At 50.7% G+C, this 70333-nt stretch overlaps 1 protein-coding gene, 1 long non-coding RNA gene and 4 other non-coding genes across 6 annotated transcripts; all 6 read left to right on the top strand.

The window, feature by feature from the left end:
* The first annotated feature begins 33116 nt into the window (after positions 1-33116).
* On the top strand, positions 33117-38576 carry LOC122461726. Its single transcript, XR_006283850.1, has 3 exons — positions 33117-33191; positions 34377-34441; positions 38463-38576. It is a non-coding gene; the product is annotated as an uncharacterized LOC122461726 (long non-coding RNA).
* A 13309-nt stretch (positions 38577-51885) lies between these two features.
* Positions 51886-63249, top strand: NCL (nucleolin). The gene is made up of 15 exons (XM_037908719.2): positions 51886-52056; positions 53167-53277; positions 53951-54194; positions 55048-55188; positions 55831-56010; positions 56277-56363; positions 56683-56818; positions 58263-58399; positions 59008-59134; positions 59340-59473; positions 60150-60276; positions 60447-60598; positions 61305-61431; positions 62307-62533; positions 62781-63249. The coding sequence occupies exons 1-15, from the start codon at positions 52039-52041 to the stop codon at positions 62861-62863; spliced, it is 2031 nt and encodes a 676-aa protein (XP_037764647.1). The 5' UTR covers positions 51886-52038; the 3' UTR covers positions 62864-63249.
* Positions 56118-56197, top strand: LOC114019014. The gene has a single exon (XR_003564176.1). It is a non-coding gene; the product is annotated as a small nucleolar RNA SNORD20 (small nucleolar RNA).
* Positions 56538-56605, top strand: LOC114019012. Its single transcript, XR_003564174.1, has one exon. It is a non-coding gene; the product is annotated as a small nucleolar RNA SNORD82 (small nucleolar RNA).
* LOC114019013 lies at positions 60769-60837 on the top strand. Its single transcript, XR_003564175.1, has one exon. It is a non-coding gene; the product is annotated as a small nucleolar RNA SNORD20 (small nucleolar RNA).
* On the top strand, positions 61611-61748 carry LOC114019011. The gene has a single exon (XR_003564173.1). It is a non-coding gene; the product is annotated as a small nucleolar RNA SNORA75 (small nucleolar RNA).
* Positions 63250-70333: the final 7084 nt, after the last annotated feature.

The raw sequence follows: 70333 nt of genomic DNA, 5'->3' as shown, positions 1-70333 counted from the left end.
CCTCCGTCTGGTGTTTCGCCAGCCTGGCACACAGTGTAACAACTGCCCTGGGCCTTTCGCAGGCAGCGCCCATGTGTCTGGTGAGGGATCCCAACAAGGGCATGATGGCTGGCGAGTTAATTAGAGTAGGAAGTGATTAGCAGGCCGCAGGAGCCAGAGAATCGTAAGTGCTGACTTTTATTTTTCCCCGTGGGTGCTCCACCCCAAGGCCCCGCCCCCGCTCCGCCCCTTCCCCGAGGCTCCGCCCCCACTCCGCCCCTTCCCCTGAGGCCCCCACCCACCTGCCACTCGCTGCTCATCCTGTGACACGCTCCCCTTGGCAAACTTCAACTCCCCCTGGACACAAGGCTCCCTGCACCCTCCAGCAGCTGGAAACCCTGCTTGCCCCGTGGGGTGCCGTGGGGATGCTGGATATATGGGTGCCCAGGGCCAGCCCCAGGTCTGTGGGATGCAGCCAAAGCCCATGGACATCTCGGGTCTTGTGAGTCCAGTTTGCCAGAGAACAGAGAAGATGCCAGGCTGCATGTGGAGGATGGGGCGAGCTGATATGGCTCTAGTACAAGGGAAATGGGGCTGGGAGCAGAACTCCTGGGTTCTGTTCTCTCTCCCCACTCACTCCCTTCCTTTATTCCTTCTCACCCCTCCCTCTCTTTCCCAGACCCCACCTCCTTCTCCTCAGCAGGGCCTTCCCCCAGCTGCCTTTGCCATCAGCCCCACTGCAGGGTCTTGGCAGGCCCGGTGGTCCCTGCTGGGCTGGCTGCTGTCATCTCAGCCCATCTTGGAGAGCTTGGGATTGGAACCCGGCATGATGGGTATTTCCAGCCTCGACTCAGATTCCAGGTGAGGCCGTGGGTCGGGGAGCTCAGAGCTGGAACACTGCTCCCTGTGGGGCAGCACAGTGGGGAGATTATTCTCTAGGGCAGGCCGTACTGGAGGGCACTGCTGCCGGATGATGAAGGGAGCCAGCACTTTCCCTGCTGGCGCCCTCCAGCCAGGATCCACTGGGATTTGCAGCCTTCCCCTTCCTCAAGCACGGGCATCGTTATCAGTTATGTGCCATCTGCTGGCTGGCCTTGGAAAGTCAGTTGGCATGAATTTTTGAAGGCCTAAGTTACAGAAGAGCAGCTCCCTGGTGGTCCACCTCCCCAGATCTCCTCTCCTCCAGAGCCTGCTTTATGTAGTTCCAGTGTAATCTAGACATTACATGCAGAACCACTGGCCGTACTGCTGCAAAGGGAAGTGCTCAAAATCAGGAAATGCAAACAGTTCACTTGGCCCCCCCTTGTGCCTATGCAATTCCGGATGAGCTCTCAGTTATGGGACTGGATTATGAGCTTCACTGTGGTGGTGCCAGTCGGGACCCTGTCAGCTGGGTGCTGGAGGGAGCGATGGTCCTTGCGCCAAGTTGATAACACAATACCCATGTTAGCAGGAGAGACCTGCAGCGCCACTGGCATGTTGCGTCTCTCTTCGTCAAAGGATCCAGAGCATGTCATCAACGTTAAAAAAGCTTCATAAAACCCATATCAGGGGAAGGTGACTCTTATCCCCATTTTACAAATGGGGAAGGTTAAGTCCCTCTAGCCATAGAGCGACTGACTGTATAATGGAACCCAGGAGTCCTGCCACTTTAACCACTAGCCTGTACTCCCATCCTGAACAGAACCTAGGTATCCTGACCGCTAGTCTATTGCTCCAGCCACTAGACTATACTCCCTTTCTTCAGCTAGCAAGAGACAAAGCCCTAAAGAAAATGAGCTCAGCAGAGCGAAACCAGGCAAAGTCCCCAGTATCATTAGAGCGCAGTGTTTCTTTTCCACATGAAGCCAGTTTGAAACTCCACAGGCCGTGCCCTTGCAGCATTTATTCCTCAGCCGTTCGGTGAGAATCCTGCAGTCATGCCGCAGAGATGGAACAGCTCTTTAGCTGGACACAACTAAAGGGCACTTACTTTGTTTCAGCAACAAAGATTTCTGCAGTCGAGTGGTAGATTCAGGTAATGGGCCTTTTGTTGTGCCAAAATTAAACACGCCAAGTGATAATGGAGCTAACGATTGGTGCATTTAATTTAAAACGAAAACAAAGCCCAAAGCCCAACCCGAGAGCCCATCTGTTCCTGGAATTCTGCTCAGTTGTAAAACTTGAATTACGCGTTTTATCTTCTCTGCATTTATTGGAACAGCCAGAAAGATTCGCCTTTGCAGTTCTAAGCTCCTGAAAGCGACACATTCGAAGAAACTCAGAAGCTCTTTCAGAAACTGCCTGCACCTTTCTGACTAGCTCTCGTGAGCTTGGGGCGTGACGCTGCTGAATCAAATGCATGTTGGCCATGGTGCATGAGAGATTTGACTTCCAGCTCACTAGGCTAAGAAGCTACATACGGTATTTAGCCTGATCTCTTATCATAATCTGACATCCTAATTCCCTGGATTCAAAATTCCCTCCAGCAATAATGCAGTAGCACCTAGAGGTTCCAGTCAAGACCCTCTGTGCTAGATGCTGTACCTATGCATGGGAAGAAGCAGTGTCTGCCCCAGCGAGCTCACTGGTTAAAAGAACAGACAAAGCAGAATTATTGTCCCCATTTTATGGATGGAGAACTGAGACAAGATGAAGTGACTTGTCTAAGGTCACCCAGGGAGGCTACGGTAGAGGTGGGACTTGCAAACAAATCCCTGGGCCTATATTTTACTTTAGTGCCCAGATCATTCTTGCTCTTGTCCCAGGCTGAGATAGCTATTTAAGGGCGGTTGGTGTAGCCCCCAGCTGTAACTAATTAGTTGCTTCCCAGGTGGTGTGTTTGAGACCAGGAATCAGGTGGTAGCCTGCAGGCCAGATAAAAGGCCAGTAAGCTACTCAGTTAGAGTGAGACCTGCAGGAAGTAGGTAGCAGTATTGCTTGCCCTAAGCATTTGAAAATAATCATGTGATTGGCTTAAAAATCATGAAATTGTTTTAAAAAATCATAAATCATGGGCTTATTTTCTTTGCCTTCTGGGTTCTGAGTCTTTCTGGAGTGCTGGGGTCACAGGTTCTTTAGCTTTTTCTCTACCACCAGAAGAGCTGGAAACTTACTTAAAAAATAATAAAGACAGCTGAGATTCTCACCTAATCACATGAATCCAGACGCTACGGATTTAAAAAACACACCAAATATTGCAAGGTTTATGATAAAATGGTGAGTGTTGGCAACACTGTGGCTGCAGGGGGGGTTCTATGCTGGATACGTGGAAGCCTGGGCTGGAGATCCTTGCTTTATGGAGAAGCAGCTTTAGGAAGGGCCAGTTTCTCTGTTTTCATTTGGACTGTTGTGAAAATCAAACATTCCCTGCAGAAAAGGACAGAAATTCTGCTTCTGTTGGAAGCTTTATTTGACCCTCAGGCAGGTCCCACCGGCTTACTCCTCTAGTCTAGTTTATTCAGGTTTCCCTTCTTATTGATTATTGTATTACCCTAACACCCAGGAGCCTTAGTCATGGACCACCCTGTACCCATCACCACAGTATCTGTGTGCTAACCCACAATGAAAGCGTTGTCCTTCCTACTCTGATATTTTAGCTACTGGACCATGAAGAAGCAGCAGCTTGAGGATCTGGCCAGCCCTCATTTTTTGGTCCCATTTTCTTCCCCACACTATCGATGCTTCCTCTGTCAGGGTTTTAGGACCAGATTCTGATCTCATGGACCCTGGCGTGCAGCAGAAGTATCTCCCTTGAGAGCCCTGGAATTGACCCATGGAGAGCCTGGTGTAACTGAGAGCAATGCTTGGCCCTTACATGGTTACTGGCCTCAGTACTTAGGTGAAATTTAACAGCCTGCATTCGAGGCCAGACTAGCTAATCTGAGTCGAGTCCTTTCTGACCTTAAGTGCTAAGAATCCATGAATCTATTATATGCATTTCTAATGTGCCCATCACCTTAGGACTTGAGTGCAACGTGCATACATTTGCAACATAAAAAATTCCCATTGGAAAGCTACACTCCTGAGTCCCTTCTTTAGCCAGAGCTGCAGCTACTGAAAGTGGGAGCAAACCCAGGAGGTGGACACCATATAGGGGGACATAGCTGGTGAGATGGGAGCTCAGGTACTGTGAGGCTGGGCAGGGTCTGAGTGCCTAGACAGACAGATTCCAAATCAACCTTTGGACAGAGCAAAGAGTCTGCCACGCACCCTCAAGAGTTAGCCGTGGTCAGATCCCCACCAGCAAATGAGTTCCAGTGTCTCGGGCCATCCACTGAGCAGACTCGGCCCTCAGCTCTTCATCCCAATTCCCTCCTGGGGACCAACAGGCTATCGCTGTGGGCTGAGAGTCTTTCAAGAATAGCATCTGCAGTGACGCTAGATAGGATAAGGCTTTCAAGCCTTGCGCTTCAAAGTGTGAGCGGATCATCGGGGGGGTCGGGACAGAATGTTCCCGGTATGGTAGGACACTGCATCCTTGGAGGGGTTTGCTTTCTGCAGGGGCAACGCCCAGAGAGAGGATAGCAGACAGGATGGGCTGCTGGTAATTCCTGTGTTGATGCAATTCCTTCACATGCTGTGCCTGCCTCCCACAGCCAACACAAGGGGATCGTCACACTCATAGACACACCCTACGCAGTGTGATGGGCGGAGCAGCCGAATCCGTCCTGCAGTGGCCCCTTCCCTGGAGACTTGTAAATTAGGTCTGGGGGTAGGATCGCAGATGCAGGGCTGGCTGCCCCTCTGACTCCTTCTCTGCCCCCCGAGGGCACTTACGTCCCCAGGGTGGACTCACGCGATTGTCCCACTCTTAGACTGGCCCTGGGTTGTAGCACCCTGGGCTTATACGGCAGGAACAACTGAGCCCGGTACCTGTGATTCTTCCCTTTGGAAGCTTGTGTGGCCAGAGGTGAAAACAATGACCCAGAAGAGCCTTCTTGAAACCAAAATATTGCTTGTTCCATCCCAGGAACAAAGCAGAACACAAAAGCAAAGGACTTTAAACCAACAAAACACCCACCTGCAGGTTTGTCTTAATGAGAGTCTAACCAGCCTCTTGATGGGACCTCATCAAGTCAAACGTCCCCTATGTCCCCGGTCTCTGGAATCTGGGTTCGCTCTTTGCCCTGGCCTGGGGGCCTGTCTTAAATCCAGCCCAAGGTCTTTGTCCTCTCAGCTCACATGCTTGGCCCAGTTTGAGGATCTCTGCAGGGGGGTGGAGCCAGAGCATCAAAGTGAATGGCTCTTGCATTGCCCGTCCAGTGTTTGCTGGGAAGTTTGTATCTGGTTCCACCTTCCTGGGTGCATTTCCTGACTGGCCTGCCGTGCACACAGGAGACATCCCAATAGCCCCGCCAAGTTCCAGTAGCCACCACCTTCCAACCCTTAGCCAAGCCTATAGGACTCAGCAGTTAGGACAGGCCGCTCCAAAGCCATCATGGCTAGGTTGTTTTTTTAAACACTCTGCTTCAATAATTCCTCTTTGGTGATTTATCCCCCCTGTTTTCCTCCCATCTCCATGGCTCTGTGGCGAGTCGTTTATCCCGGCATGAGCACGTTCTGCACTCGGGCAAGGACTCCCGTGCCGGCGGCGCTGGGCTGGGCTCATCCAGGGACCCAGCCGGGACGCGAGCTAGTGAACATTCGGCTCTGAAGGCTGAGCCCTGTGCAAACAACCCTGGGTACAAATGGCCGGTGGCTTTCAGATTCTGCTCTGATTGGTGATGCTAGTTTCCAGGATTGTGAATCAGCTCAGGGCAAGATTCGGGGAGCGACTTGGATCTGGGGTCCAAGCAAGCATGCCCCCCGTACTCCCCTGCCTCCAGCACCTGGGTGGGGATTGAGGGATGAGCTGGAACCTTAGCTCTGCCCCTGCAATGCATTAGCGAGCTGAGCTGCTGCCTGGGGGTAGTAGGAGCTGCTGGTATAGCCCAGCTGCCAGCAACTACCCATCTGAATCCGAGCCGTGATTCTTCCCCTGGGACGCTCCTGGCTTGATGCAGCAATGCGCCATCTCTTGCTAATGCTGTGTCCTTGTGGCACCAACTAGCCTGGAGTTTTCTCTCGCAAGGATTTCTTAGTGATGTCATGAGAAATCTCCCCTTTTCTGCCCATTTGCCCCCGAAAATACAGCAAGGCTGGTCTCTGTCTGGTCCCTAAAGCGTCCATGGCCTAACACCCGCTGCTGGTACCTTGTGCTCTCCTTGGCAAGCTCAGCACAGAGGCCAAGGACTGAGTGGGCAATGGAGACTGAGCCCCCTTCTGCCCTCTAAGGTTAAGGTCAGCTCAGGTGAACCGAAGCTAGGGGGCCGATGTGCCCCGGTGGCCAGCAATGCCCTGCTCAGGGGCTGTGTGGGCCATCCCAAAAGTTTGGGAGAAGAAAATTGGCCAGAACAAAAGCAGACGGTTCATCTATCAGACTAGATGATCATAATGGTCCCTTCTGACCTTAGTATCTATGAATCTATTAATCTATTTTGGTACCTGACTCCAGTAGTGGCCAATGCTGGATGCTTCTGAGGAATATATAAACTCTCCGTAATGCCCTGACTGAGCAGTGCTCCAGCATGGGGGAGTGGGGCAAGACAGAGAGAGAGCGGGAGGGAATTTTCGTGTCCCCAGCTGCTGAGCAGCAAATTCTGTGATGCTCAGTAGCCCCAGCTGCGTGTGTGATCTTAGCTAATCTCAGCGCTGGAGCTCGGTTCACATCTCTAATCCTTCCTTGCAACTCACCCAGCTATTTCGCACCTCTCATTAGTTCATTAAACCTGACGGGTGTCTATTGGAGAACCAAAGGGGTCCAGGTAGGCTCCTCTCTGACTCCTAGATTCTGCTGCGCTGGGTGCTTTATAAATCCCTGGGACGCCTGTTTGACAGCTGGATTTGACAGTCTCTGGCTGTGGCCACAAAGCTCTCATTAGGGTGAATAGATGGTACAGAGGGACAGGAGATGGATGGGCTGTCTTTGGCTGCATTGCGATAACCCCCGGTGCCTGCAGCCTTTGCCGCCACCTGCTAGTGTAGAAAGGAGCTGGGTGTGAAATGTAAGGCTGCTCCCGGGCTGTGTTGTCTATTGGATAGGACCCTGGCGTGGAAGGCAGAAGCGCTGGCTTTTATTCCTGTCTTTGCCATTTACTCAGGGTGCATAGCCACTTCCTCTAGCAGGGTGCTGAGCCCTAGATCTCTCTCTCCTGGCGTGACAGCCATGCATCCCGCTCCCCATTGTCTGTGAATGTGCACCTCGAATCACGGGCCGACCCTCGAGCTAGACAAAAGCAAGCTAGGCTCCAAAGCAGCAGGCTGGGCCGCTGCAGGGTGTGGATCAGTGGAGGAAAGCTGGGGCCCCCGTCAGACTTGGGCACTAATCAGTAGCACTTTGCCAGCCTCCTTAAATGATCCTCGGGAGGTCTGGGTAGAAAGATGGACAGGCAAGTGCTACCTCTGATAAAGCCTGAACTGAGTGGGCCGGCAACCAGCATCCGTCAGCTGCGACCAGTAATTACCTGGGAAGGCAGCACCCCTCTGGAGACAGTGCGGTTTGTGGCTTGAGCGGAGAGGCTCCAGATACCCATGCTGATAGCAGCCTGGCCCAGCTCAGCCTCGCGAGGGGATATAGGCAAACACCCGGCGCTGGAAGCATGGTGATAAATTGGAGCAGGCTGCGAAAAGAGCCACGAGAATGAGTGGCGGGTTGGACAACGGGCCTTATTAAAGTGATAGACTCACGGAGCTCCAGCTGTTTAGCTTATAAAAGAGCAGGTTTGCAGAGGTACCAGACGTGATAATAAAGGGCCCTTCAAGCTAGCAGACGGAGGTATTACACAATGGACTCCGAAGCTCCACAAATTCAGACTGCAGATAAGCCATACGTTTTTAACGGAGAGGCAGTTAATCACCGGCCTCACTTACCAAGGGCTATGGGGAGTTCTCTACCCCCGGCCATTAAACCAAGATTTAAAAGTTCTCAAAAAGTTCACACAGGAATGAACCCCAGGGAGCCCCTGGGTTATGCTGGAGAGCAGACGACGTTATCATAATAGTCCTTTCCGGCCTTTTAATCGACGAATCTCTCCCCTTCTTAGTCAGGGAAAAGGGGGAGGAAGGCTGACGAATGAAGAATGGGGCTGGGTCATGGGAGAGATGGAGGGAACCCTTCTTAAGAAACTCAACCAAGCCCAAAGGGAAACAGCCAGGGAAACGCCACAGGTGCCCGCAAGGGAATGAATAGCCAAGCTTGGGATCTAAGTGCAAAACGATGCCACCGTGAATAGACCCTCCCCCCGCCTCCGTGTTCTGGTGCTTTCTTGTCTCCTTTGGAACTGGCCATCGCTCCCCGTTATAGAGGCGAGGTGGGTGAGGTGATCTCTTTTATTGGCCCAGCTTCTGTTGGTGTCAGCTTTCGAGCTTACACGGAGCTCTTCTTCAGGACTGGGTAAGGCTCAGGGCTTGTCTACTCCCAAACCACTGCCATTCTCCCGTCACTCCACCTCCCTGCGAGGCGGTAGCTAGCCTGTCTACACCGGGGGCTAGGTCGGTTTAACTGTGTCGCTCGGTGGTGGATTTTTCACACCCCCTGAGCAATGTAGTTATACCAACCTCATTTCCGAGGGTAAACCAGGCCTAAGAATGTCACAGCTAAATCCAAGGGCAGAGCGCAGATGAGTTATCACACGTTGAAAGAGATCGTTCAAGGGGCAGTGGGCCGTTAACACCTCTGCACTCATGGGACAATAAAAGGGAGGTTAGCGGCTTACAGGTTGTTCTCATGAGCCATAAATCCAGCATCTTTATTAAGTCCATGATTTTTAGTGTCTAGCAAAGTTATGAATTTAAGCTCCCAGGTTCATCTTTTGAAGGTCTTGGGCAGGTTTCCTTTGAGGATGAGGGATCAGAGGTCAGATAGGGAGTGATTGTTTTGTGAAAAGTGTTTGCTCACAGGTGACAGGGTGTTTTTGGCTGTTATCATTTTCCTGTGTGAGTTCATTCGACAGCCTAGCAATTGTCTCATTTCACCGACATACCTGTTATTGGGGTACCTAGTGCACTGGGTGAGGTAGGCCACATATGCTAGGCATGTGTTGGACCCATGGACCTTGTGTTGTGGGGGGGTGTTGATCATTGCAGCAGCGGAAATATGTCTGCAGGTTTTGCATCTGTTGTTCTGGCAGGGTCTGGTGCTGCTTTGAGTTGGCGTGTCCTGGTCTGTGAGGAGCTTGCTTCTGAGGATGAGCTTGGTGAGTTTGAGGGGGTTGTTTGAAGGCCAGGAGAAGGGTTGGGAGAGATTGCTTTCAGGGTGTGGTCTCCAGGAAGTCTGGGTTGTGATGGTTTGACGATAGCTTGTATGGGTTCCAGTGCGCGGTGGTAGGTGATAACTTGGGGGGGTATGGTCGAAGGGGTGTCTTTTTCCATCCTGACACAGGTTCTCTTGGTCCGATGCTGAAGCCCAGCTGTCCCAGGGAGCTGGATTCGAGTTGATGATGACTGTTGCATATGGAGGAGAAAAGGCATCTCACGCAGGAAAGCCAAGAGGGGCACTTTAGAGGGGACACTGGGTGGCTCTTACAACAGGCACCTATCCGTCTGGTGTGTACGATCCGGACACAGTGACAGACAGACGTGTGCAGATGTCACAAATAAACCCCAGGTGCTTGGAAACAGCTCTTTTTCGATTCAGCTTCTCCGTCACTTACCTGTCAGGGGCGGAGTCCTGGGCTCCTCGTTTCTATTTCTGGGGAGGTAGCAGATAAAACTCTGCCCTCTCCTCCTGCCTGCCATTGAAGGGTTTCCCCAGCACTGATTCATTTAGTTTCCCATTCCCCCCTGGGAAATAGGATTGTATTATCCCTGCTTTACGGGCGAGGAGAAGTCAAATCACTCACCAAAGGTCTCACGTGGCCTGCTGAAGCCAATGAGAGCCTTTCCACTGACTTCAGTGGGCTTTGCATCATGCCTGCAATCTCAGGAAAAGAACCCAGGCATCCTGGCTCCCAAAGCCCCCTGCTCTGACACTAGCCCCTATGCCTGAATTCTGAACCTATCTATCGTCACACAACTCTGATGGGATTTCTAACATCAAACCAGCTCTGGCTTAATGCTCACCTTCCTGCTGCCCCGACCCTGTCACTGATATGTGCAGATAAGTTAAAGCAGCCTCAAGGCTGCTCTAACTCCCGCCTCCCACCAATAGCCCCAAGGAGCTGAAGCTGCAGCTGGGGATGGATGTGGCATAGACGCATCCCACCTTTCCCCTGCTACACCAGCAGTAGGGTTGGCGAGTAGCGTAAGAGCTTCTTGGTTGGCTCTAGGCCCCTGGAGGGTCCCTCTTGCGACAGGGTGAGGCTCCCCAGGCTGGGTCTGCCAGCTCTTCAGGCCCGATTCCACCAGCAGCGCGGCACAGAGCAGCTGTACCACAGGGGAGGATCTGGCCAGGAGGGTTTGCCGTGTGCCATGGAGAACAACAAAGCCAGGAGCGTTGAGAAAAACCAGCACCGAATGCCCTCAGATCCACAGACTCCTGAGAGGCCAGACTTGGGGAGAGAACATGGATGGGAACAGACTAACCTGGACCCCTGCCGACTGCTCCTGCAGCTAGCGGGGATTGCTCTTAGTGCGTGGTGGGAGAACAGAGCCCCTGACAGCAAGCATGCCCCCTCTACGCACACCCAAGGGAGCTAGCAACAGCGGTCAGATCAGCCGATGAACTGGCTGCTCTTTCCCCTCTTCCGCCTTTGCAAAAAGGAAGGTCATGGGCAGAACGAAGATGAGCTTCTGTTGTTCCCATCCCCGGCTTTTCAAGAAGCGGGTTGACAGCAAGCAGCAGGGCATGTTGTGGATCCTGGCTTTGGGGATTCCCAGGAGCTGAGATGGCAGCTAAGGTCCCAAAAGCATGACCTCTCTGCAGGCGGGACAAGAGGGGTTTGCGTTTAGCCTGCCCCGGTGGCTCCGGCCCATTTACAAGGCACCCGAATGTCACCAGAGCTGCTGGCTTAGCTCCACGTCAGAAAAACAGCTGCTTTTTCTCCGCATCAGCCATGTGCCATGGGGTGGCCAAGGGGCAGGGTCACAACAGCTGCCTTTGAGGATGTGAAAGGGGCCGGCACCGCAGAGCCATCGTCACCGGCACTAGCGATCCCGGAACTCAGCCTGAGACAGCCACTTTGGGAACGAGGCCCGGGGCCAAACAAAACAGAGCTTTGCTCTTACCTAGAGCGATGCCAATGGGAGCCAGTAAATGAAGCATGTGTGACTCCTGGAGGACTCACAGGGAGCGGATTGAGCAAAGAGTGAGGTTTTTTGGCCATCTCTTTTCTGATCCGAACACACTGTTGACAGCTGGGTTATTGTTTCTTGGATGTCGGACCCTCAGGGCACGATCTCTCAGTGTGTATTTAACGGCTTATTTCTCTCCAGTTACACAATTAATTAATATAATCTGCTCAGTAATCTCAGCGGGAAGCTTCTCAATTTGGCTCGCCCCAGCAGTGACGAGAAATCCCCTGTGGCTTTGACGGGCGTGGCCTGTAGGGCAAAGGATTCGAACTCACCATGTCCAGTGAGGTGCTGCTAGCTGACGGAGCCTGCGGAAGCAGCATCCGCATGGGCCTCTGTGCTAGGCTGCTCTGACTTGGCATCCTACGAAAACACCTCCGAGCACAGACTCCGGTGCTGCTTTGCACAGGAGCAATTGTCCGACTTCCTTTTCTTTGGCAAAGGTGTGGCCAAACCCATGCAACCCACTGGTTCAGTGCGTGTTAGGTGGCTGGTCCATATAAGAGGATAAAAGCCTACTACTGCTGCCAGCTAATGGAGTTACTCCTTTTGCTGAAGTAGTTGGAATCCAGGCTTGTGGAGTCCCAGGTTCAGGCCTCACTCAACACCCACAGCAGGGAAGGGAGATGTTAAGTTCAGGTGCCACAGAGACAGGCATGGGATAAGAACCTGCTTCCTCCCATCGCTAGCTCACGGCAGCCCAGGGATTGCAGGCCCAAACTCTGGCAATAGCCCAGCTTTTGTAAGGAGAACGGAGAAATCAGGTGCCGGGGGACAGTGCGTGAGTCTGGAGACCTGAGTCTGAATACTGCTTGGGTCGCCTGTGACGTGAGTTGGGGGATCTCCCCAGCTAGCCGCTGGTGAGTAATGCTTGCCTATGTCCTAGGCCCAATTCAGCACCGTTGGCCGTCTACACTCAGAAGAGGTCTCGTAATAATAAGAGGAGCTGCAGGTTGGGGCCTGGGCAGAGCTGTGTGGGGGGAGCCCAAGGATGGAATAGAGAGGGGCTGCAGGTTGGGATTGAGGGGCATCAGCAGAGCTGTGGGGTGGGGGAGCTCAAGGCTGGCACACCAGGGGGCTGCCGTGCCTTGGCGGAGCTGCGTGCACCGCACTTCAATCGCTTTCCCCCAGAAAGCACAGTCGGAACGCTGGCGTCCCGCTGATGGATGGGGCTGGAGCCCTCGGCGCTGTAACACGAGTATTAATAAATCACCGACTCTCGGCCTGTCCTTAATGAGAGTTTCTTTTTGAGGAGCTGTGTGGCGAGCGAGCAGGAGACCAGCTCGCAGGGAGCCCTGCCTCGCGACCCGGTTGGGGTGCTGTTTGCACTTGAGCAAAAAACTAAACCAAACCAGGGGTTTAGCCTGCAAGGCTCTGAAATCATTGTTGCTCTCCGGAAAACAATTCAGCCTCTCTCCTTGCAGTTGCCAGGGCTGCTCTGTGCTCCCCAGGGGCGAAGGGGAGGGCACTGCCTGGTCTCATTCCGTGTAGCTGGGACCCGAGTGTCTTTATCCACCGTATTCCTACCCTGGTTCTTGGCTCAGTGCCATGGGCCCATCTATACAGGCCAGACCAAGCCGTTGTGGGCAGGGCTCTGTCGCGTTAACCCAGCCTTCCCTGCCGTGCTGGCACAGGGTCAGATCCATGGAGATGCCGCACAGGAGGCACTGCCAAGGAAAGAGTGATATGGGGGGCTTTGTGCCACCTTTCTGCCTTCTGGATTGTAGGCTGGAGGATGAAAAAACAGCCAGCATGAGTCAGAGCAGGCCCCAAGTGATATAATTTATGGCAGCCTGTCTGTGCTCCCTGTAGGCCGTAATACAGCCCAGAATTCCATGTTTTATGGGCCTTCCCCTGACCCCAGCCAGCCATGCCCCCTATGCCGGGGCTTGGAGGGGAGCAGCCTAGGGCTGCTTGGGGTGATAAGACCCTGTCAGGGGAATCCTCCCTGGTCCCATGCAGTGTCTTTATGGCCCCTGGATGCTGCCAGAGCAGCATATGGCGTCTGAAGTAGGGCACAGGCTCTGTCCCAGGAGGGGAGATGAGCCATTTTGCAAGCTGAAATGTTGGGCCAAAAGCTAGGTACGGGCCCCTGAAGATGCTGCAGTGTTGATTGCCGCAGAGAAATATCCTGTATGGATGGATGTGGAGAGCTGGAGGGTGATAGGTGACCGCCTTCGTGTCTGGACTCACAGCGGGTGGTTGCCAGGATGAGCTGTGAGACGCGTCTGGCCTAGGACGATCAGGCCTTTGAACGCTGGCTGCACAAAGCCATCCTGGTGCAGCCCCTTTTGAGCCTGCAGGCCCCAAGCTACAGCTGTGGCGTGGTTCTCTCCTAGAGCACAATGCCATGCCAGAGTATAGCCAGCACCTGCACCGGCCAAAGCCCTGGGGACATGGTGAAGACGTGCTTAGGTCCCAGAATAGAACCGGGTTCAGGACAGCCATGTGGTAACTGGCCTCATAAAAGTGGCCCTACTGGGTCAGACCAAAGGTCCATCTAGCCCACTATCCTGTCTTCCAACAGTGGCCAATGCCAGGTGCCCCAGAGGCAATGAATAGAACAGGGAATCATCAAGTGGTCCGCCCCCTGTCACCCATTCCCAGCTTCTGGCAAACAGAGGCTAGGGACACCATCCCTGCCCATCCTGGCTAATAGCCATTGATGGACGTAGCCTCCTTGAGGCAAGTGTTGCTGTAATGCAGATGGAGCCCAGTGTAAATCTGTGGCACCAGGCTCCCATCAGCCGTGATATACCTGACCTCCGCTCACCCCACAAAGCCCTGTCCATCCAAGGAGCTCAGGGTTCTTTACGAACAGTGATGAAGCCTCATTCTGCGTTATAGCTGGGGACACCAGCTACCCCAGTGTCACACAGTGAGTCTGTAGGCAAGCTGGGATAGAACCCAGGAGTCCTGACTCACAACCTACTGTTTGAACGACTAGATCCTACTCCCTTCCTGGAGCTGGGAATAGAACCCAGGAGTCCTGGCTCCCAGTCTCCCCCACTCGCACCCACTAGATCCCACTCCCTCCCCAGAGCTCCCTTCCCAGGAGTCCTAACTCACAATCTCTTGCTCTACCCTCTAGAACCCACTCCCTCCAAATGGCTGTGTCTCCAGCTGTTTTGATCTATGTATTCCCTTTCCTTTCTCCAGCGTTGTTTGTATTTAGTTCTGACCTGCCCAGAGCCCTGACCTCTCCAGGTCCTGTTTGATATCAGCCCGCTGACCTCCTTGGTGTTTTCAGTGCTGCCCAGTTTAGTGCCTCTGCTAATGCAATTAAAGGGAGACTCAGGCCTTTTTTTCCAGCTCATTAATTAGCCAAAATGAACCTTGGACCCTGGTCTGCACTTTTCCCTCAGAACTCTTAGCTAGTTTTGATTAAAATAACCAGCCTGCACAGATGGAAAAGCAAATAGCCTTGGCATGCTGGTTTTGTTTTTATTTTTGGTTTTTAATGACAGCGCCGGCTTGCAAAATGGAGCCCAGCTGGCAGGAATATCAAACGCCCAATTGCAGAAGCTCTAACACTAAACCATCATCGGTGTGAACTGGGGGCGCTAAAGGAGACCTGTCAGGGGACAAAGCATTGGGGCGTGCATCCTCTTCTGTTTTTATATGGTGCACAATGAAGGCCTGAACCTCTCCTTGTAATCTTCTTGAGTTTTGCCTTTCCAATATCAAGTTTTGTCGTCCCTGGTTTGGTTGGAGGACTCATTGGAGGATCAGAGAGCTGGAGTGGGAACTTTCTCAGTTTGAACTGAAGGAGTGGGTGTGTGTGTTTTGTTGAATTTTTCACAAAGTACATTTTCCTCCCAGTTGTGCGTCAGGCATTTGAGTTATGTAGATACTAATAAACACACAAAACAACTCAAAGAATTTTAAACAATAGGACTAAAAATCCCATCCTTTCTCAATCAGTCAGTGCTCATTTCCATGGTACCTGTGATCCCCAAATCTTACTGCAAGTTTTCCATGAAGTCTTCCAGGAGAAGAAGGGGAGATAAGACCTGAATTTCTAATGTTAACAAGAAGCAGAAGAGACAGCTTGGGCCTCAATCCTGCAAACACTTTATTTAACTTTATGACCATGAGCAGTGCAACTGCAGTTCCCTGAAGTCATGTAGGACTATTCCTGCGTGCATTAGTAAGTCTGCAGGATTAGGATCCTAAATGAAAACCCAAACATTTTTAGGCCTTTTTTCCAGGAGGCTGAGCAGTGTCTCTCACTGCAGATCGGCCTGCTGGGGATAAAACCTGGCAGCAAATAGGCTAGCCCGACTCCAAGCACACCAGCTACATTATGTAACGATCATTCTCTGGAGCCTGCCTTTGACGGATTCAGCTAATCCGTGAGTCTTGAATGTCCCTCACCCCCCACCTGAATCCCAGGCTCTTCACTTGCTATCATTTTCCACATCAAGCTCTGCTCCCTTCCTGGAAGTTTAACATCCCCGCTTCCATGTTTAATTTTCCCCAGAACTGACGCAGGGTGCTTTGCAGACACCTGTACAATTTTAATATCCAGATCTGGCTTGTGAAATCCCGGGACAAACACTGAGACACCCTGTGCGTAGCTCGTGGATCGCCCCTGGGACACCTGCCTGGGATGGCCTCTCCAGAAAGCCACTGGCTTGGGCATTATTCCCTACATCAAAGTGAGTCATCAGGGGGTCCCAGAGGTTTCAGTACCTTTCGCATGGTTAGCCGGCACATACCAGAGCTGTCCTTCTCTCCCAATGACGGCTTAACCCTGGCCCTCGCTCCATTTATCACGGGGTTTAGGAGATATATAAAACAAGAAAGCCCAGGCCAAGTAATCTGGTATCTTTCAAATAACGAGCTATGGCAGGTGCCTGGGAACTCATCTGAGTGAAAGCTGCGAGGGATGCAGTGGAAATTTACATGTGATGGGAGAACCTGTATAGCAAGACTTAATGCTGCTGCCTGGAATGTCTGTTGCTTTCCATCTGAGGATCTCAAAGCACATTGTGAGCATTAATTAGAGCGCTTGAGTCTGAGCTGTGCCCTGCCTGCGGTCACTCACCTCTGCTGACTATAAGGACTGAAGGAAGTTTCTACTCCTGGATAGCCCTGCAGAGCCAAGACAGCTCTGGGAGAGGGAGCTGGCTTATATTCTGACTCGTGCATCATCAACAGAATTAACTCATGTCTGATCGCAGAGTCTTTTGTCAGCGGTGCTGATGCACCAGCCAGAAAGAGCCTGGCTTGACACTCAGAACCCAGGCTGAGTTTGCAGGTGCTCCAGGTCCTCCATCTTCTCACTTGTAAATGGTGTGCATTCAATCTGGATTCGGTGAGACAATGAACATGTCTCCCGCACAATGCCATCCCATGATCAAATTTCAGACCACACCTGAGGCCTGCTAACACGCCTACAAATAAGGAATTAGACTGATGGGGAACATGAGGCCTAGAGAGATTTGGACAGGGTTCCACAAGGAGTCGGTGGGAACTGGTAGCAGAACCCAGGAGTCCTGACTGCTGGGCCTCTGCGTTAGCCACAAGACCATCCCCTTAGAGACACAGTTTAGATACGTTTGAAATCTTCTTCCACATGTTAATCCAATTCTCTCTTAGCTTCTTGGGTCTGGATTCCCCAGTGAATGAAGGGAATGTAGCAAAGCTGCCTCATTAGTAGAGCTGGGTGAATAACGGATTTTTCAGTCCAAAAATCAATCAAAATCAAAACCATTCTGGACTGAACTGAAAATGAAATTTTTCAGCATGGCCAATTGAAAAGCTGAAAAAAAGAATCACGTCAAACAAAGAGTTTCCTTTCGATTGCGGCTGTTTTAAAACGGTTTTGATTTCAAAAGAAAGTAAAAGTAAGGGAAATGTTGAAATAAAACATTTCCTTTTTTTTTCAGATTATTTTTAGGGTTGTTGGGAGAGTTTTCAACCGAAACAATGGGGCAACACTGACACGCCTTTGGGAACCAATCCAGTGTGGCTGAATCTGCGTTTTTCACCAAAAACATTTCAGCCTGACCTTGCGGCTGGACCAGGCCTCTCTTCTTTTGCTTGCCCATTTCAATGACTTTCCACGGGAGGAATGACCATCTCATGGCTCACACGCTGGGCTGCCCGCCTGGAGTCTTGGGTTTAATTCCTGCTCCTGCCACAGATGCCCTGTGTGACCTTGGGCAAGTCACTTATGGCTGGATTATTAAGAGTTCTGCTCCAGAAAAAGCTAGCCCTCGATCTCGGGGTCTTGGCTCCCCAGTTTTTGGCTCTTGTCTTAGCCCCCTTCCTCCCACCCCTTGTCAGCCTCACCTGTTTAGAGTGTGCCGCACGGTGCCTGGCCGGCACCCAGCACAATGAGATCCCAATCTCAAGGCACTTCTGTAACAAATGGCTGGATGAAGCCTCTTTAGGGCTGAATCCCCAGCCTTGGGTCAGCCGGGTACCCAGCAGAAATCGTTACACCCCGGACCTCTGCCCATTGGGAGAGTCCTTGCCTAGCAGCCCTGCAGCTCCCAAGCATGTGCACGAACACAGAGGGCTTGTGGGCATGCCCAAGGCACAGGCATTGCTGGTGGGGGAACCTCTGACCCTTGCAGACTGTGATGGCTGGGGATGGGGACGGCATTTGGTTTTTCTTTGTACATTTCCCCCTCTATTTTGCTTGAACTCCAAGCTGCTAGTGGCTGAGTTAAGCAGGAAGCTTCTGTTTCCGCTGCAGACTTAGTAATGCCCCTTCTGCCCTCTCTGACTCAGCACTGCCCCCTGTGCGTCCCCCGGGGTCAGCACTGCCCCTCTGTGCCCCCCAGGGTCAGCACTGCTCCCTGTGCCCACCGTCCGGCTCAGCGCCCCTTTGAGACACAGCCCAATGTGGGACTGATGTTTTCACATTGCCAGATGGGTCAGAAGGCATCTGCAGGAACTGGCCAGTGGTGATGAATTCGGGGGACCCAAGGCGGGGGACGGCGACAAACTAACAACCTTCAACGCTTCTCAGCTGCTGGGTAATTCTCTGCACCCCAGAGAGGAGAGTAACAATCAAAGACAGAGGGGTGGTTAAGCTTTAAACAACCCTCTTGGCTAGGGATCATGAGCAGCTAGGTAGGGGCCAGGCTGCAGAGAAGGCCCCATCATTATTGTGTACTATTTATAAAGTGCCCACAGCATGGTCTGGAAGCGGGAGATGGGCGGGAGGCCAGTCAGCGAGTTCCTGGCCCAGGCCTGTGCCCAGATACCTGAGCAGAAGGCCCTACCTCGTGTGTGCCTTCGTCACAGGCACTAGCCCCGCTGATCCCCCTTGATGCAGCAAGGATTGGCTCTGGATTTGTGAGCTCGCGGACTCCCCTGAACTGGGCGAGGCTTGTGATCCTGGCTCTGCCCTACAGCTGGACGGAGACCCAGGGGTGTGAGGATGGGGGGGGAGGTGGAGGGGCTGTTTCTGGGACCCCGCTCCCTGGGAAATGATCTCCTCTCTCTGCGTTCAGAACGTGGAGCAAGACAAGCGGCGACTCACTCCCGTTTGGGGCCTAGCCTGGAGCCCTGACCCTAGCGTCTGCGTCAGGCGGCCCATGGGAAGCTCGGTGTCTCAGCTGCTCCTGGCCTTTTCCCTGCACTGGGGATGGCAGCGAGAGGAGAACCAGGTGCTTGGTGGAGGGTCAGATTGTGCTGCCTGCAGGGATTCAATCATTTCCAGCTAGGTATTTCTGTGGGCCCAGCCCCCCAGTGCCTGAGACGCTCCCCTCCCCCGGGAGCATTCTCGAGCCCAGAAGGGCTTGCAGGGCGGGATCGTGACCACCGAGCCGCCGTGTGATTTCGCCGGGGGTCGCTCAGTGAGTTAGCAGCAGGGCTGGGAATAGGACCCCCAGGAGTCCTGTCTCCTCGCAATTGGACGCTCTCCACCCACTGTCACGTCAGACGCAAACCTGTGCTAAGGGAGATCCCCTCCCCGGAGACCTGCCAGGGGGCTGGCAGTGGGCTCTGCCCAATGACTGGAGTCTGGGTCTATCTCCTGGAAGCCAGCCGAAGCAGAGACACTCCATGCCAGGAGACTGGCGCCCTGCAGATATGGGGTTACCATTGGATCCTGGGATGGGTAAAACAGTGGCCATGTTCCCTCTTGTGTCCAGAGCCTTGTCCCAGGGGGCTCAAAGCTCACCTGTCACTTGCCGTCCATTAGCAATATTTAACCTTCTTAGAAGAAAATTATAGGCCTCTCAGCCACCCTGCTGATGGCAGATTGCTGCAGGAGCCGGGGAGGGCAGGAGCAGCAGGACTCTTAAGAAAAATTGATCTTGACTTCCCAAAAATGTCTCTGAGTCACAGAGCCCCAGGGGAAGAGAAGCGGGACCATGTGCTTCAGAGCAGCAGGATTCTTTCTGGATAGTAAAAAGAACAGGAGGACTTGTGGCACCTTAGAGACTAACAAATTTATTTGAGCATAAGCTTTCGTGAGCTACAGCTCACTTCATTGGATGCATGCAGTAGAAAATACAGTGGGGAGATTTTATACCCACAGAGAACATGAAACAATGGGTGTTACCATACACACTGTAACGAGAGTGATCAATGGATAGTGTATTTGGCAAAAGTTTCCAGGAGGCGTCCTTAAGACGCTGATTTCAATGGAAGTTAGGAGCCTAAATGCCCCAGTGAGGAACCGGCCCTAAATGCTTCTTAAATACCGAGAAGACTGCGAGTTAGCCACAAGAGTCAGTGGCACCTTAGGCCCATTAGGATTTGCATTTTCGGCACCACCTTATTTCAAAGCAAGCCCTGCTAATCGTGAGGCGTCATCTTCGGCAGCCACCTGCAGTGTTCTTAGCTGCTGGGCCCTCACTGCCACCCCTTTGCCCTGATATCGGGGCCTTGCAGGGCTTTTTCCGTTGGGAGGAGAAATCGTTGATAGAGATCAGGTCTATTCTTGGGAGTAATCGTGTTTGTTTCCATAGAACGGACACCACGTCCTGTTTCCCTGAACACAGTAGAAGCAAACAGCCACGAGCTGTCCGGCAAGCTCTGTGCCTGGGAGCCCTGTCTGGCTGCTTCCCCTCAGGGTCACGCTCATAGTCACAGCTGCTTCTCCAGGCTTTTGGTCTGTAACCCGCACTGGCTGCAAAACCAGCGCAGGAGGTCCACCCTTTCCAGTGACATGCGCCGCATACCTAGTTGGGCGGCACCTCGGCAGGCAACACACAGGAACAAAATGGCGTCCTCCACGCCGCGCAAAGCACACCAATCTGAGAGCAAAATGGCGTCCGCCAGGCGGCGTGAGTGGCCTTGCACACACCGTACAGGTGTACCTTTCATATTGCTGGTACCCCCGAGGCCCCATCCCTGCTCCACCTCTTCCCTCGAGGCCTCTGTCCCCAAGGCCCTGCCTCCATTGCTTGCTCCTCTCCCCTCACCCCCCATCACTTGCTGGATTGTCTCCACCTAGTCCCTCCCCGCCAGCTGGGCATCCTCTGCTCTGGGGCTGGGAGGGGAGCTGCTGCAGCCTGACAAGGAGCCTGCCGGCAGGTAGGAGGCAGCCCCAGCTGAGCAGGGGCTGGCGCGGGTTAATGACCTGGCGTCTCCCCCCACCCTGCAGTAACTGGACTTTGGGTGTCCGGTCAGTACATCTGACCGGACACTGCCAGGTCCCCTTTTTGACCAGACTTCAACCCTAAATGGCACCTGGACAGAGGAGGCAAAAACGGGACTGTCCGGGTAAAACCCAGACGGGTGGCAACCCTCGGCCCCCAGGCCGCCAGTTGGACCTCACTGGGCCCTGAGCCAGGCTCAGCTCTAAGCAGCCGTGTGCCTGAAGCAGTAGTCCCTCCCTTGTGCTAGCAGTGGTAGTTTTCAATATAAAGGGGCTTGATTGCTCCTTCTGTTGAGCCTGAAACGCTTGGCCCAGCCATTAGCTTTAACAAGGCCTGTGATTGCCTTTGGATCAAAGACTCCCTGAATGGCAGCCATTAGCGCCTATCCGTACAACAATGCCCGGGCCTGGCAGAGGAGTGGATTCAATGTTCTTGGTCTTTACACCTCTGTCTCCGAGGACCTTCTAGTGACTAGTGATTTGGGCTGCCTGCTCAACCATGAGACTCCTTAAAGAGCCCTAAAGAAAAGGAGGACTTGTGACATGTTAGAGACTAACCAATTTATTTGAGCATAAGCTTTCGTGAGCTACAGCTCACTTCATCGGATGCATAAAGTGGAAAATGCAGTGAGGATGTTTTATACACACAAACCATGAAAAAATGGGTGTTTATCACTTCAAAAGGTTTTCTCTCCCCCCACCCCACTCTCCTGCTGGTAATAGCTTATCTAAAGTGATCACTCTCCTTACAATGTGTATGATAATCAAGGTGGGCCATTTCCAGCACAAATCCAGGGTTTAACAAGAACGTCTGAGGAACAGTGGGGGGGGGGGGGGGGGGGGTAGGAAAAAACAAGGGGAAATAGGTTAAAGAGCCTTGAGTCTTGGGGGGAGGAGGGGCTCAGCACTGTCTGAAAATCAGGCCCCTTTAAGATGTCTCAAGCTTGGCCCCCAAAATCTGAGGGACAGCAAAACACTGGTTACTTTTAAAAATCTTGGTGTGTGCTCCTAACCCCCAGTGCCGCGCCCCAGCATACACTGAATCAGGTGTGACTAGCAGGGTGAGGGTTCATATCTAGTGTGAAATCCAGGCTCCACTGAAGTCCACGGCAAAACAACCATGGATTGAGCCAGGATTTCACTCTTGCACTCTACTTTGTTCCCAGATCCATCTGGAATTGGATCTGTATGGGACATTGCAGGGAGGGCCGGCTGTGGTTGGAACGCACCACAGTTCCAGCTTCCAGTCCAGTTGGGGAATGGGTTGTGAAGACAGCTAATGACTTCATGCTTCCATCAAGCTAGGAGAAGCCATCCTGGGTGCCAGCTGGGCAGCGATGGTGCCTTAGAACCAAGAGAGAATGGAAAGAATCCAAAAGGGAAATGAGAACCTGCCCCCACCCAGGAAGGACTCCAATGATCTCGCTGCTCCAATGAATTAGTGCTTCTCTCTGCCAGCTTTGTGTCTCTGCAGGTGGTCGCCGAAAACACCAGAAAGGCAGGGGGCTTGGAGCAAGGAACAGACATGAGTCGCTTCAGAGCCGGGGTTCAGATCAGTTAGGGGATAGTGTGGCTGGGGGCAGCTGGGGTGATTTGCTAACGCTTGGGGCCACCTGGACCAGGCAGGAAAGTGTCACGCTGCAAGCAGCCATTAGCGGTGACGCAGATACACATGCAAAGCACGATGGGGCAGCTCAGGGGCAGTCTGGGGCAGCTGAAGAGCAGGCTAAAAGACTAAACATGCCCCTCCCCTGGGGTTTTTTGCAGTTGCATCTGGAAAGAGGCTGTTGCTTTTTGTATGGACACAGTTGGCAGGGAAGAGTCCCTCTCTCTGCTGGGGGCTCAGGAGGGCTGGTCTGGAAGGAGAGCGGCAGCTCTAAAGGACTAAGATTGATCAAGACAGGTCAATGGATGTAGTTGCTGTGGGAATCTTACTGAGATCCAGGAGCCAGGAAGGCGATGACACTGCAATCAGCTGTTAACACTGGTAGGGCTGGACTTTTTCTCACATAACTGGCACAAACACCAAGTGTCGGAGCACGGTCCCCTGTCCTTTCCCAGTCTGCCCAGAGAGGGGCCCAACACATCACAGCAAAATGGTACCAACCAGTACTAACCATCACCACACTCACACCCCCAACAACAACAGATACTAACCATCACAACCCCACGCACCCCACAACAACAACAACCGGTACTATCCACCACCACCACCAACTGGTACTAACCACCACCACCAACAACAACCGATACTAACCATCACCACACTTACATCCCCATCAACAACCGGTACTAACCATCACCACCCCACACTCCCAGCAACAACAACCGGTACTAACCAGCAACAACAACTGGTACTAACCACCAACAACTACAACAAAAACAACCGCTACTAACCACCACCCCACACTCCCAACAACAACAACAACCGGTACTAACCACCACCACCAACAAAAACAAGCACTACTAACCACCACCACCATCAACCATTACTAACGGCCATCAGCAACAACAACTGATTCTAACCACCATCAACAACCGGTACTAACCACCACCACCAACAACAACTGGTACTACCCTCCCCCACTCCCACCACCAACTGGAACTAACCACCACCACACCCATACCACCAACAACTGGTACTAACTGGCCCCTGTGTTGGGGGGCTCAGCAGAGGCCATTTAATGAGGGCATTATGGAGACTTGCCCCCCTCGAGTGGAGAGAGAAGTACAGGGTGAGTTTGAACTCCAGAGCTAGGAGCCTCCCGGGCTGGGCAGTTCAGCAACATGAAGAGGAAGTGAAAGGACAAGCATGGCTTGATTCTAAACTAAGGGACTCCCAGACGGACCCTTAAGATTATCCCAGGGTCCTACCCTGGCTGGCCCAGCACTGACCCCTGGTTCTGATCCACCGCCCACTAGCTTCACAGTCCCCCAAGGCTGCTGCAAAGAGCCAGCTTCTTGCAATGCACGGAAATCTGTGGCTGTGGTTAACATGCCTTCACGGCAGCTGGAGTCGATCGATAGCCATCCATCTCAGCTGAGCCGTGACTAATGCTGCTCAGCTCACAGCCGTGCTGGCTGCGGGGAGGGAGGGGGGTTGAACTGGTGAGAACAAACTGTGGGGCCCTCCCAAGAAGGTCTTGCTCATGAGATCCTGTGTGGAGGTGCATGGGTCCGACTTCAGGATTGGGGTCCAGGTGGGCACCTCCCTGTTATGTGATGGGTCTCCTTCCCCCACCTCTGGGACCTGCTGGCCAAAGGACCCCAAAGGTGCCCCTCACTCCTGATCTGCAGCTCCCCTGCTTTTCCACTCCTACCTTTCCCTGCCAGCTCCTCAGCCCACACCTCCTCTCTGCTCTAGCTCTGGGCTTCCCCTGGCCACAGACAGCCGAGAGAGAGCTCAGATTGCGTGGCCCTGCTTTCAAAACATCCAGCACCCAAGCATCTGCTGGGGATCAGACCGAGGCCACCCCATTCATCTCAGTTGTGTCCTCGGTGATTCGGGGCTGTCAAAACTGAGTCTCACTCCATAGCTATTTACACTCGCTTGAAGCCCTGGCCCTCAGTTCTGAATGCAGCTCGGCCCAGAGAACAAGAAATAACTGCTTTTAGAAATAACAGAAGCAGGGCTTGGCATTAGTTTGGGGGTTGGTTTGTTTTTTGTCAATCCGGAATGTTATTACAAAAGATCTCGGTGCCTTGGATGTGAAAGCACGGGGGTCTCACGGGGCCGGGATCCTGTCGCTGGGGAAGAGCAAGGGTTTATTCCAAAGGAACAACGCGAACACAGCGCAAAACCCACCAGAGCCTTCTTAAGGAGACAGTACGGTCCTGTGTGGGTGTCATCCCACAGGACGGCCATGCTGCGACTGAAGGAGAATTGCCCCAGTGCGGGGTCGGGGGAGGGCTGCCAGACACAGCCCCCACGCTCAGCCCGTGGTGGGAACGGCCGGATCACTCTGCAGTGCCGTGAACTGCCCACAGGCAGCCGTGGGCGAGTTCCCTGAAGTCAGAACAGCACCTAGGAATCTGGGCTGGGGGTGGCCTTCGTCTTGGATGGTACTGGAGGGCGGATGCCAAGGGCTGCACCTCCATAATAAAGCACGAAAGCAGCCGCAGTCTGCTCCCGCTGAGGCAAATTATCTGCTGCCCTCAGCCAGCGCTGATGTCAGCTGGGTAAAGTTTGGGTAGGGGCTGGTGGGGGACAGGAGAGCGGTGGATGTACGGGAGGGGAGGAGTCTCAGGGCAGGAAGGGGCGGAGCCAGGGGACCCATTGTTTTTCCTAAGTATTTTTTCTTTGCCCTGCCCAGTGGGGGAGCTGCTGAGAGTCGAGCTGGAGTCTGGCCACCACCCCTGCTAGGATGCCTGCTTATGGGGCGCACCCCATTGATGCGGGCAAGGCGGGGCAGCTCTGCCTCACAACCAGCTCCTCCTGCCAGCTACAAGGCGACCAAACCTCCCCACTGGGGCTCCGGATGAAGCGGAGGGAGTTCCATGCCCTTGTTGAGGTCCCACTTGGCATGTCTTAAAAGGCTCTGAGTATCACCGCGAGCCCTGTCATTGAATTCCTGGAAGCCGCCCATGTCACGAGCTAGCAGCCAGCATGACCCAGCAGGCTACCTGTGACAGAGGCAAAGAGCCATTGGGCCAAAGGCTTTGAGGAGTGATGAGGACACTGATGTGGGCGGCAGGAAACCTGGGTTCCATTCCCAGCTCAGCCACAGATTCCCTGACCAAGTCATTTAATTGCCCCACTGCCTCAGTTTCCCATCCAAGATGCATCAACAGAACTGGAGGGGGGTGCGCTGCGCTGCAATAGTGTAGGGAACTGTGGGTCTGGACTGAGTTGCTGGATTGCAAGGACTGGGGTGTTTTTTGGCACCGTATGGAGGCAGCTTTCCCAGTGTCTGCATTGTGCCTGTCTGGCCAGTGCAAATCGCTCTCATTCAGGAACGATACAGGTACATTCACTTGCAAGCTGAATGGCAAGGATTAAGCATCCCTTCCGCAGGCTTGGAGTCACCGTGGTGGGCTGGAGGCCGGACAAAGTCGGAAAGGATTTCCGACTTTGTCCGGCATCCAGCCCACCACGGTGACTCCCAGCCTGTTGAAGGGATTTTGAATTCTCTTTTTATAGCTTTCCCAGTCAGGGAGCTTCGTCATCAAATTTTCAGCAGCCTCCTTGTGTTTGACGGAAAGGACCTTTGCATTGCAGGCTGGCTGTCCAGAGAGGGATTAGCCTCCCAAGGCTCCTGCATCCAGCCAGCGTGCACAAATGCCAACAAACGGCCAAGGCCCGGCTTTCTGCCTCATGGCACCAACTCGGAATTAAGACACAAATGCCACTTAGCCGGGGCGGTCAGAGCGGCGCTGCTTGCAAACGTCTGTCTGAGCCCGGGCTCTTGAACCAGAAAAGTGACTCTTATGCCGGCTCGAATGAGAGGAGCCTGGGGTCTGATGGATGGTGTGAGCAGAAGGGATAGAATGCAGAGGCAGGAACAGAATTTGGGGGGATGTGGGGCTCAGGGAAGCAGTCACAGGGTCTGGGGGTGATGGGTGACAATATAGGAATTGGTTAAGCAGGATCCAGGGAGTAGGGTCTAGAAACAAGACAGAGCAATTAACTAAGCCTGTCTTTCTTTCTCTCTCTCTCTTTTTAGGGGAACCCTGATATCTTCCAGCTGTGCTCAAGAAAAATACTCTGGGTCCAGTTCTCTGTTACTCCGTCCTTGTGCCTGGGATGGGAATGAGGAGGGTGGGATTGTGGTGCTCCGGGGGCATCCCAGATCCTGCCCAGCCCTGGTTTAAGTTAGAGCAGCCCTGAGGCTGCTCTGACGTACGCTTTGCTTCCTATGGCCCCCAGGGATGCAGTGGACAGCTGTAGTACAATGCACTTCATCCATGCACCTTTCCCACCCCAGGGCTGGCTCTCCCTGTACCCCAGTGCAGGAGGGCTGGCACAGAGCCCTCAAGCTAGCTCTACCCCAGTTGGGCAAGGATCCTCAGGAGGCTGCATAGGCTCCTTTCAAGGCCCCTATATGCTGCCAGAGTACAGGCATGGGGCATGCGCGTAACTGAGACTCAGGCCTTCTGGCGTTGGTAGGGGCTGGGAAGGTTTGGAGAGTTGGGCGTGGGGGCGGGGCAGTGGGGTTAGCAGCTCAGAAATAAAACCCACAGTCCATTGATAGCTGTCGATCCATCGGCTACAGCAGCCGAGGTGCCTTCCTGCAGACTCCCGGCAGAGTCAATTAAGAGGCTTTTTTTTAAAATGAAGCAGCTTCACTTCATGCCCTGAATCAAATCATGAGAACAAATGTGGCCACACAAAGCTACCTCAAGTGATCAGCCGGGGGCGGGCTAGTTACCCACCCCAGCTGAGATGGTAAGAAATCCAGTGACAGCTTCTCTCGGGGGCCTGCAAGCCTGTGCTTCCGGATGCCGTGCCAAGTGACAATTAGAGTACATTGTAGTCACAGCCCTGTCCCTGGAGAGAAGGATTAGGACGCTTGGTAGCTGAGTGCGAACATGACCCTTGCTAATAGCTTGCAGTTATCATATTTGGTGTGAAGTGAATGTTGTCTGACAAGTGATTGCAGCATAGGGGAGTTTCTGGGCAGTGTCCAGGTGGAAGCAGCCCCATGGAAATTCAGCAAAGAGGGTGCTTAGCAGCCAAATTCACCGGCTGTGTGGTGGGATTTGCAGCTGGGGATTGGGAGTCAAGGGGAAACTGGGGGTGTCTAGGGGCAGATGCAGCAACACCGAGAGCTGCAAAGGGAAGGAGGAAACTCTTGAGAAGCTGGGCATGGATGAGCAGGGGTTCTCTCGCCTAGTCAGCAGAGCCAAATCAGGCAAAGCCCCTAACTCTGAGCAATAACCTGGTTTTGGAAGAGCTCAGAGGACATTTCCGTTCTAGTGCAGGGGAGGGGGACCTCAGTGGTCCTGTCTGGACATGAAAGGAAGTATTAGCTAGTGGTTAGAGCACTGGGCGAGGACCTGGACTCCTGGGTTCTCTTCTTGACTGTGTCGTTGCCTCACTGTCACCTCATCTTTCCGTGCCTCAGTTTCCCCATCTGTGAAACAGGCATTACACTTGCCTCCCTCCCAGGGTGGGTGCATGTGAGTCTCCATTACTGAGAGAGAACAAAGGGCTTGGAGATCCTCGAATGTGAGGTGCGCCGTGCTAGGCACTGTAACTCAGCCGGAGCCCACCCATGCCCGGACTGTAACTCAGTCCATGGTGTGTGCCTCGGTGCTTGGCAACCCAACCCGTCCTTCTGCGGGGAATAAATGGTCCCCTTTTGTTTAGAACGTGCACAGTCCGCCGTATTTTAGCTGAATTAATCACAGGGACAGGCATTCGTTCCCCGCTACTAGCAGCCTGAGTCATAAAGATGCCAAAGTGGCCACCCAATTATTGAATATATACAGGCAAGTGCTAGGCGAGCAGGCCCTGCCGTGACCCATTCCCTCAGCTCGGTGCAACATGGCATAAAGGTCTCTCTCCACTTGATGTAGTGTCATTATGTGGGCACAAAAGACAAATCTCTGGCCCAAAGATGTTACAGGGGAGGAATGAGCTGGCAGGCTCCATGAGATGGGCTTATAGGTCAGGCACTGGGTTAGGGGTTAGGTGCTCTAGGTGCAATTCCGGACTCTGCCACAGACACCCAGGGTAACCTTGGTCAAGTCACTTAGGATCCAATCCTGCAACTTTTTTTCCTACCAGCGGAGTGCTGGGCCCCTCCGGAAGTCAGTGGGGGCTGGGAGAGCAGCTGCAGGATCGGGGCCTAGTCCCCTAGTTGCTGGCCTCAGACTTTCCTGTGCCCTGGAGACTGAACCATCCCCCTTACGCTAAGGGCTGGTCTACGCTACAAAGCAAGAGCAATGTAGCTAAGCCCACCTATGCCCCAACGCAGACAGCGCTCGGTCGCCTCTCGGGGCGGCGGCTTTACTCCAGCGACACAAGACCCTGTCCCCTCACTGCAGTAAGTGTCTACACGAGCGGGGAGGGGTCCTGGGAAGCTGCACAGTTCTGGGAACACAGACACTATCGGACACCAGGCCCATTTCTGACTGCAGATGTCCCTCTCTGGATCCCGTGTTTGGACCCGGTGTTCTGCAGCCCCAGCCCTCTTCTTCCATTCTTTGTCACGTGTGTGGCTCCTCCCCCCACAGGAGGGGGCGGGGCCTTTCGTTACTCTGCGGGGCTCCGCCTACTGGCCCAGCGCTCAGCTGATGCCTTTCACCAGAGCTGATGGCCAGTGGGTCTGAGTGTGAGTGTGTGTGTGCATGAGGGGGGAGTGTCAGGCAGCAGGTCGCCCCATCGTAGGGCTGTAGCTCGCATTTCCCTGTGCAAAGCGGTCTGAGGAGGGGTTACCAGAGAAACCACTTCACACCCCAGCTGCCTTTAATTGTCACATCGACCAATGGGAGCCCAGACAGTACTCTGCAAGCCGAGTGTCCCCGGGACAGACTCGGATCCCAGTGGTCCATCGGTGGCCCCTCTCTCAGGGAGCCAAAGGAGAATCACACCAAGCTGGTCTCAGCTGAGAGTCTCCTTGCTCCAGTCAGGCTGCTAGGAGCCACGCTGAGCCAGTCTTCACTGGGACTGGCCTCCCTCTGGCTGACCTGAGCTGGTCCTGCCTGGGAACTGCTTCCTTCTCGCTGCGTCAGTAGACGTCACCTTGAATTGGTCTCCGCTGGGAGGCCCCGGAGAGAGGAAGGCTGGCCTGACAATCTGGCTCAACTGCCCCTATGCTCTGTTTCATCCCATTAGGTCTACTTACCCTTTGGATCCCCTGAGCCTTCCCTCTCCCCCCTGGGGGTTTACACCCTCCAGCTAGCCAGAGCTGTAATTCAGCTCCTCCATTCTTTCAATATGATTTTTTGCTCCTGACAGAAATGATCCTGTTTAGCCCTACCCTTCCTCAAGCTCCTTTCCCACCATGTGCTTCATAAAGCCTGGCAGTCGGGCCAGCAGGCCATAGAGGTTTTATAGCCAACAGCATTGAGCTTTTAATTGCCCAGTTGGATGAGTAAATCAGGGTTGTTTGTTTGCTGTACAATTAAAAATGAGCATTATGGGCCGGGTATAAATGTGCTCTGTTCTAACTTTCCACTACAATTCTCAGGTCCAGGAAGGGAGTTGATGGCTTGGGGGGGCTGGAAAACACTTTTCCTCCTAGCAAGCAATGTTCTTCCTTCTCTCTCGCAGGGTCCAAATGGCTCAATAACCTGCTTGTCTCTGGTTAATGGGACACAGCTGGGTAGTTTGTCACAGGCCTCAGGGATTGTTTTACAACATGGGTATTAACGGAGACGTTTTCTTTGTTTGATTGATTGATTTTTTTTTTTCCATTTCAGTGAGAGCAATTTTTTTTTGGTTCAGACCTTACCATCCCCCTGCGGCGTTTGCAACCCCCACTGCAAACCGGGGTTTCTGGGGGTGAAAACCAGGAAGTGAAACTGACCCGAAATGACTGTGGTTGTTTGCAGTGATGATGTAGCCCTGCTGGATATGAAAGAGACAAGGTAGGTGAGGCCATGTCTTTTATTGGACCCACTTCTTGAGGTCTGGGGAAGGAAAAAGAGTTCTGTGGAGCTTGAAAGCCAGTACTTTCCACCAATTGCATTGGTCCAATAGAAGATTATCTCACCTACCCTGTCTCTCTAGAAATGACTAATCTGGGTCCTTGACCTGCCCATGCTGAGTGAAATGAAGAAAGCCAGTGAACAGCATCAATGCTGGGAAAGTACATTCCATCTAAAAAGAAATTCTTTCAATCATAATAATATATAATAATATATGGTATTAGATGGAACCCGCAGATACGGCAGAGATAAGAAGATAGAGACGAGCCTAGTTAGATAATGAGCAACTGAAAGGCTGGTCTTATATGGGTCAGGCCCTGGACTGGGACTCAGGAGATCTGGCCTCAGTTCCTAGCTCTGCTACTGACTCGCCCTCTGACTTGGGCAAGTCACATAATCTCTCTTCGCCTCAATTCCACATCTGTGAAATGGGGAAAACAATTTTTCCCTTCTCCCTGCACAATCTCCCACTGTGTATCTTGTCTATTTAAATTATAAACTCTTCAGGGCACAGGCTGCCTCATGCTACATGTCTGTGCAGCACCCGGCACAATGGAGCCCTGATCTTTACTGGGGCTTTTTCGTGCTACTATAATACACATAAATACACACACACACTGTAGGACCCGTGCACCACAAAGACAGACTGGCTCTCACACCAATGTGCAGGCCCCAGGGCTGTCCTGGGGTTGTGTAATATTTTGAAGTGGTGCAGTTGTTTCAGAAAAGACTCTCAGTAATTAAAAAAAAAAAAGAAATCAGTTGACTGTAGCACTCGCCACCAACCCGAAAACACTGTCTGCTAATAAGATCAGCAGCGCTGTGAAGCCAGCGCCAAAGCGGCCAACTGGCTGGGCACATGCCAGCCACAACAAATAGCAAGAGGCTGCGATTCAGTTTGCAAGGAAGAGGCCAGCGCCCAGTAAATCTCCCTTCGCCTGCCCTGTCCAATTTGCAGGGGAGGCCAAGTTAACGTGGTCAACGGGTGCCCTGAGCGCCCATTCTCACCGACGCACCCAAAGCCACTTGGGTTTGCAGCGAGCTGCCGACCCATGACTTAACACCTGTGAACCATCTCACATAAGCATAGAAATGCAAGATGAAAACCACTATTCTGAAACGCATCCAGACGCGCCGGCTGTTAGCAGAGTAGTTAGCAAAACATGAGGACACGGCAGGTGGCGCGTTTCAAGGGTTTAGCATGCGCTGCAGGCGATCTGTGGCTTCATGATATACAGGTGCTGGGGCCCTGAGCCAACCTTGTATGCGTGACCTTGGAGACAGAGCTTGAAAGCCTCACCTTTCGCATCACTCGTTTCTACCCAGTGAACGGTGCTGACGTATTGCACCCAGCAGGAGGCAGTGCTGAGACCACCACCAGACTCTGGGGTCAGATCAGTCTGTATTCAGCAAAGTACATAAGCACCTGCTTAAAGTCCAAGTGGCTTCAGTGGGACTGAAGCCTGTTCTTAAAGTTAAGCATGTGCTTAAACGCTCTCCTGGATCAGAGATGGTATTGCTGTTATGACCTGGAAATGATCGCCTCAAAGCCCATAACCATGAGCAATACAAACAGACTGGGTGAAATTCTCCCAACAAAAGGCGAAGCTACTTGCAATTAGAATCTGTTGGTGTTTTGTGCCTTGAAAATGGGCGATTTGGCCTAAAACATGCTCCATTTTGCAGGCATCTTGCTATACGTGGAACACTTTCCCGGGAGAGATGAGCTTAAAGGGCCGTCGGAATCCAATACTGTCAGTTTGAATAATAAATATTGTATGTAGCAAAGTAACAGTGGAGAGTCCCCAGTACTGACCCCACACCCGTGTGAAATGCAGTGGTGGAATGAGGGTGAGACATCAGCAGGACGTGCCACGCAGCCAGCCCCGGAACCTCCCTCTTTGTCCATAGCACTCTCCCTGCATTCAGGGAGAAGCCAGGGTGGGCCCTCTGGCCCATGGTGCCATCCACTCTGGAGCCATCTCGGCCTGTGCAGTCACTCAAAGGGGGAGTTCCAGGAATGAGGCATCTCAGCCAAAGCCTGTCAGTAGCATCTGCGTTTATGATGGAGAGTATTTTTAAAGGCACAAAGGGCAGCAAAGTGCCCAACTCCCAGGGGAAGCACCTAACTCCTTCCTGTGCCTTTGAAAATCTCCCTCTGTGTTCCCTATGTGTATTGCAGTAGCATCCAAAGGCCCCAGTCAGGATCGGGGCCTCATTGTGCCAGGCGCTTCACAAACACGGAAGAAGGCTTGGTCCCTACCCCGAAGAGTTTAGATCTGATTTAAGACAAATGCAACAAGTGGCTGCAAGTCGACAGGAGTGAGGGAGAGTGAGGGAACTGACGATGTTGTTATTATGGTGGGAGGCACCAGGTGGCGCTGTTACACGTAGTTTTACAAGTTGTTTCTTTGGGGAGTGCGAGCAGGGTTCACTGTTCAGTCTTTGAAGAAATGCTGCAGCTTTGCAGAGCCAGTTACGGTGGGGGGAGCAGTGGCAAGCAGCGTGGGAGTTTGCTCTCTGCCTTACTCTCTCTGACTAGTCGACGCTTGAGGCACAGTCACTCTCTGGGACTGGGGCACTGGTGTTTTGGCTGAGGTTCCTGACAGAGGGTTTTGCCCGGGTGCTCTTTGTGACCACCTCTGTTCCAGGACTGCGGTCTAGAATGTAAACAAACAAGCTGCACTAAGAGTATCCCCAGTGCCACGGATTTCTCCTCCAATAGGAAGCTGACCTGCCAGGTCCCAGCATCAGCTCCCGCTCAGCAGAGGGACAACAGTAGGATCATGCAGCTGCATAGGTTAGTTACATGCACAACTTGATGGCTCAAGGCCTGGATTGCTACAGAGGAAGCTTGCTGTATTGCTGCCCGTGCCTGCTCTGTGGGTGCCTAGAAGGCTGTAGGCTCCAGAGCTGTTGATCTCGTACCTTTCCCCAGCATGGAGTGCACTAAAACAGCAGCCCACAGATACGCGGGAAGATTCTCTCTTATAGGAATTGCCAGAGTGGGTCAGATCCAAGGTGCAGACGCCCAGTGTCCTGTCTCTGACAATGGCCAGTGCCAGATGCTTCATAGTAGCAGATGTGGGGTAATCTGCCCCCAACATAGGTCTTAGCCTGAAATCTAACACAGCTTGGCTTAAGCCCTGAAGCACAAGGTTTCATATTCCTTCCAAAATGTAGTTATCGTTAGTATAACACGGGATATTTTTCATATCCATATAAAAGTCCAATCCCATTTTTGAATCCCAAGGAGTTTTTGGCCTAACTGACTTCATGTGGCGGGGAGTTCCACAGGCTAATTACACATTGGGTGAAAAAACATTTCCTTTTGTCAGTTTTGAATTTCCAACCTTTGTGTTTCATTGACTGGTACCTGTTTCCTGTGCTGGGAGCCAGGGAGAAAAGAAACTCCCGGTCTCTCTTCTCTACCCTGGTCATTATTTCACACACTTTTATCAAGTCCCCTTTTATCCGTCTCCTCTCTAAGGGAACAATCCCAATCTTATCAGTCTCTCTTCTTTCTCTCATCCGCACCAGCTTGACAGCAGTGTAATCACTCTGGCTGTGACAGAGTTACTTCTGCACCAGCGTGAGAGGGAATCGGGCCCAGGCAGTGTAACCAAAGGAAAAGGGGGTTGGAAATAAATTGTGTTTGCTGGGGGAGATTCTAAATACAGCGCTGCAGAGTTGTGTTCGGAACGACAGCCCTCTGGAGAGCTTTGCTATGTTAGGGAAGAATTGCAGCCTGCACCAACAGAGAGCAGGCTAGCAGAAATGATCATTGCTAGGAGCCTTAGGGGAAAAGCAGAAAAGTATGGACTTGTGCCAAAAGAGGAAGCTCATCCACTGTTAAATAGCAGTGAGCGGGGATGTTGATTACAGAAAAGTGGCTAAAGTGCAGTAATGTAATTCCAAAGGGGAGAGCAGAGTGTGTGATTCGGGGGGTAGCTTAACAACTGCTCTTTTATTGCTTTGACATTAGGCAGAAGGAAGGCATGTGTGAAATCAAGACTCTGGTAGTGCTGGCTAGAGGCGGGTCCAGTCCAGGTGGGTACAATGCATGCTGCTTCACCAGAACCCCAGCACACTTCCGTCCTGACACACAGCATCCCCTGCTATCCCAGCCCCAGGCTCCCCCCTACCTCGGCTCTGCCGATGCCACTCAATCCCAACCCACAGCCCCCTGCTATCCCAGCCCCGGGCTCCCCTCCACCCTGGCTCTACCGATGCCCCTCAATCCCCTGCTAACCCCCTCCTAACCCACCCTGGGCTGCCTCATCTCCACCTACCCCACAGCCCTCTGCTATCCCAACCCTGGGCTGCCCCATCTTCACCTACCCTATAGCCCCCTGCTATCCCAACCCTGGGTTCCCCCATCTCCACCTACCCTATAGCCCCCTGCTATCCCAACCCTGGGTTCCCCCATCTCCACCTACCCTATAGCCCCCTGCTATCCCAATCCTGGGTTCCCCCATCTCCACCTACCCTATAGCCCCCTGCTATCCCAACCCTTGACTCCTTCATCTCCAGGGAGATAAATTGTTCTCGTTAACCTCTGAGGATAGGACAAGAAGCAATGGGCTTAAATTGCAGCAAGGGTGATTTAGGTCGGACGTTAGGAAACACTTCCTAACTATCAGGGTGTTTAAGCCCTGGAATAAATTGCCTAGGGAGGTTGTGGAATCTCCATCATTGGGGATTTTTAAGAGCAGGTTAAACAAACCCCTGTCAGGGATGGTCTAGATAATACATAGTCCTGCCCTGAGTGCAGAGACTGGACTAGGTGACCTCTCGAGGTCCGTTCCAGTCCTACGATTCTATGATTCTGTGACTGACTGGCTCAGCCAGACCGCTGCAGGCTAATGGTACATGAGGCTGGGGATTGCAGCACGCCAAAGGAAGTGGGGCGTAAACTGAGAGAGCTTTACCAAAAGATGTTCACAAATTGAGCTCCCGGCGAGGGATCCCTGAGCATTGGAGCCGGCGTGACCTGACGTGGCCTGAGGGACAGAGCCAGACACCACAGGCCCGTTAGATTTGCCACGGCTGCGGGCAGAGTATCGGGAAGCGTTCGAAGGGATCCTGTGGGAAAGGAGCGTGCAGCGCTCAGACGAAGCTCTCTGAGTGCTACGAGGGGATGGCGGGCTGAGGGGCATGGAGTGGGGAGATGGAGGGCAGGAGGAACTCCGAGGGCAGGCATGGAGTCAGACGGGATCTCACACAGAAGCTGGCATCCCATTCACGCCTCCATGCAGCTGGGAGATGGCACCTCGGGGGAAGCGGGGGGGGAGTTTACGACTCTAGCCCAACCTCCCGGACACCCCAGGTCACCAACCACTCCCTTCCCGCCGCACCTGCAGCCTAACCGCAACAGCCGAAGTGTTGCCGCCCCCAGGAGACTCGCATTTCACCATGGGCAGAGATAGGAGGGGCCGAGGTGCGCCGGTGCCCAGGCCCCTGCACTAGCAGGGAAGGATGACGTGAGATAGACCCAGCTAATCCCGGCAAGTGTCCCGCACCTACACGCTGCTGAGACAGGCGGAAACCAAACCAAACCCCAGACTGATGGGAGCCCTTCCACTGATGTCATGGCCTACGTATGACGCACCCGTCCCCAGGGTGCGTGAGCACCACTCCTCCGGAGCCAGGCTGTGCTGCTGCCCGCGGTACGACATGCAGAGCAAAGGCGCGAGGGCGCGGGACTCAATGGGCAGAAGAGCTGCTCATCCAGCTCTCTCCACTCCCACGTAACGAGCCACAGATGGGTGGGGGTCCTCCCCCGCTCAGCACCGGGAAGGCAGTGCCCGTGTTCCCCCTGTGCCCGTGTTAGCCAGCACCTCTGCCCCCGCCCCCCACACGCACACACACAGGGCAGACCTGAGAGCCCATCGTTAGCAGCGAGGGCAGCAGGGCCGATAGCGTTTGATGCGGGGCACTCTGACAGCTCTTGGCATCCGCTCTTCACCCCTGCCTCCGTCCGGGTGCCGAGCGGAGGGGGACGCAGACATCTGCAGCTCGTTACCTGGAAGCAGGAAGAGCTACATTATCCACCCCGCTGCCCTTTCTTCCACGCACCCTTGCTCCTTTGACCTGCTCTTCATGCCGCTCCCTTGCTCAGCCGTGCCTGCCTGGAAGGAAGACGGCCCGGCCCCTGACATAACGATATAGGTAGCTCCGTGGTAGTCAATAGAGCGCTGCTGATTCACACCAGCTGGGACCACACCTGGAGGCTCAGATCCTGCCCCCACTGAACTTCAGGGAGGTATCCGTTGAATTCGCTGGCCACAGGATCAGACCCACGATAGCCACGCTATGGTTAGCAAACATGTCCCAGGCTGTGTCTTCTCTGCAGTAGTAACTGCGTATGTATTCAGCGGGGACCTGTGGCCGTGGGCCAACATGGTTTCTTGTTGCCAGTGTGGACAGAAAACCATGTCAGGCCGCAGCACTTGAGGCATGTCTCCGCCTGACTCGGGGAAGTCGGTTACGGCCTGTTTGCTCTCTGGCCTGATGGTATCAGGGTTGAGGTCTGTAGCGCTGACGGACCTTCACCGTGTTCCAAAGCCCTGAGCAGCCCAGCTATGGTCCCATCAACACAACCAATCAGAATGGGGTTGTCTCTGGATCCGAGCCAGCCACGCTGTGAGTGGGTCGCCTTTTTTGGTTGCAACTATAGTGTAGATGGGACCTCCTTATATTCCATCCCAGCGTAAAGGGGCCCTAACTGGGCAGAGGTTCAGACTCCATGTCCCGTCATTCCTTGGCCCCTTGCTGCAGTTGCCAGAGAAGCTGCTGGCTGACGCCAGTTATGGTTGAGTATTTTTTGTGCCGGGGTGGACGCCTTCTGTAGAGAACAGTGAGACCCAGCAAGCTTGTTCCACGCTTGTTCCACCGCACAACAGCTGTCAGGTGAGAACAACTGTCAATCACGGGCAACTTGGCCTGGACCCGGACCCGTGGCGGAGGGGACTCACGTGTGTGACATGACAAAAAGCAGTGCTAGGGTCTCTCTCCCAGGCTTTTCCCACATGGGGGGCTGGGGTCTCTAGTGACCATTGCATGGTGGGTGGGAGTATCTGATCTCCTTGTGCCCCTTTCCTAGCTGCACTGGGCCCAGGGAATCTCCAGAGCCTATCCTCCCCACAGCCCCCCAGGCTGCTTCTTTGCCCAGGAGTTGCTGGTGAATTCGCTTGAGGGATACGGACCTGGGGAAGAGAAGCTTCAGCTCCTTCTGCCTTTCCCGTCTGGGCTGTGGAGTGCGATCGTTCTGCCAGATGCTGATCTGATGCTTCTTGCTCAGCGTGCCAGTGGTTAGCTGCAATACCCATCCTCTGCACGCTGAGTCCTAGGAGCTGCACTCAGACCTCGGCGAGGGCCGGTGGTGCTGGCTGTGCCCAGCTCTGGAGTCAGGAAGGACTCAGATCCCTTCCCTGCTTATATCAGCTGTGTCCTGCTCAGCATAAACAATAGCATGAGTCTCCATCTCCTCGCCTTCCCTCCTCTCCACCCCCACCTTTCCTTTCTCCCGCTTGTGCGCCTGATCCAAAGCTCAGTGGAGCCAATGGCAGCTTTCGAGTGACTTCAGATCAGGCCCTAAGTCTAGGTCCCACCTCTCTCTAGACCGCCTGGAGTGTGCACAAGACGCTGCCCTGGGCGTGTGAGGGGCCCTGCTGGAGGGGGTCTCAGTCAAGCAGGGAGGAGTTTCTGGGGGTGGGGATCCTTAAGGGTGGAGGGGAGTCAGAGAGAAGGGCTGCACCGGTAACAGTATCAGAACCACATCCAAACATTTGTGTTGCTGTTCAACTCCGGAGAGTCCAACCTGCCAGTGCAAGAAGCAGCGGAAAGGGTGAGATTCTCCTTCACTCCCACATGTTGTCTCCTGCTCCTTGTTTCTAGCTAGTACTGCTGTAGTGCCCCTGTCAGGATCAGGGGCCCTGGGTGCTGGGTGCCGGGTGCTGCACAAAGATAGGAGTAGACACTGTCCCTGCCCCAAAGAGCTCATACTCTGATGGAGGGCTCCTTTCCTATCTTTTGTGACAATAATGGTATTTTATTTATATGACACTAGTATTTAAAGACGCCAGCTGAGATCTCCATTGTGCGAGGTGTTGCACAAACACACAGCAAGAGACACTCCCTGCCTTCAAGAGCTCACAGTTAAAGCATGATGGAAGGACCCCGGGACTGAACCCAGGTCTGCTGAGCCTAGGACAGCCAATAGTCCCACAGAGCCATTGGCAGGCCATCAGAGATGCAGCCAGGGAACATTATGGAGAGTAAGCACTGCAGGATGTCCCGCTCAAGAGACCCAGAGTGACGGCACTTTGTGGCCCTCTGATTGGCCAAGCACCCTATTTAAGCCCAGGGGTTGGACGTTGTCTGGGCAGCCACACAGACTTTGGCCTGTTGCAGTGTCAGACTTTTGGGCTCTGGCTTATAGAACCTGGCTCTTGCGATTCCTCCAACTCCTGCCTATTGACTCCTGTCCCTGGTGGGTAGACCTCAGCCCAGCTATGACCAGTTGGCCAGACCGCCTATGCCCTGGTCCCTGGCACATCTGCTGAATGCAGCGTCTTGCTGACATCTCCTGGCAGGTTCATTCCAACCCACGGGAGTTCCCATCACGTCTGCATTCCTCTTCTGTTCAGCGGCATGATTCTTCAGTGCAGGTCAGCTGGCCAAAGGCAAGAGGGACAAAAGCCCCACCATGTTAGGCCCATGGGACAACACAGGGTGTTGCAAGCTGCTGGGGATTGGAGACAGGCTGGTTACAGAGGTGACATGAGTGATGTGCACTGCGTGTGGCTAATTAGTGTGTATTATTTGCTGAGGGCACAACTCCCTGCCCCAAAGAGCCTGCAGTTGCAGAGGTGGGCACTGTCAGGGTGGGATTTGCTGGCAGATGGGGGGATATGGTTTGGGCTCTGACTGGTAGGCATTGGGCTGACCTGGGTGAAGATGAGACAGGACTAAGTTAGGTGCTCCCAAAATTGGAACTAGGGCCTCCCTGAAATACTTCCCACCACAGCTGGCGAGACACACGAAGTTCCCTGGATAAAATCTTCTCCCTCAAAGGAGGAGCCATAAACTAGGCGCACTCTGCCTCACATCCACCCTGAAAAACATCAATTCTGCACTGATCCCCCAAGAGACTCATCAGTTCCATACTGTCCTTCCCTCCACCCCATCAATTCCATACTGGGCGTGGGCGTCCTCAGAGGGGAATGGTCTCCCAGCCCTCCGCAGGGCTGCCACATGAGACCTCGCTCGGGGAAGCGCAGGAGGTGGAGTCAACCAGGGCAGAACAGAGCTGGGGGCAAGGCTGGGGGCTGGGGCTGGAGCGGGGCTGGGTGGCATTCCTGTCCTGCCCCCCGTGTGGGCTGGATGTGTGTGGGGGCGGGGACCAAGGCAGGTCTGGGGCCGGGAACAGAGCTGGGGCCAAGGCTGGGGGCAAAGCCGGGGCCAGGGCTGGAACTGGGCTGGGTGGCACTTCTGCCCCATCCCCTGCGTGGGCTGGCTCAGGCCCAGCCGCGCACCCTTAGAGGGGCGCACCCCACAGTTTGGGGACCTCTGATCTGGTGTAAAGTGCTGGCTCAACAGCTCTGGAAAGTGATGGCCTCTATCCACAGCACAAACCTGAATGGCAACTCTCCCAGCCCTCAACCAGGGTTAGGCTGGGAGAGCCGCAGCTCCCACTGCCAGCTGAGACGTTGCCTGTCAGGCTGGCCAAGGAGAGTTACAGCTCTCCAGGAAAAGGAGGGAAGTCGGACATGATCAAAAACAAGCAGTAAAAATTAAACCTCAAATAGGGGCAGTAAAGGATGTTCTGGTACCCTGGTGATGAGCGTGTGATAGAGAGAGATGGGCCTGTATGGGGCTGGGTGGCTGGCCAGGTGGATCTATATGGTGAAGGATATATAGGTCTATATGGGGATGGATGGATAGAGGGGCTATATGGGGCTGGATGGATAGATAGATGCAAGCCATTTTTAGTATGCTTTGCAGGTCACATATAAATAACATAGGCCCAGACTTCCGAAGCAGTCCTTTATGTGCCTATGTCCCATCCTACCACCTGAGGTCAGAGGCATCGGATCCGCTATCTATTGTGCAGCATAATCCCATAGGGATGGGAGGTAGGGCCTTCTACATTGTGGGTCCGTGAGCTCTAACCCTGCTGCATATGCCAGGACGCACCACCCAGGCAAGGCTGCTGATGTTTTGGTTTCTGTGCGAGATTTATATCCTCTGAGCAGGGGTTGTTTTATTTATTTGCACGTCGGGGGCTGTGCTTTGGCAGTTTTTCTCTTTCATTTTCCCCACCTGCTCTGCTGTTTGTTTATTTCTTGGCCCTCTGGCTATGTGGTAAGTTTTTAGTTATAGGTTCCCAGCGGCCCTTAGGCGCAGAGTGCCTGTGGCCGTACAAATGCATGGTGTTTATGATTGCTCCCGGGATGGGGCATTGTGTTTTTAGGACCCCAGCTGGTTGTTGATCAAATGCAGAACTTTGTAGCACTGGTCATCCCTCCGGTTTCAGAGCCTCCCACATTCTCGGGATGGGAGATGTACCAGGGGTAAGTGCCCGGCTGCTCAGATGCTCTCTTCTCCATGCGTGCACCTGCAGAGGGTATCACAGTTGAGATCTGCCGTGCAGCTCTGAGAGCACAATTTCCCCTTTCAGTGGCTGTGGGGTTCCCACTTTGAAAAAACGAAATGCAACCCGTTGTCGCCATCTAGTGGGAAAACCCGGCCACAGAAACACACATAGTTTGGGGGAGAGGATTTTTTTTCACATGTGGGTGGCATTAATTTGTACCCAATGCCAGCCCTTGTCAGTGTGTTGAGGTAGATACAGCGAGCTCTTAACTGGAGGTGGTTTTGTTCTACAGAACCATTTTATTTTAGTTCAGTTTTTGATCGTCCTGCCCTGGCCCCAACATCCCGACTGGAGATTGCTCAGTACTTGAACTAATGTCTGAGAATGGTGCTAGGGGGAGCTGTGCTTCCTGGAGGTGCCTATCTGTCAGATCGGATGTCAAACCAAAGTCCTGATCATTAACAGAAGTTATAGATTGCCTGACGCTTCAGAGGTGGAAGGAGGGACCAGTGGTTAGGATGCTGACGTGGGAGACCCACGTTCAATTTCCTTCTCTGCAACAGATTTCCTGTGTGATTAACCTCTCTGGGCCTCAGTTCTCCATCTGTAAAATGGGGATAACAACACCACCCAACCTCGCAGGGGTGGTGTGAAAATAAATACAATACAGATTGAGAGGTTAGATGCTCCAGTGATGGGGGGGGGGCAATCCAAATAAGTACCTAAAATAGATTTGCTCCAAGAATCAGACTGTCCCACTCCTCTAGCCAAGTTCCAACTTAAGTAATTGTCTTGCATCCCTAAAATTTCAGTTGCATGCAGTATTCTTCACTTCCCATCTTAAACTGTTGCAGAGTATGGGTCTGTATTTATATTGCAGTAGTGTCTAGGAGGCCCATTGTGCCAGGTGCTGTACAAACAACAAAAAGAAGAGCTTTATTATGTAAATAAATATAGCAGTGCAGTAATCCCTACCACTCTCTCTCTCTATATATAGAAAGAGAGATCTTGCTGGCAGATGGTGTAACAGACACAACTGTCATAGCCCAGTGTCCTGTCTTCCGACAGTGGCTGGTGCCAGATGCCTCAGAGGGAATTAACAGATCAGGGCAATTATTGAGTGATCCGCCCCCTGTTGCCCAGTCCTAGTTTCCGGCAGTCAGAGGCTTAGGGACATCCACAGCATGGGGTTGCATCCCTAACCATAATGGCTAATAGCCATTGATGCCCTATCCTCCATGAACTTATCTAATTCTTTTTTGAACCCAGTTATAGTTTTGGTCTTCACAGCATCCCCTGGCAGCGAGTTCCACAGGTTGACCATGTGTAGTATGAAGAAGTATTTCCTTTTGTTTGTTTTAAACCTGACCCCTGGTTCTTGTGTTATGTGAAGGAGTAAATAACACTTCCTCATTCACTTTCTACACACCAGTCACAATTTCATAGACCTCTATCATATCCCCCCTTAGTCGTCTCTTTTTCCAAGATGAACAATCCCAGTCTTATTACTCTCTCCTCATCTAGTCCTAACACATGGACCATATTGCATTAAATGGGTCTCTAGCTCTAGAGAAACAATGTAACATAACAGACTGACCACCGGATTGGAAGCCAGGAGTTCATGAGAGTAACTGCCACTGCCTCCGTCGGTGGCCTTTGGTAAGTCACTTTGCTGCTCTGTGCCTCAGTGTCTCCATCTGTAGGTGGGATTATGTGGACTGACATTTGTGAGGTTATTATTACTATACGCAGGTGGTCATTGCCACTACAGTAGGATTCCAAAGAACACTTTGCTACAGACCATGACACCTGCTGTGGGGAAATGTTTTGAAGAATGAACATTCGCCTGCCCCTGAAGTACATGAAACCCATGTCTGGCAGCCCTACGTGAGCTGAGGCAAGGAGAGAGAGAGACCGCATGCGTCAACCTGCCGGTGCCTTGGCCAGATTGTTTAGAAATGAATTTGGACATTACATGACTTCCGCCTTGAGCGCTGACTTCTGGGCAAACACCTCCTAACCGTCATAATGGTTGCTGGGCACCTCAGACAAGTCTGGGTCTGTTCTAAGCAGAATCCAGCATGATCCCATGCATGGGAAATTCCTGACTGGCCACCGTTCAGCTCTTTGGCTGACTCAGCAGCTTCCCTTCCCATGGGAGGGTTGCAGCGCTATGGAGGTAATTGAGCACCGTGGGTAGCAGTTTGGTGCAGAGCTAAGCCCCAGTGCGGGTAGGGTGACAGTACAATGGCTAGTGCAGTGCAGCAGCATGAAGCTAATTCGTTGTGCCAAGGGGTATAATGCAGTGCCACGGAGGTATTGCACCCTGGGGGGATAATGCAAGGAATGGAGGGCAGCGCTAGGGGTAATTCAGCACCATGCGGGCAGTGCAGTGCAGCTGGGGCGATGCGGCGTCGCAGAGCCTTGAGCAGTGAGGCAGTGCAACAGGGTTAATGCAGTGACACGGGGGGCCGTGGGGGGGGGGATCAGTGAAAACATTCTTCCTTCCCATTTGGGTACTGCGCTCCGTTCCAAAGCAGCACCGCAGCTCATTGCTGTGATTCACAGGCAGGCTGCGTGGAGACGGAAGGCAATTTGTTGGTACCTGAAAACAGTCTGCTGCCCTCTCCCATTCAGAACACTCCATGAATAACTGATCGAGTAAGAAATATACCAATCTGCTGCCAACGTCAAGCTCTGTCGGGCTGCCAAGCTGTCACTTTCATTCTTTGCTGCTGCCTCTGGGAGAGCCACATCGAAAGACGCAGGCTTGGCTACACTGTAACGGGTTGGATCACAGAAACCCCCTTGGGAACTGCCACCTGATGTGCTGAGACTACCTCTAAGCCCGTTTCCCCTGGCAGCTTGGGACGTCAGTGCCCTGCCTGGTTTGAGCCAGACACGCCAGCCTGCTGCAAACCCAGACCCAGGTCTGAACCATGTCCCCCAGAAGCTGCAGGCTTAACTGAAAACAGCTTAAGAAGTGCTTCTGTCTCCAGCACTCAAATACCCAACTCCCAATGACAGGTTTCAGAGTAACAGCCGTGTTAGTCTGTATTCGTAAAAAGAAAAGGAGTACTTGTGGCACCTTAGAGACTAACCAGTTTATTTGAGCATGAGCTTTCGTGAGCTACAGCTCACTTCATCGGATGCATAGCATATCGTGGAAACTGCAGAAGACATTATATACACACAGAGACCATGAAACAAAACTTCCTCCCACCTCACTCCCCCGCTGGCAACAGCTTATCTAAAGTGATCCTCAAGTAGAGGACACAACTCCCAATGGCGTCCAAACCCTAAATAAATCCGTTTTACCCTGTATAAAGCGTATACAGGGTAAACTCATAAATTGTTCACCCTCTATAACACTGACAGAGAGATGTGCACAGCTGTTGATCCCTGCAGGTATTAATACATACTCTGGATTAATTAATAAGTAAAAAGTGATTTTATTAAATACAAAAAGTAGGATTTAAGTGGTTCCAAGTAATAACAGACAGAACAAAGTAAATTACCAAGCAAAATAAAATAAAACATGCAAGTCTAAGCCTAACACAGCAGGAACCTAAATGTAGGTAAATCTCACCCTCAGAGATGTTCCAATAATCTTCTTTGACAGACTAGCCTCCTTCTAGTCTGGGTCCAGCAATCACTCACACCCCTGTAGTTACTGTCCTTTGTTCCAGTTTCTTTCAGGCATCTCCTTGGGGTGGAGAGGCTCCCTCTTGAGCCAGCTGAAGACAAAATGGAGGGGTTTCCCAGGGCCTCATATAGTCTCTCTCTTGTGGGTGGCAACCCCTCTCTCCCCCTGTATAGAATCACAGCTCAGCATGGAGTTTTGGAGTCACATGGGCAAGTCACATGTCCATGCATGACTCAGTTGTCTACAGGCCAAGCCAAAAGCTCAGATGTGGATTGGCATCTATCAAGGTCCATTGTTAACCAAGTACTTCCATTTACTTGAATAACCCCTTCATGCTATGCTGACCAAACTTGTGCCTGCAATGCCCCTCTGCCATGTACATTGGCCAAACCGCAGAGGTGAAAGTAAGCCGGTACACCCCAATACGGCGTACCGGCAAGAGCTGGTGCACCGTACTGGGGCAGCCCGGCTTCCCCAGGGGCAATTTAAAGGGCCTGGGGTTCCCAGCAGTGGCTGGAGCCCCAGGCCCTTTAAATTGCCTCCAGAGCCCCGCTGCTGGAGCCCTGGGGTAGCGGCTGCAGGGCTCCGGCAGCTATTTAAAGGGCTTGGGGCTCCCCTGCTTCTACCGCCTGGGCCCTTTAAATAGCCACTGGAGCCCCGCCGCTGCTACTCCAGGGCTCCGGCGGCTATTTAAAGGGCCAGGGCGGTAGAAGAGGGGAGCCCCGGGCCCCTTAAATAGCCCCCGGAGCCCTGGGTAGAGGGGGATCCAGGGGCTATTTAAAGGGCCGGGGCTCCAGCTGCCTCTGCTGACCCGGTCCTTTAAATAGCCCCCGGAGCCCCGGGCTGCTGCTGCTACCTCGGTGGGGGGGGGAGGGGTGAACTTACCTTACAGGGTGGGCTGGAGCTGGCTCTGACCCCCTCAACCCCCCCCCTTCTGCCCTAGGCCCCTCCCCTTCTGGGGGCCAGAGCTGGCCCCAGAGTACCGGTAACTCACTCGACTTACTTTCACTCCTGCCAAACCGGACAGCCTCTACGCAAAAAGAATAAATGTACACAAATCTGACTTCAGGAATCATAACATTCAAAAACTGGTAGGAGAACACTTCAACCTCTCTGGCCACTCACTAAAAGACTTAAGGGTGGCAATTCTGCAACAGAAAAGCTTCAAAAACAGACTCCAATGAGAAACTGCGGAGCTTGAATTAATATGCAAACTAGATCCCATTAACTTGGGTTTGAATAGAGATTGGGAGTGGCTGGGTCATTACACGTATTGAATCTATTTCCCCATGTTAAGTATCTCACATCTTCCTGTCAACTGTCTAAATGGGCCATCTTGATTATCACTACAAATCTTGATTATCACTTTTTTCTCCTGCTGATAATAGCTCATCTTAATTAATAAGCCTCTTACAGTTTGTATGGCAACTTCCACCTTCTCTGTATGTATATATATGTATCTTCTTACTGTATATTCCAGTCAATGCATCCGATGAAATGGGCTGTAGCCCATGAAAGCTCATGCTCTAATAAATTTGTTAGTCTCTAAGGTGCCACAAGTACTCCTGAGGTTTTTTTGCGGATACAGACTAACACGGCTGCTACTCTGAAACCTTTCTCCAGCAAACACTTTAAATAGAGGTATAGAGCCAATGCTCATAACTTCAGATATAAAAATGATACATGCATACAAATAGGATGAATACATTCAGTAGAACATGACCTTTGCAAAGCTATGTTACATGGCATATGTAGCATAAAACGTATTCCAGTTATGTCCTATTTACATTCATAAGCATATTTCTATAAAGCATTATGGGGTGCAACATCACATACACTTAAAGGGTTTGTCAGTGGAACCATATCAGTACAGCCATTCTAGCAAACCCTCATACTGGAGACCCAGTCTTTAGTGGTAAGAAAAGTCCTTTTGCCAGTGTAGTTTATCCCAGTCCCCTGAGTGAAATAAGTTGGCAAAGCGACATTTTTGTTGCTATCACTGCACTTATGCTAGAACTTTTATTAGTACAGTTGTGTCAACAAAAAAATCACACCCCTAACTGACAGCTATGCTGCCAACTCTTTTGAGAGCAGCCCAGCCCTCAGTGATGGCCACAGCACAGGTCGTAACTCCCACGAACGTAAAGGCAATTACAAAGTGTAGCACCATGAGCTTCCCTCTGATGCCATGCATTTTAATAACGAATGGCACCTGGGGACATCCAGGTCCCTTGCTCCAGCAATTGCAGCATGGTGAAGAGGAGCCATAGGGAACTTGAGAAATTCTGCTGGGTTTCCAACACCTGTAACAGCACCAGAGATGTTTCCTCTAAAGAAAGAAAAGGAGTTTCAGTGGCAAAAGCTGGGGAGGATTGAAATGATCCTCTGCAGAGCTGAGAACCTAGACACCAGTGAGCTACTCAGGAGCCAGAAATGAAACTGATTAGAAACCCAAAATGAAACCATGAATGAATGAAAAATGAATGATTTCATTGCTCTAATTGCGTGAAGTACAGAAAAGTAAACAAACAGCATGGACTGGGAAAAGTAAAAGAGTTATTACAGATGATTTATGTGTGAATGGTCTCTAGCATTGTCGCATACAGAGATAAGCACAGGATAAATATTGACAAGACAGGAAAGGGGGAAAATGACCGCACACTTTTGATCATATTTGCTGTCTGGACTTTTTAAGGTATACATTATTGGTAAAATGTGATTGAAGTTATCCTTAAGAGGGAGACAGGGGGCCAATTTTAGGAGCATAAATACAGCTTGGGAGCTGAGAGGTGAGCATAGAGACCAGCAGGAAGGTGTGCAAATGTATTACAAATAAAGAGTGCTCCTGGCACAACAATGGAAGGTTTTAAGATAGAGAGACACTAGGGTTGCCAACTCTGACTGAAGCTATTCCGGGAGATATTTTTTTTCCCCAACACGTCATAATGTCATTTTCTTAAAATATCCTATTAATTAAAATTTCCTGGATTGCTTTCAATAGTCACCGGGAGATGGATGCTGATACCGGGAAACTCCAGGCCAATCCTGGAGGGTCGGCAACCTTAAGAGACACAGAGAAAGGCCCAAACTCCTCATGGAAATCTACTGCGTTGTAGGATCTGGTTACATCTTGGTCGTGGCCAATACGGTTAAAACACTGTCCAGCCCTGCAGTGAGATGGGACCAAACTGTGTTGTCAGACGATGCTAAAATTTCCAACTTTGCAACCAGCTCCAGCAATGTGTTTTTTGTAGTGCAGATGGGCCTATGCGCAGAAGCACAAGCTATCCAAAGGAATTCCCTCTGTACCATGGAGCCAAACACCTGGCAGTGTTGCCATATGAAACCCAGTTTGCCCAAGGTTAAAGGGTGAAATCAGTGAGTATGGACCGGATAGTGAGCTAATTCAGACACATGAAACTGCTGTATGCAAATCCTGGTATGCCTTTCTCCACTTCTGCAGCTACCTAGCTCAACGATACTCAGACCTCAGGGGTTCAGAGCCAAAGGAGCAATCAACATTACCCAAAAGAGCCACAGTTCTGTGAATTTTTTCATTTACTATTTTAAGTGAATATAATGTATATATTATTCTCATAGCAAAATGACTGACCAAATATTATTACATTATCAACTACAATTGGTTACTAACATAGTAAAAGCATCCTGATTGGTTAATAACTTAGACTGGCTAATAATTAAATCACACAGAGCCGCACGAGACATATTAAAGAGCCATTTGTAGTTCGCGAGCCTCAGTGTGAATATCACTGATCTAGTTGATTGATAGTGATTAGTCGGTATAGACAAGGGCAAACGATATTCAGCATTGTGTCAGTTAGTTAGCTGTGGGCAGGGGCGGCAAGTTGTATGGGCCCATGGTGCCCAGGCTCCAGCAAATTCAGGGCCCCGGCGGCCTGGTTCCACTAATCTTCTGGGCTGGGTCTCTCCCCTGGCTCCGCATGCCGCCCCCGCACGCCTCCCCTGAGTGTCCCTGCCTCACCTGTGCCCTGGGCAGCAGGTGGCTGCCCCCTGCAGCTCCGTGCCGCACTCCCTGGCTGGCCGCTGCCAACTAAGGGAACGGTGCCGGCGGCAGGCTGACTGCTGCGCCTGCAGAGGGAGGAGGGGAAGAGGCCCAGCGGCATGGCACCCTCCACCCCCCCCGCCCTCTGGCAGGCAACTCCGAGGGGGCTTATCCTGTCGGGACCTCCAGAGTAGCAGCCTGGGGCTTGGGTGAGCGTTGTGCCAGGGGGAGAGGGAGGCCTCTCCCCTGGAGCTTGCTGCTGTTGGCGTGGAGAGGGCTGGGGGGAGTACTTCTCTCTGGCCCCAGCCCCAGGGCAGCCTGCCTGCTGCACCCCAAAGTTTGAACTCCTCATCCCTGGGCCAACCCCACCCCAGAGCCCACACCCCCAGCCACAGCCCTCACCCCCCAGACCCCAACCCTGAGCCCCCTCCTGCACCGTGAACCCCTCATCCCCAGCCCCACCCTACACCTCAACCCTCTGCCCTACCCTGAGCCTCCTCCCACACTCCAAACCCCTCGGCCCCACCCCATTAATTTTGTGTAATAATAATCAACAATGGATAAATTTTTAATAAAGTTACCCAGAGAAAAAGAACAAAAGGATAGTTCATCAAGTGACGGCCTGAAGTTATACAAAAGAAAGATGCGGCAAATCTAAAAAATCATCAGTCTTGGCTATCAAGATTAAAGTTGTTGGAGTCCAATAGCACATTAGACAGAGCTTTTTGCTTTTGTGGGTTATTGATCCAAGAGTGCTGGGTTGTTTCCATATTCAAAAGAGTATTAATAAAGTTGATATTCTTAGTTAAATAAGTTTTTCTTAGGATAGTGATATTGGGAAATAAAGGGAAACTGTTAACGCTTACTGTTTCCAGTCAATTTTTACATTATTTTAAAATATATACATATCAGCTTACAAGACAGGTGTGGGGGTGGGGGAGGACTTGGACCCATTCTTGTCGCCACCAAAAATTACACAAACCTGCCACCACTGGTTGTGGGTAAAGTCTACTGGCCTCTGAGTTTACCCACCACTTGCTAACATCATGCTGACCATGGCTTGTTCTTGCCTGCACTGATGAGTCAGACCCGGCCAGCATCCTGCCCCTTAACATAATAGTTAAAAAACGTGGTTAAATATAATCTAGTTTCCTAGTAAAGACAAACCTACGTTGAATTACAGTTTTGCCCTTTTCCCCGAGCCTGTAAGTCCCCAGAAAGAATAAAATAATAGTGTCAACCCATTCATCTTAAGCGAATGTTAACTATGATGACATTAACTTGATCTGCAAAGCTTTTCTGCGTTTGTCAGCTCATGCGACTCATGGTTCATGAAGATCAACTCCTGCTTTATTTTTTTTTTTTTTGGTCAAAAAACCTGTTTTCATGATTTTTAAATTAAAAATAGAGGCTCTGATGCCCCATCCTGGATAAACCCCAGTGAGAATGGTTTAAACTCCAGCCCCTTGCTGATTTAACTGACTAGCATGGTAAGCAAATGCAAAGAGCCTTCCCTTCTCTATCACACTCTCCACTTACAGGTTGGTTTGCTTAAAGTTGTTACATTGCAGCCTTCCAGTACAGAGTGGGAGGGGAATTAATGTCACAGACGCCGATTACAGTCAGTGACTAATATGTCCAAGGGGGTTGTGATGTCACTCTTTCACAGAAAATGAAGTTATAGGAGCTACTGATACAGCAGGTGTTTTAAGGGTGTCTACAGTTTGAGATGGGTATGACATTTTATAATGTAAGCTCTTTGAGGCAGGGATTGCCTCCTACTCTGTGTTTGAACAGTGCCTAATATAGTGGGGTTGGGACCTTGATTGGTCTCTAGACACTATCATAATAAACATGATTGATAATGGTAGAGTTGTCAGCTAAAATGTGCTGGATTCGTACAGGTCAGGATGTGACATTTTGGATGGTTTCAGAGTAACAGCCGTGTTAGTCTGTATTCGCAAAAAGAAAAGGAGTACTTGTGGCACCTTAGAGACTAACCAATTTATTTGAGCATGGATGGTTTGTACAAAATAGGGTCCAACAACAGCAAAGATCATTTACTGTATCTAATGGAATCTGTCATCTGCATGATATTTCCATGGCTCTTACATTTTGTGCCATCTAAACTCAGGGCTGTCTCACTTGCCATTGGAAGTGAGCAGAACCCACACTCTGGCCTGTGCTCCACAGGTATGTCTACACTGCAAGTGAAGGTGTGATTGTAGTAAGGGTAGACATAGATTGTAATGCAGACATGGTGGAACAGGCAGGCTTCACCATGGGCTACCTAACGAAGGTGCCAGGGTATGCATTCTGGTTGCTAACCCGTGCCACTCCAGCAACGCTACTGTTACCCGAGCTAGATTAAAACTAGCACAGGTATGCTTAGCTGTGCTGCAACCACACCTTCACTGTTGACCTACCCCACAGAAGAGCAAGTGGAAAGAGGCAGAAACAGAGTACAGAGGAGCAAGATGGGTAGAGATGGAAGGAAAAGAGATAATGATGATGAGAGACCGGAAAAGAGAAGTGAAAAGAGGGTATTCTTAAACCCTCACAAACCAAAAGAAAGGGAAAAAAACCTTATCCAAAGTAAAGATTTGACCCTGAAAAGGGATCCATGCCTGAGGCGCTAGGACGCCTGCGAGGGTCCTTGCTATTGACTTTATGTGTAAGGAACTCAGATACCATGGTGATGGGCAGCAGGATAAAAGAGATCGTAGATCAGGGAAGAAACCACCCTCTCCAGCCCAAGTCCCCCTGGCATAATTCCATCTATCCCACTCCTACCCCCAAGGCTGGGTGGTCCCATTGCCAGACCCCCAGGGCTAGGCTGATCACCGGCCCCAGGCTGGCCCCGGCTCCCGACCCCCAGCCAAGCCGTGGGGTAAGGTAACGACCCCGCTGATCCCCGCTCCCCCTGAGGTCCCAGGTGCACGTGGTTTTCCTGGAGCCACGTGCTGCGCTGCTCCTTCACCAGCCCCCCCCCCCACTCCGAACCCCACCGGAGCGCAGCCGCCTATTGGTTACATTGCCCCTTCTCCCCAGCGGGCACGACCTCTCGCTGTAACGCGCGCTCCGATTGGTCAGCGGCAGCCCCGCGCGGATTGGTGTGCATTCCACGCCCGCAGCCCGGCGATTGGGCGGCATTCGGGCGGGCGGGCGGAGCTAACGGCGCCGCGTGCAGGGGTTGGTCCGGCGGGGCGAAGGGGGGCGGGACAAAGCATAAGCTGGAGGTTGGGGGGAGGGGCGGCGCTCTCACTCTTTCGCTTCAGTCCAGGGCACGGTCGAGTCGCTGCTCGCGGCGCTGCCTGTCGCACACGGACCCAGCCGCCCCGCACCGCGCGCCGGCCCCGCGACGTCCCGCCGCCATCATGGTGAAGATCGCCAAGGTGAGGCCCGCGGAGGGGGGCGCCCAGGCCCCCAGCCCGGGGAGCGGCGGGCCCGAGGCGGAGCCTTCCAGGCCCCATCCGGGAGAGGGGCGAGCGGCGGCCAGGCCCCCGTCGGGTGGCGGTGCCGGGGGTCGGTTTCTCGTCCCCACCCCGGGCTCCCGGAGGGGAGCGGGTTTCTAATCCCGACCCCGAAGCCAGCCCGTTTCGCGCGGCCTCTCCCAGCCCCCGAGGCCGGTGGCCGGCTCCGCGACGGGCCGCAGGACTCGGGGCGGTTTCTAGGCCTCTTTCCGGCCGTTGTGTGTGTGTGTGTGTGGGGGGGGTTTCTAGGCTCCCCCTCGGGGCTCGCGACGGAAGCTAGAGGGTCGGGGCGCGCGCGCGCGCGCGCGAGGAGGGGGGGCGGGGCCGGAGGCTCGCGCTGCCGGATGGGAAGGCCTCAGGCTGCGTGCGCCGCGTGGGCGGCCACGTGGTCTCTGCGGAGCCGCAAGCGCGCGGCGCGGGCCTGCCTGGGTCCCACATGGTTCGGGGCCCTTTGTCGATCCCTCCCGGGGCGCGGGCGGGCAAGGGGAGCGCTGGGACTTCCCGCGGCCTGGCCGCGGCGCTGCCGGCTCCTCCAGCGCACGTGTGGGCTTGTCGAGCAGCGTGGCTGGGTGTGAGCTGGAGGGCGGAAGGGCTTTACAGGGGAGAGGGATGGGGGCCCCCTCCCGCCCCCCATCGCTCTGCTTTATGAAAGGTCTGCAGGTGAATTAACGTTACAAACGGAGCCGGTTCGGGAAGCGGAAAGTTTTTTCTCCTGTCGACGGAAGTTGGTCCCATAAAAGATCCCGCCTCGCTCCCCTTGTGTCTCGGGTTCCTGAGCAGGCATTTTGGCGGATCTGAAAAACGTGTTGGTCGCTGCGGATTTCTAACTTTGATAGGAACGTAGTGGCGGCATGCCGTTGTGATACTTCTGCGAGCACGCACAATATGGAAACAATTTTGCTAAAATGGCACTTGGCTTAAATGTTTTATGGCTTTGGTGTATTTTATATTCTTTTATCGACAGGTTTGTAAATTGGAAGATGGAGTGGGTGAACTTTAATGTATGTTCATATTTCACGTTTCTTCTTTAAGAATCCGAAGAATCAAGCCAAACAGAAAAAAGTGGCTCCTCCTCCCCCAAAGGAGGTAGAAGATAGCGAGGAGGAGGACTCCTCAGAGGAAGAGGACAGCAGTGAGGAAGAGGTGATCATTTTACATCTGGATTCTATTGTGCTCCATGTTACTTTGGGAATAAATTATTCATTGGGAAAACCCAACCCAAAAGCCTTCAGTGAATGAAATAGGGAAATAAATGATGAGAAAATACCATAAGTGATGAGACAATGAATTAGCATTAGCAAGTGGATATTTTGAGTGTAGCTAAATAACTTAAAGCTTTCAAATTTGGCTTTGTAAAGTTTTGAGTCTGGTGGGGAAAGGCTGGCTTCTTGAATACTATACTAATTGTATTCTCTTTTCTATTCCTCCCCCATAAAGATAGGGGAGAATACTGCCATAGTTCTGTCAAAAAGGGCACCTATTCATACTCTGCTCTTCCCAAGGGTTCTTAATGTTGGTTTCTTTTTATACTTGGTAACCCCACCACCTCCAGATGTTCTAGTTGTGGAGGCAGAGAGGGGCCAAAAACAAGCGTAGAGGTAACATAAGTTATGTAGCAGGGAGGCTTATATTGTATATGTAAATGAGGGACAGTCCTTTGGTTCCCCGTGAGCTGCCAACGTGGCTTTACAGTCTGGTCCTGAAGTCTTTCTAGGCACTCCAGCAGAGGGGCTAGTTGGATGAATGGTTGTGGTGGGTTTAATTTAATCTAATTTTGGAGTTGTGTACACTCATTTGACTTGTCTGTTTCTCTAAGGTTGTTCCTCAGAAGAAAGTGGTAACACCAAAAGCAGCAGTTACACCTGGCAAAAAGGCTGCCACTCCAGCCAAGAAGGTAGTTGCCACTCCAGCCAAGAAGGTAGTTGCCACTCCAGCCAAGAAGGTAGTTGCCACTCCAGCCAAAGGAGCTAAAAATGGAAAAAATGCGAAGAAAAAAGACATGGAAGAGGAGGAGGAGGAGGACGATGACGACAACAGCGAGGAGGATGAAGATGACTCTGGCAAGTCAAAATTCACTTTTCTGTTAAATGCTTTGCCATCGTTGAACAAAATTACCTCAACCTAAATAGCTCCTATTTGTCCATATCACAAACCAGTGTGCAGTTCAGCACAACGGGCGGTTCTTAGTCAAATGAGACACAGGGTTTGTGTAGCAAAGGTGGGGGGTAGAGAGGACCGTACTAAGTTAAAGTAGCAGAGCTGTTTGGAGGAAGTTTGCATGGGCTCCCTGTCGTGCATGGTTCAAGCCAATGATTAATTATTTATCACAGCTCTCTTTACCAGCATTTCGTAGAGTACATTTCTTGAGCAAACCTGAATTAACAGTATAAATCAGAGATGGGCAAAGTTTTTGGCCCAAGGGCCACATCTGGGTGGGGAAATTGTAAGCAGGGCCATGAATGTAGGACTGGGGGAGGGGGTTGGAGTGTGGGGTGTGAGGGGGGGTGCAGTGTGTAGAAGGGGGCCCAGGGCATGGGGGTTGGGGTGCGGGGCCCGGCACCACTTATCTCGAGTGGCAGCGGGGCTAAGGCAGGCTCCCTGCCTGCCCTGGCCCCGTGCCACTCCCCGAAGTGGCCAGCAATAGTTTGTGGGGTGGTACCACCCCCAAAGCTCCCATTGGCTGCAGTTTCCCATTCCCAGCCAATGAGAGCTGCATGGAATGGTGCCTTCAGGCAAGGGCAGTGCACGGAACACACACACACACACCCCCCCGCGGCTTCTGGGATTGAATCTTGCGGGCTGGATTGAAAGCCCTGATGGCCCGAATCCGGCCCTCGGGACGTAGTTTGTCCTCCCCTGGTGTAAATGCTGTTTATAGCATGCAGACTAGTGAGTGTTAAACCCTTGTTACAGATGAATCTGAGGAGGAAGTAGCAATGCCTGTAACACCTGCAGTCAAAAAGCCTGTACTGGCAAAACCTGTGGCAGTACCTGCAAAACAAGAATCTGACAATGACGACGACGATGAGGATGACGACGACGAGGAAGATGATGGTGTGTAGGCTACGCTGGTTATGGGAAGGCTTAGCTTATATAGTTTTGATCATTATAAAATGCACGCATTTTTAGTTGGCTTGAACCCACAGAGGCTGACATGGCATTAATAATGTACTTAGCTCTTTGTATTATTGAAACTGGTTTGCTAGCTTATTTCACATATAGCAGACCTGATTTTATAAGGCCACTGACGCCTACAAATAAAACTAAGGAGTGTATTGGAGTTTAACAATTTTTTCCTATTGCCGCTTTCTGTGGCGCTTGTTACTACTTACTGGACGCTACTAATGGTAGTAATATTAGGGTAGCACTTTAGGATATGTCTACACTCCAATAAAACGTCCGCAGCTAGCTTGCGTCAGCTGACTCAGGCCAGCCACAGGTGTTTCATTGCAGTGTAGACATAGGCTAAGAGACCTCAGTCAGGTCCAGGATCCAGTTGTGTTAAGCACTGTAAAACAAACTGAGTCCCTGCCCCAAAGAGCTTGCAAACTGAAATGGACAAGACGAAAGAGTGAGAAGCATGGCCTGTTTTACCAGAGGGGAAATGAGGGTGGAGATTCCTTCCTCAGTTGCACAGGAATTGAACCACTGAAATTGAATTGAACCCATGAAAGATAGTTTGCTTTGATGTTTCAGACTCTGAAGTTGAGGCAATGGACATAACCCCAGCAAAAGGAAAGAAAGCTGCTCCAGTGAAAGCTGTTCCAATGAAAGCAAAGGCAGACTCTGAGGACGACGACGAAGATGAGGATGATGAGGACGACGACGATGAGGATGAGGACGACGACGAAGATGAGGATGACGAAGATGAGGAAGGTGAGCTGAATGTTCTATGCTTGTGTAAATCCCTGCTGCGTAGTAATACACAGAACTCATCTTCAGCAGCAGTAGGCAAGAAGTATGTCCAACCCTGTCTCCAAAGCTGGAACTGATGAACACTCTCTGAAATGATGTGATGAAAATCACAATGAAAGTTTCTCAAGATAGTCAAGTACTGATCCAGTGTGACGGAGGGTGGGGGTGTCACTGGATGCCTTACATATTATTCTAAGATCCTTCTAATGTATCTTCCCATACCACAGAGTCTGTGAAGGAAATGCCCGGAAAACGAAAGAAGGAAATGCCCAAGCAAAAAAGTGTCCCAGAAGCCAAGAAAAAGAAAACTGAAGGTATGTTAGTATGATGCATCCTGAAATGTGTTCTAAGTGCAGCTGAAGTCAAGGCTCCCCTTACTGCAGTGCTCCAGAGAAAATGTTCAACATTTCTTCATTTAATGAGGGAAGGTACTAGCTGGGGAACTTGTACTAAGGGGTTTGAATCTTTGGCTTTTATATGGTGCTGCCAGCACAAATGATGAATACTAGGGACTTAATACTGAAGTCTGATGTGACTTTGATATAAACTGATGTGCCGTAGTCCTTTAGAGTAAGATGTCTCCAATTTGATCATCCTTTAATTTGCCTAATTAAACTTCACTTATTCTTAAAGAAACTGCTTCAGCTTTCTCCCTGTTTATGGGAAACTTGAACGCCAGCAAGGACTATGAGGAACTGAAGACTGCCATCAAGGAGTTCTTTGGCAAAAAAGACCTTCCAGTTCTGGAAGTCAGAATTGGTGGTTCCAAGTAAGCTCTTAACTATAATTCTGCTGCCGCTCTCTTCATACCAAGCTGTAAACTACTGGCACAGTTAGGAGGCGTAACTGGGACAAACAAAATGTTTAAGTGATCACTGAATAGTATGTGGAACTGTTAAACCAAGTTCAGCCGTATGCTATTATGAACAAGGTGGAGCATTTCCTCTCGGGACCGGTAGATGCTTCAAGCAGCATGCCCGTACTAAAGAGGAAGGCTGCAGTCTTCATTTTATGCAATTTATGTATAGCCCTTGTTTGGGTAGCTGAGTCTAAGCTATTATACTTTCTAAAGAGCTATTTTTTGAGTGTCTTGGCAATTTGGTTTCATTTTTCTGAAAATATTTAGTACTGAACAACTAATTCTTACTAGTTCTGTGACTTGGGTAAGTGTGTCCATTTGGCAGATGTTCAAAGAGGTTAGGTGACTTTTCTGGGGAGGCACAGGAAATCTGTCCTGTCCTGATTTGAATCAGGACTGTTTTAAAGACCTACACCAGCCCACCTTGTAACTGGGATGTAAATGGTTTTGATGCATTTGGATCTCTAAATTTGAGTTCCAGTCTGAAAACTTGCTGTCTTAGTAAAGCAATCAACATGATAGGTTCCTTGTTGAGGAGCACAGCTCTTCTGACTATGTTAGTTGTGTAATGTTTGTTTTGATGGCTTCCACTGTAAAGCTGCTTCAATCATTTAACTCTTTTTGAAGGCAGCTCTTAGGGTAGGTGTACACTGCACTCTAAGGCTTTGTCTACACTGGACTTTCATTGGCAACATTTTTTTGTCGTTCAGTGGTGTGGAAACACTCCCCCCACCCCCCCAATATCAAAAGTTTTGCCGACCAAAAGTACTGGTGTGAACAGCTACCGCCGCTCGTTGGAGGTGAGAGGAGGGGTTTTTTGGCGTCGGGAGAGCTCTCTCCTGCCGACAAAAAGCGGCTACCTTGCATGCCTTTTAGCGGCACAGCTGTGTCACTAAAAGGTGCGTAGCGTAGACATAACCTAAGTCCGGTCCTGATTCAGCTTTGAGCACAAGTCCCCTTTCCATCCACACACACACATCAGTCTGACTTGTATCAGCAAGCAAGCAGGACTTTGATCCTAGGGGGGCCGCCACTGTGATTCTGGTCCAAGCCCTTGTCATTTTGCAATGTGGATGCAGCTCAAGCTGCAGGCCCAAGTCAGGAGGTCTGTGCAGTGCAGGGTGGGTGCTTTAGCATGGCTGTGACACCCGAGTCCAGCAGTTGTAAGCTCAGGGTTACAGTGCAGTGTGGATGCTCAAGCGTGGGTTTGGAAACACCAAGTCCATACGCCTGGGTTGCACAGACTATGGTTTACAATGCAGTGTAGACATAGCCTTATTGACTATGCTTCCACAATGTGTTCTGACACTAACTCCAAAGTTCTGTGTAGATATTAAAGTCTTTCTTCTTTCAGGCGGTTTGGATATGTAGATTTCTCATCAGCTGAGGATCTGGATAAATCCCTTGAATTTAATGGGAAGAAATTCATGGGTTTGGAAATCAAACTGGAGAAAGCAAGGAGTAAAGAAATCATTAAAGAAACAAAGAAAGGTATGAAAACTAACTTCGTTCTTTATCTACTAGATTTCTGGGTAACACATCTTGTCATGTTGAGCAAGCCAGTGACTAAGTGTCTTCTACTGGCCTGTTCGGTTTGGTGATTGTGGGTAGTACCTGCAGAAATGGTTAATGGTTTTAAAACCATAATTTTGTTGTATCTTCATACTGTTCAAGAAAGAAATTGCACCTCTGATATAAGCACTTAGTAGTTAATCAGAAATCATTAAACTTACCTAACATAAAAAGTTTTGGTTGTATTAGTTTACCACTTCCTTATCAAAGCCTTGTTATATGGGTTGAGATTTTCAAAGAAGTATGTCTCGGATATGGAGATGGAATTCAAGATGATCTGGATTGTGTTTGGGGGAATGTTCATATTACCAGCAAACCAGTATGTGGTAAAGATATTTCTGCTTTTGGATGTAGAGCCCTTAATGTGTAAAATTACAATTGTTCCTGGCACAAATACAAAATATCAACTTTACTTGTATTTTGGTGACATAATTGAATTACTTTTGGCTTTCCTGGTGCTGGCATTTTGTTCACTGTGGTACAGTGTACCAAAGAATCTTAATTTTTTATTTTTTGTCTTTTTGTAGAAAGAGATGCCAGAACACTTTTTGTTAAGAATCTGCCTTACCGTATAACACAGGATGAATTGAGAGAAGTATTTGAAGATGCGCTAGAAATCAGGCTAGTGGCTGGCAAGGATGGGAGCAGTAAAGGGTATGTACTTGTGATAGTTTAATTTTTCCCAGGCGTGCGTTGCCTGTTTAACATAGACTGATGTCTTTTTGCTGTCTTCAACGGCTACTTAGAATATTGAAATTAAGTACTTGTCCTAAAAGCATTATTTGGGTTTTAGCTTTTTGTGCATGTTCAACATTCCCCAAAGAAACAGCTTGTTCATCTGCTTTCTTCACCATTCTAGGATTGCCTATGTAGAGTTTAAAACAGAAGCTGAGGCAGACAAGGCACTAGAGGAGAAGCAGGGCACTGAAATCGAGGGTCGTTCCATCATCTTAGATTACACAGGAGAGAAGAGCCATCTAGAGACACAAAAAGGTATTTATGCAGCACTATTATGTGCTAAAGGTACATGATAGGCTGTGCTGCTATCGCAAGCAAATTATAGCAGTTCACAGGAATCCTTTGGGTAACACGGAGGGAATCTTGTGTATTTCTTCTCCCTCTTTTCTTTCTACTTTCAATCCCATGCACTTCATGCCATTTTATATAGTTCTAATTTGCATATTAGTGGGTAAGAGGTCCATCAGTTCAGACTTGAGTCAGCCTGCCCCTATCAGGCTTGACCTTGTGAAACAAGTACCTTCATTCTCTAGACCTTGACCTAAAGAGAGAGTGTTGTACATTGGTGAAATTCTTGGATTTGGGGATTTGTTTTGAAGGCCGTCAATCCAGCACCTTGCACAAAGGAGCACTTAAACCATTGTTAAACTCCAGAAGGATTTAAGTTGTACAGAGATTCTCCAGTTCTGAACAATCTAGGTAGTCCAGATACCAATTACCCTGACATACAAAACCTTCATACACTTAATTGGCATCTAGTGTAATTAGCTTGTGCTTGGGAGTCGTCCTTGTGCATGGTCCCTGAGGCAGATACCATAGTGGAGCAAAGAATACCCCATTCCCTCTCGCTCCTAAAAGCACTGTTGGTTTAGTTCGGAAAAGTCTGCCTGTAAATGTGCAGTTCTAAGTTCTCTTTCTCTTTTCCTGATAGGTGGAGAGTCAAAGACCCTAATTGTGAACAACCTCTCATACAATGCAACAGAAGAATCTCTTCAAGAATTGTTTGAAAAAGCCTCTGCTATCAGGATGCCACAAAATAACCAGGGCAAGCCTAAAGGGTATGTAAGAGTGGACCGCCCCCCCCCTCCAAAAAAAAAACCTAACAAAACCTAAGTGATCCAGCCCCGTAGTAAAGATTTGAATATTGGCAGCGTGACTGGTTCCATGCTATTTAGGATCCATATGGGAACAAGTCTCCAGTCTGATCAGAATTTTTCTCTCCACCTAGATATGCGTTTATCGAATTTTCCACATTTGAAGATGCTAAGGAAGCTTTGAATTCCTGTAACAACACAGAAATTGAAGGCAGAACAATCAGACTGGAATTCAGCACACCAGCCGGACAGAAAGGTGGTGGTAACTCCAGAGGAGGATTTAGTCGTAAGTGACCTGTGCTTTATCCTGACCTACAGAGGTTTTGAGACTTTGATGCAGCTATAATTCATGCACACTTAATTCTGTTCCCCAAAAATCATTTGATGTGGACAAATGGTATAAAAAGACCTGCTTCTCAGATGCTAGGAACAGCAGCAAGAGTTAAGTTTAAGAGGTGGATATGATGACTGAGATACTGATGAAATAATCTGAAAATTCCTCTGGATAGTCCGGTACTGATCAAGCTGTGTTAATTGTAGTTATGATTATACCTTCATGACTAAACTTGTTTTTTGTATGCATTTCTGTTGTAAATGCTTCAAGTCTAACAGGACAGTTTTTGTTTTTGTTTTTCCCCCAGGTCAGAAACAAGGGCGGGGGAATTTCTTGGCATAAGCTGCTAATTTTTTTTCCCCTCTTTTAAAATCTCAGAAGAAAAACATCTTAGCTGTTTCTGTGTCAGTCACTTAAATGTTTTTGGCCTTTCTATTTTTGCAGTTGTGGCCCAGAAAAGCAACCTTATAATGTTGATGTAGATAATGGTTTTTATCTGACATCTCAATTAGTCGACAGTGTTCAATTAGCTAACTTCTCTTTTTTTCTAATGTAAAAGGGCTTGATATATGGTGGCTGGGAACCTGGCTCACATATCTGTCTTAAGGCAGAAACTTTACAAAAGTGGTTGATCTGAAAATGGATTCTCTTTGTTTAGAACAAACCAAAACGCTGTTTGTCAAAGGCCTTTCTGAGGACACCACAGAGGAGACATTGAGGGATTCGTTTGAGGGCTCTGTCAATGCCAGAATAGTCATGGACCGAGATACTGGCTCATCCAAAGGGTATGTTAAATTCTAATCTGGAGATGGTATAAATCACTTCCTATTGGAAGAGGTCTAGATTAATCGATTGAAATCCTAACTGACCTTGGATTGGTATTAATAACGTTGTCAACTAGTTGCTAAGAGGAAACAGGCTTGCAATCTTGAATATCCTGTGAACAGTAAAGGTGTAACATCCTCCCTTCTCAATGAGCTCCTTCCTGCCGTAAAATCAGTGGCAGCCTATGGATTCGCACGAGAAGAAAATTAAGTGCTCAGTGCTGGCATATTCACCTTCTGGCTTTAGATGGGTGATTAGCCAAGGCTGTGGGACACTGTGAATGTGTGTTCTTGTATTACAAGCTGTGCATAGTCCTGTAGCACTCCTGACAGGATGGTCATGAAAAATGGTGGTGTAGATCTTCTGCTCTGACTACCAGTGGGCAATATTAATAGTGCAAACAGATCCTTCATGATAAGGTGCTCCCTCCCCGCCCAGTAGCTCATACCAGTTTATTAAATCGAGCCTCTTTTGGGATATTTAAAGGTCACAGCTTTGATCGCTGGTCCAACATTAGACGTCCACTAATTTGGACTGAAAGCGTTGTGAAGAAGCAGCATAGTCTAGGGTTCAGTATGGAACTTGCCTCCTTTACACTGAGCATTCTTGCTGCAAGGAACAGGTTACCCGGATAATGCAAAGACTAAATATAGGATGGTGGGAAGCCAAATACAGTGGAACTGCGCACAGACAAACCTGCGTGTTTTGTTTTTTTTTTAATGTATACATTAGTGTAGCTCTTCAGTATGCATGGTATTCTGGTGAAGGGTGGAGCTGTGTTGCGTGGCTCACTTCAGTGGAAGGTGAACTCTTGTCTTTTCACTACCTTGCATAGATTTGGGTTTGTGGACTTCAGCTGCCCAGAAGATGCCAAAGCAGCTAAAGAAGCTATGGAGGATGGAGAGATTGATGGAAACAAAGTGACCCTTGACTATGCCAAGCCCAAGGGTGATGGTCAGCGTGGTGGTGGATTTGGCGGTGGATTTGGCGGACGCGGAGGAAGAGGAGGACGGGGTGGCAGAGGTGGATTCGGCGGACGGGGTGGCGGCAGAGGATTTGGAGGTACGAAGAAAATATAACCAAAGCTTAGCATGTTATTGACTTCAGGCAACATTTCAGATAAATCGAAGACTGACTAATCCCAGGCCAGGCGCATGCTTTCAGATTCTCTGAGGTGGCACATTGGAATACTAACATGTGCTTACCCTTCCATGTACTGTCATCTTCCAAGCGCATACTGAGGGGGAATACTAACTTCTGAGTCAGGCTAAATGCAACTTGGTTCCTAATCTCTCTAATTTCTTTCCAGGTAGAGGAGGTGGCTTCCGGGGAGGCAGAGGAGGAGGAGGAGAACACAAGCCACAAGGGAAGAAGATAAAATTTGATGACTAAGCGTTCCCTTTTCCTTCCTTCCCCTGCTATCTGAAAGGACTCTGGGGTTTTTATTCTGTCACCTTGTTTTGACACGGAGCCTTCTGAGGACATTCCAAGATGCAAAGCAGTACTGTGAGCCACTTGGGAAAAGTAACTATCATTTCAAAGAGTGGCAGCTTGACTGCCCGGCTATTCAAGTGAACTTTTTAAAGAAATGAGTGCTAGATGTGGGAGTTTCCCCCTGTCTGTGAGTTGTCTTGAATTTATAACGTTTTACCCCATGTACAAAAATATTTTTTTCCCTATAAATTTCCGTAGGTTTTTTGCTGTAAAAATGCAGACCGTTTTATCATTTTTTGTGCTTCGGCACCCTGTCTCAGACAGATTAAAGGGCCTGAACTGGTGCATGTCTTCCTGCCATTCTTCTTCAAGTGCTGATGAGTTAGGAATCTGGGACAGGAAAGCAGGCAAGCTGTAGATTAGAGCCCTGCTGCGGAACTGGGATCTTGCAGGACCCGCTTTTGTCATAACAGGAGTGGGTGAGAGCAGGATTAAAAAATAGTCCCATGCAGGGCTCTACTCTGGATGGACCTTTGAACCTGTTTATAGGTAGCGGTACTAGTTTGTCTAAGATCTCTGCTTGCCACCTCTTGTTGCTCAAAGAGTGCGCACTCTAACTCACCGTAGAGTGGCTGTTCCAAATCCCATTCCTGTGCTCGCAAGCCTCCAATATTGCAAGTTGCCATTTGAAAGGCATGTAGCAGCTCAGTATATAGGATCACTGTGACGGTAGGATGGACAAGTCTGAGCTTTAAAAACTGCTGCCTGTGAAAGCGGGTGGAGGGAAATACAATATTATGGCTTGGGCAAATCATATTTAAAAAAAAAAAAGCAGCCTGCATTCCTAATGGTGGTGTTAAATGCCCCCCTTGCTTGCTGTAGCTCTGTGCCCCATCTGTTATGTTCAGAGTTACAGAATCTAAACTCATAAATGAAAGTTTCTAGCCCTCTTGGTTGGGAATAAAACCTAAATATACACTATTGGAACTTTTGTCTTCCCAAAACATTTAACCAGCTCCATTGCTTTAGCTCTTAACAACTGATGATGTCTTAAATGCATATCTGATTCATTGCGTCCTGATGTATATGGGGAATGGAGCATGTGGGGCTGGGAATTAGGACTTCTTCCCTGGAGGGAAATGTGGAGGAAAGGAAGAGAGGAAACCTCTCCCTGCTCCTATCACTGAAGTAATGGAGATTAAACTAAACATTTCACTAAATAAAACTTGGCCAGCTAGACAGAGCACATCAGTTACACAAATCAGACTGTTCCAAGTTTAGCTGTCCTGTAGTAATTTAAGCTGTCTAATGGAATATATCAAAACAGACAAGTCATGGAGAATTTTAGAGGTTTCCTGAAAGACACTATTCTAATGTAACAAGACTCCAAAAAGTGTGAGCCTGCCACTTCTGTCAGTAAATCTGATTCTTGCTGTAGAACCTTATTGGAACATCTGTCATGGATCTCTTACCTTCTCTTATGCTGTGCATAACAAGTCATCTTTTACATTCCTTTGAATGCCAAGCTGATAGAGCTGACACTAGACTGGTGAAATGACGTGTGCAGAGGCCCCATTGTAAAAGTACAGCTATTCTGAAGTGTTTAACATCTGCATGGATAAAGACAGGCTGGGAGAAGGAAATCTCCATCTAGGGCTGGAGGCCTAGTGCGGAAGCATTTTTCCCAACGTAACAGGAAGTCTCCTGACACAAATTTCCATGTGAACACCAAAAGGCGGCATATTTCAGTGGTGTGAGCACATGAGTGTTGGAATCTGATTTTCCTCCTGTCAACTGTAATTACACCTATGTTTCCCATGTAACCTGGGATATCACTTAGTCCGTGTGGATTTTCTCTGCTAAAAAACTAGCATTTGCCTCAGTAATGTCAGATTACTTGGTACAGTGCCGATTTAAAAAAAAAAAAATCGATGTATTTCTACACTTTTGTCTTGAAAGGTGTGCAAGTACCCCATACTTAACTCTCCCACAAACGATAACTAGATGTTACACGTGTATTTTAAGAGAACAGTGGAGGCTGTCGTTGCAGCATAGATTCTGTGCCCTATAAGTTGGGTAGAACACCACATACCACGAATTGTATGATGATCTGCTGTATTCTGCACAAGCCAAGGTTTTAAAAAGTGGCTTCTATGTGTTTGATTGGGGACCTCCAATTCTGTGCAGTACAGCGCATCTGAAACCCACAGCAAGGCATGGTTATTCTGGGACAGCTTGCAATGCCTAGATGTTCTGTTTACTGGAAAGCTCTTTGTGAGGCACATCACTAGTATCTGTGTGGCAGTTAGTGCACTTATTCCTAGGCATGCTGGGAAGTGTTAATTGTTTACAAGGGGGAAACTGAGGAACAGACACACCCTGATGAGAAGCAGGCCCTTTGTCACTACTCCAGATGGAAGACTTAGAGGAGGAGCCAGGAGCAAAATCCCCATGAACTCCAGTGTTGATGTCTTAACTGCTGTATTAAAATGAATTGTATAATGTGCTGTTGTAAAAATATTCAACTAAACTAGGTAAAGGCTTTCTTGATGTGTGAAATCGTCAGTGTGCTGGCCTAGAATGGGTTCCTTGCTACACCTGTAAGTACCCCAGAATGCTTCCTTTCTAAAGCCTCAGAGCAGCAATTCCCACTACAATTGCATCTTCGGATGTGGCTCTGAATGAGGGCGATGTGGTGTAGGGTGAAGTACGGGTCTTGCAAGCAGTTTGGAGGTCCTTCCTGTTTTCGGCTGAGTGTGTATGGCACAAAGACCTTGGAGTAATAGGTGAGAACTTGCTATGCTGTGGTGATCCAGGAGCTTGCAGGCCAGCCATATAAAAGGGCAGCGCATTTCTAGGGGCAGGTCTCCGCTACACGTTGGTATACCTATGTCGCTCAGGGATGTGAAAAATCCACCCCCGAGTGACGTTACATTGACCCGCCCCGGCCTAGACCGTGCTAGTGCCAACATTGTTCCTGCCTCTCAGGGAGGTGGAGTTATTAAGCTGATAGGAGACTACTTCACCAGACATGGTACAGCTGCACCCATAAGAGTTTCTAGTGTAGACCTTCTCTAAGAGATGTTACCCTCCCAAGGTTAGGCAACTTAGAGGGGTTAGGGGGTTGTGCACAAGCCAAGCTGTTGGAGCAAAGGGACTTTCTGAACACTTGTGCCTAAACGTTAACATCTGTGCCCCCTGCACAAAGGGTGCATCTTGGAATGTGGAACAGATGACAGCCTGTCTCTTCAGCCTTGCAGTTGTCCAGGCCAGGAATACATCTCTTTCCCTTTATGAGATGAGTGACGGTAACACATGGATCTGTACAACCATGGTCAAGGCAGCGGCTGGTATACTTCTGCAGCCTGCAAAGGGACAGTGGTGGTAGAAACTTCCCTAGTAACTAAGCTCTAAAACCAAAACGCATGAGAAATTCCCAGACTACAACCGTAGTGCCACTCTGAGCGTACGATGTGGGGGTTTTACACCGTGGCTTGATGTGATTTTACGTGCTCAAGGAGAGTCTCTTCTAGACGCAAGCTGGAGTGCTGTGCATGTCCTTAGGGGCACGGGGAACTGTTGTACGGGTTATATCATTTGCTGGCAGATTCGAATGGAGCGAACATGTCTCTTCACTCAAACTGCATCTCAGGTGTGAAGGTTCGTGCGGGATCATGGCAACTTTGGCAAAAGTATGTGTCCGCCTTTCAGAAAGCCATTCCCTAGAACGCTCTGAAGTACCTCCAGGCCCGGCTGTCGCTGCTGAAAGTACTGCCCTTGAAAAATACTAGAGGGACAGGGCAGATCATTCCTTACCTGCTGCTCCTCTGCTTAAAGCTGCTGCATCTTTTCTTGCTTGTACCCCCTTTCGAGGCAATGCCTCTGGGAGAAAGAGGGCACGGACTAGGAGTTATCCTGCATTTATTCTGACTAGTTACCGCCATGATCCCTACTAATAAGCGTTATGGGACCTTCGACCTTATACAAGAGGAGCTGCAGGAGGTGACATGAAAGCTCCCTCTCCTTCCCTTTGTTGCTTGTGGTGCCCATAGGTCCCAATTAAAATTAGGCTCATTGGACGGGGTGCTGTGCAAACACAGCAAAAAGCAAAGCCTGCCCCAAAGAGTTTAGTTCCTTTCCGAAGCCCACCGGGGCATTAGGAAGTGCTGACTTATTTTCCAGTCTTCTACCTCACCGCTGCACAGAACAATTCACAAAATTAAAGCAGCCAGGTTGTAAATGCTCCTCATCCGAGAAGGAAAGCAGAGACTAGAAAGCACAGGAGTCATGACAGCAATAAAATATTTTAAAGTCATTTAACTGGTACTCCCCAGGCCTGCTAGGAGGATTTGGTGAATATGGTTTAATTTGGGCATCAGCCATTTTAGAAGATGTGTGGCTGCTTAGAAGCAATACCAGCAAATGGTTGAAAAGGCTCTGCTGCTATTCTCTGTAAGAGCTCTAGATGGCAGCATTTGCTTTTAGCAAGGCAGGAAAAAGCTGTTTAGGGGATTTTTGGCGCATGTGAGATGATTACAGGTTCTTACAACTCAACCGGAGTCTGTTGCAGAGCTTTGAGGGGTGGGAGGCTGCAGGTAGAGAGCCTGGGAGAGCTGTGTTGGAGCAAGGTAGGAGCACTTGTTTCCTTCTCCGAAAGGCTGGTGAGAAATCACTTGCTTTTTGCGGGAGGTGGAAGGGGTTGAAAAATCCAATCCCATTAATATGATACCAGGATTACCAATCCCAAATGCTCAGAAGTCATGTCAATGTCTCTTCAAATCAGCACATTGTCTTAAAAGCAGGAGATTAAAAAAATGAATTTTAGATTCTGTTTAAGAACATAAGAGCGGCCCTACTGGGTCAGACCAAGGGTCCATCTAGCTCTTCGAACACTGGCCAATGCCAGATGCTTTGGAGGGAATGTATAGACCAGGCAATCACTGAGTGATCCATCCCTTTTCTTTGCCTTCTGGTGTTTGAGCCTTTAAGGGGCTATATTTTCCAGCTTTTCTGGGCAACCCGGACGCTTACTATTTTGATCAAATGAAAGCTGAAATTCTTGGGTACCTATCGAACTCTGGGAGCTGATGCTTTAAAAAACCCACCAAACACTACGAACCAAGAAACAGAATCACAAGAGAAGGGAAACCCTAGACATTGTCAGAGCAGCTGGCATGAAGGAACCAGCTCGGGATACTGGCCTCTGCTATGTTTGTCCAGAAACTAAGTTAAGGGGCTGAGTTTAAAACACTGCTCCAAGCAATCGGCTGTGTCTGGGCACTGGGGCGAGGGTGGAGGCTTGGCAGAAAGGGGTTTGAAAGCATGCTGTACCTAAGAATTGACAGACTACGGTCGTGTCTATGCTACCGCTGCAGCTGTGCTGTGGTAGCGCCATAATATAACCGCTTCCTACATCGATGGAAGGGGCCGGTTTCACCAATGTAATTACCACATCTCTCTGAGAGGCGGGATCTAGCTGCACGGAAGAATTCTTCCATCAACGTAGCCATGGCTGCACCGGGAGCTGGGTTGACTCAATTACGTCGCTCAGGACGATAAATTTTTCACAGCCCTCAGCGGCTGAGCGAGGGCGAGCGAATTTTTAAGTGTAGCCCGGGCCTACCTAATACAAAGGGGTAAGAGAGGGGCTATTTCCCAGTAGCTGAAGCTGGTCCCTTGACACGACTGGAATGGCACCAAGGAGCCCCAAGGCAACGGAGCGCCAGGTTCATAGTATTTAACGATCCTCTGGCAAACAGGCATGGCTCTGTCCACAGCGAGGGAGTTCTAGTGTGTTTAAACATGAATCCCAGGGTGGGCATGGCAGCCAGGAGAGAGGAGAGTTCTAAACCAGCAGCCACACTGAGGGGTGAAGTGTGGGATTGCGTGGGAGCCAATGCCTCCTCGGGGAGCGTCTCCAGGATGAAATCAGGGGTGTGGCTAAGGACTGGGACGCGTTCTGTGGGCCACCGTAGACTGGCTGCGTGATTGTGACCTAGTGAATTAACAGCCTTAAGACAATGAGAGATGATGTGACCACTGCTGTTATGGCCAAGCATGTTGTTTTACACACCCAGTGGCATCTCTGGGCCTCAGTTCATTAGTAAAATGGGGCTAACTTTCGGCTGGGGACTCGCTCTCACTGTGTGTGCCGCGCTCGGCACAATGGGGACCAGATCTCACCTGTAATGGACTACTGTAATTGAATTAACGATACACACACACGTGCCAGTTTGGGGCTGGTCTAGGTTGTTCCTCGTGAAGCGACTGGTACGCACAAGACCGAGGTTTTGGTTCATAGATTTTTTAGCAACAGAAGGGCCCATTCTGAGGCTCCAGTCTGGCTTCCTGCGAAACAGGCCAGAGAACCTCACCCACTAATTTCTGCAGCAAGCCCATAACGCATCTGAGCTAGCGCAGAAAGAGACAGCCAGTCCCAGAGATGCCACCGCAGCCCTAGACTCACTATGACGTAAGTGGCTGAAGTCCAGCGCAGGGGTGGGGATACTGCATTCTAACCACCTGCCCCGTCCCTGCCTTCCAAGGACACCCAGCCACGGAGCGTTCACAGCTGCCTTTGCAGGCAGGAAGCTGCTTTAAGGCGTGATGTGCTAACACCAGGCTGGCACTGCCAGGCTTGAGCCACAGAGCAGCTGCACCTGGCTAAACTTCCCACATAATGGTGGGGTCTGAGCTGCCCTGGAACCCAGAGTGCATCAGGGAACTGAATCCACTGCAATATCGACACTGATTAATAGTTCTCCTTAATGGAATGTTCCTGATTACCTGAGTGCAGCGAATGGGTAGCATAGCCATGTTGGGCCTAGGATATTAGAGAGACAAGAGCTTTTATTGGCCCAATTTCTGCTGGTGAGCCAGACAAGCTTTTGAGCTTACACAGGGCTCTGTTCAGGTCGGGGAAAGGCACCCAGAGTGTCACGGCTAAATGCAATGGTGTAATGCAAGACGTTAACGTGTTGCAAGAGACCATTCAAGGTATAGAGAGGGCAGTGAATAGGACAATAGGGGGATTCATGGATAAACAATTATTGTAATGAGCCCTAAATCTAGTGTATTCACTGAGGCCACGATTTGTGGTGTTTAGCGGCATCATGAATGTAAATTCCCAGGCTCCTCTTCTAACGGTGTGGTACAGGTGTCCCTGGAGGCCGAGGAGTGAGCAGTCACATCTGGAATGGCTGTTTTGTGATAGCAAAGTGTTTGTCTGTTGGCATTTTATCGATGTCCTATGTGAGCTCATTCGAGAGCGTAGTGAGTGTCACCCACAAAGTTGTTACTGGGGCAGTTAGTGCACTGGGCGAGGTACACCACATACTGCGATGGGCACATGGATCTTGACAGGTGTGTGTGTGTAGGCGGGGGGATAATTGATCATTGTCGCAGTGGAGCTGTGGCTGCAGGTTTTGC

This window comes from Chelonia mydas, chromosome 9 (assembly GCF_015237465.2).
Source record: "Chelonia mydas isolate rCheMyd1 chromosome 9, rCheMyd1.pri.v2, whole genome shotgun sequence".
Lineage (NCBI taxonomy): Eukaryota > Metazoa > Chordata > Testudines > Cheloniidae > Chelonia > Chelonia mydas.
The sequence above is the reverse complement of the archived record's forward strand: the minus strand, read 5'-3'. Positions and strand labels throughout refer to the sequence as shown.

Excerpts from the sequence above, each read along its gene's own strand:
- NCL (XM_037908719.2), top strand. Across the intron at positions 53,278-53,950 it reads AGGACAGCAGTGAGGAAGAG|GTTGTTCCTCAGAAGAAAGT; the intron begins GTGATCATTTTA and ends TGTTTCTCTAAG. Across the intron at positions 59,135-59,339 it reads AAGGATGGGAGCAGTAAAGG|GATTGCCTATGTAGAGTTTA; the intron begins GTATGTACTTGT and ends TCACCATTCTAG.